Raw genomic sequence first — 72,089 nt, 5'->3', positions numbered from 1 at the left:
CCTTCGGGTACGCGAAGGAAACCTCGCATTCTGCGAGACATGCACCCATCGTCTGTTATTCAATTATAGTGTGGTAACCGAGGAAGCTATAGACCGAGTCATCCACATGTGAGCAGCACACAGCTAGGAGAAAACACTCGCATAGGTAAGGATTGCAATCCATACTATTGAGTAGTGAGGCCCTAAAAAGGCAACCTCGACCTCCCTAACTCTAAGTGACTGGAGGCCAAAGGACGCTACAGCTCCTGTCAAAACACGTGTCGTAATAATGACAAGTCACTCAAGGTTGTACCATCCACCCTCTCCCAAGGTGAACCATTTTGTGAATGGGGCGAAGCAGGTTTATCTTTCTTAGGCTCATGTTCAAACACACCTCTCAACGAGGAATTTGCCACATGGTCCCCGCAGGGTACGCAAAGCGAGGACTTGGTCTGCCCATTCATGTGCTCAGCCTCATGCGGCCAACGGAGCACACTACTCGTGAAAGCAGTAACAACACCATATTATTTATTTCTGTTTAGGGTATATCACACAAGAGTCCTTACACCACACAAGGGCCACAACCCGAGGACTCCAACTGAGCCCACAACAAGTCATTTCAGTATTCATACCCTATGGTGTTCAATTTTTTATCTTTTTATTTTATTGAAGTATGTGCATGTGGTGCGCTTACCAATGCCTCAAGCGATGTACCTACTCAGGGTATGCACTACTCAGTAACAATGTCAAGATGTGTCAAGTGCAAAGTGTAAGTGTATTACATGTTTTTAGTTTGCACAAGTATAAACATTAGAGGCAATTACAATAGTTCTCACAGTCAAAAAGTGTTACTTTGCATTCTTCAGTATTAAGATTTGCATTTAACAACATTTCCATATGTATGGGAATTACATTCGCATTGTCAAGGGTTTGAAAATGAATTTAACCAACATCTCGTCTAATGGGAATAACATTGGCTATTCCAAGGTGGATCGTCGCTCTTGCAGTGAAGATGCAATTGCGACACATAAGATCGTTACACGTGGTTCAACACACTTATGTGTTTATGGCAAAATCCGAGATATTCCGTCTTATGGGAATAACATTAGCTATTTCCACGGTATGGGGTGCCGCGCCTGCGGACCCAAAACAAAGGTATTTAAACAACACTTGTAATTTTAAGTAACAAAGTCTCTAAGCTTGTGAACTTACCAAAACGGCCAAAGCATACCTTTCTGGTCCGTTGAACGTAAACCAAAACATAAGGGTTTCCCCTACTCAATACGACACACATATATGTCGAAGGTGATTCTGAAGTAACCCATCTAATGGGGATTACATTAGCATTACCACGGTTTGGGGTGACGCACCCGCATACCCAAAGCAACCGCTTGCCAAACCGAAAACAAGACAACTCTATGGAGTTCTGCATTTAATTCGGAGCGTAATAACATCTGGACGGGACACAAGAGTGTCACAAGTCCATTCGGTCATACCGAATCGATCAATATGTGTGCTTCGACGTATATATATACATATTCACATGTTTCAATTCTACTTAAAGACATGTCCTCATATGTACATAGATAAATGCACAAGTACGCATATGTATATATATATATATATATATATATTCGTACTAAAATACATATATACATACACCCATACCCATATATACATATATATAAATATATATATATATATATATATATATATATATATATATATATATATATATATATATATATATATATATATATATATATATATCAAACTCTTTGAAACCCAGGGCATATATAATTACGCCAAAACCCTAGCCAAAATGCACGGAAGGTGCGGGGCAAGGCAAAGGCTAACACAAACCCACTATGGTTCGGTTCCAAGTCGGTGCGGACTGGTTTTGATAGGGTAGAGTATTAACATCGACAATAATGACATAACGGGGCTGCAAGCATGCCAATACGAAGACCAGGACACTTGCTGCCAACAGGCTCTAATACAAGTAATGGTCTGGTCCCACGGACCAGACTGTCGCGCGCACTAATGAGATCTGGTCTGACACATGGTTCGGACCAAACTATCTCAAGGGTTTGGTTGGACCGGTTCCAGCCCCTAACAAGGGTAAACTGGTAGTTCTAATGAAAAGAGGTACTAAGGCCGAAACAAGAGGGGGGTCTGGTCCTTTGGACCAAACGACCTCTAACCCTGGTAGAATCTAAACCTTTCAGATTTAGACCCGAGCCACTAAGGCTCAGCTAAAAAGGAAAGAGCTCGGGGCGTCCAACACAAGTTGGCTGGCACCCGGCTCCAACTAGATGGAGTCGCGGCTAGCATTAGGGCTAGCTAGGCTACCAATGGGTTCAGTTCTGAACCTTGGTTCAGACCTGCACCCGCCATGAGTTAACATGTGCCAAGGGTGCGCAACACCCAAGTGGTGCGCACCCAACCCCAATCAAGAGGAAAAACGGCTAGGCCGGCTAAAAGAATTTCGAGGCACCGAGGGTGCTGGACACAGGGGAAAGGGCTGGTCCACAGGACCCTGCTGCCCACAACCACGAACAGGTCTGAACCACTCGGTTCAGACCTGGACCCCAAACAAGGTTGCCAACCATAGCCTGGGTGCCCAGCCCTTGCGGCTAGCACCCGGCTCCTCCTAAGAAAGGCCAAGGCTGGCACCGGGTGCCAGCCTTGCTGCCACAGCCCAAGCGCACAGGTCTGAACCCTGGATTCAGACCTGCCTACAATAGAAACACCATGGTACAAAAAGAATGTATAATATATATATATATATATATATATATATATATATATATATATATATATATATATATATATATATATTATATTTTTTTTAAAGATGCTGCTGCTGAGCGCGCGGGCCACCCGCACAGCACCCAGCTCCATTCTTGGAGCGCAGTGAATGGACAAGGGGTCTGGTTCACTGGACCAGACCGAGCCACCCTTTCCAGCATGAACCAGAGCCCAAGGGCTCGGTTCACAGCTGCTAAGAGGGTGTGCTGGGCACGCCTAAAGCCGGCCCAACCTGCTCTAGTCCTGGTTCCAAAGGAAAAAAAACCGAAACGAAATGAAAACAAAACAAATAAGAAAAAAAAGAGGTTAACACATCAACCATCGACAGCCTGGCCTTCGCTCTTCTCAAAGGGAGTGGTCATGTTGTGACCCACGCCCAAGGTCTAGGCTACAACACCAGTCCCAATGTGCTGGGACTGGGTTGAGCCGAAAACTCAAAAGGAAAGAAAGCACACTGAATGTAAATGAATGGGCTGACAAATTGGGTGTAAGCTGGACGAGCCCAGCTCGGTCCAGCACACCCCTATGATGAAAATGCCATGAAATCACTCAGAAAAAAAAAAGAAAATGAATGAACACGACAACAATATTATGGAAAAATGAACAACTAACATGCATAGGAGAAAAATGAAACACAAGCAAAGATAAAAATGTAGGAATCGAAAGGAAATCCATTGCAAAAGCATGCAGCACAAAAGCTTATGAAAAACTGTGAAGATTCAATATTTTAAACTACTTTTCTAGCTAATCCGCCATTAGGGCTTGCATGCATCGATGCAAAGCACCATTGGCTTCATGTCAATCCGGAATCAAACGAAGAGGGTGAGTCTTCACCTTAGCTATTTTGAAGAAGATGGAAGAGGAATAACGTGCTGCAACTATTCACACCAAAGAGAGAGCCACAGCTGGAGTGAGGGAGCTTGAGAGAAGAGAGGAGGTTTGGAGAGAGAAGAGAGAGAAAGAAAAGTCGTCTAAACAAAGAGGCCCGTTTTTTTGTAAAGCTTTTATAGATGTTAGCTTAGGGTTGGACGGCTGGGATTTAATCCCTCCAAGATGGAGGGTTGGGGAGCTCCACGCCCCCCAACAACCAATGCATGTTGCTCTTTCAAAAGGTTTTATAAAACTTTCAAAAATGCCACTATTAAAAGCCTTTAAAATTCCAACAATTTACTAGGGGGCGCCCTTGGCTGCCACCCAACGTGTCCAATGGGTTTAGAGTATTTGAAAACCTTTGAAAAATATCTCAAAACTGCCATGGGGCGCCAGCCCCATGCCTTTTTTTTGGAAAAGACGCCCCTCATGATGGAGCCTAGGCTTCATCATGAGGGTTTTTAGAAAAGATGCATAGCCAATGAAGGCCTCTTCTTTAAATCCATGCAAGATATTTTCAAAATTGCCATTCAGCTGGTCAACCCTTGACCAGCTGGTCAACCAAGGACATGGACGTCCACTATAGGGTCGTCCATGGGTTTTGGATCCACTAGATGCTCCGGATCCAAAAACCAAAACCGCATATTATGTATATTATAAAGAAATGCTTATTTAATGCATTAAAATAATAATTTAATTCCAAAAATTTATTTAGTTCTCTTTATAACCCTAATTAACGTAGAATGGTCAATGCCTCTTAAGAAAATTACCTCTTGTAAGCTAAAATTAAGCGTTCTAAGTTTCGGGTCCAACCTTAGATCAAAACTCGTAATTCACATGCACTGATGAGGTTTTTTCGTCGTTCGGGTCTCAAATTCGGGGTGAAACATCACAACCCTATTCCAAACTTACCCTAAAGGTTTCAAAAGTTGATTCATTCTAGACTTCCCGAAATCGCTCTATTTACGTAAAATTACTCGATTTTACCCGATTCTCAATATAAGCAAATCTTCAGAAATTGTCGAAACATGAAAATTGATCAATTTCAACATAATTATGCAATATACATCAAAATTAGAATCGTAGATCTTACATCCTCCCCTCCTTAAAAAGGATTTCGTCCGCGAAATCACTCTTAGAAGGTTACAAAAAGTTTTGGATAGGTCTCTCTCATGCTTGCTTCTGGTTCCCACATGCATTCTTCAATGCCATGGTGTTGCCACCGTACCTTAACTAGCGGAATAGTCTTGGTACGCAGAACTTGATCTCGTCGATCAACAATCTCAATAGGCCGTTCTAACAAAGTTAGATCTTTCTGCACGTCCACCTCTTCATAACGAATGACATGCGATGGGTCAGGAATGTACTTCCTGAGCATCGACACATGAAAAACATTGTGAATATGGGCATATTATGGAGGCAACTCGACACGATATGCCACTTCATCAATCCTCGCCACGATCTCGAACGATCCAACGTACCTCGGACTCAACTTCCCTTTCTTCCCAAAACGAAACACGCTCTTCGTCGACGAAACTCTGACAAAAACCATGTCTCCAACATTAAAAGACAATTCGCGACGTCTCTTATCGACGTAACTCTTCTGCCTATCTTGCGTTGCCTTCAAACGACCGTGAATCTTTTGCACTTGCTGCGTGTAGTGCTGAAGAACAATCGACGATTCGCTCGATCTATCGCTGATATCGTCTCAATAAGATGGTGACTGACAAGGTCTCCCATACAACGCTTCGTACGGGGCCATCCCAATACTAGTGTGGTAACTGTTGTTATACACGAACTCTACCAAACATAGGTGTGAATCCCATTCACCCTTCCAATCAAGCATACAGGCTCACACCATATCTTCCAACGTTTGAATCGTTCGCTCGGACTGTCCATTTGTTTGAGGATGAAAGGCTGTACTAAATTTCAACTTCGTCCCTAAAGCAGATTGCAACTGACCCCACAGTCGCGAAGTAAACCAGGGATCACGATAAAAAATGATAGATCTCGGCACACCATGAAGTCAAACGATCTCTCTGACGTACAAGTCAGCTAAACTCTCAAGAGACTGACTGATCCTGATCGGCAAGAAATGGGCAGACTTGGTGAGTCTGTCCACGACTACCCAAATCGCATCGTGTTTATGCCTAGTCAGTGGCAAACCTACCACAAAATCCATCGTAACATTCTCCCACTTCCATTGAGGAATCTCAATCCTTTGCAAGGTACCACCAGGACGCTGGTGTTCTGCTTTGACTTGCTGACAAGTCAAACACCTTGCAACGTAAGCCGCTATTTCGCGCTTCATGCCATGCCACCAATACTTCTGCTCTAAGTCCTTGAACATCTTCATTCCGCCGGGATGAATCGTTTATCTCGACATATGAGCTTCGTCAAGAATCTCTCTCTTCAACTCAGGGTTGCTCAGAACCCAAAGACGATCTCTCATACGAACGCTGTCATCTTCAGATGCTCTGAAAGAAGAATTTGCTTGTTCCGCCAAGGCTAAAACTTGCCATACTCGTCGTCAAGCTTCTGAGCCTCTACAATCTTCGACAAAAACTCGGATCGAATGGTCAGACCAGACAATCTGATCGATCCATCACTAACATAAAAAGGTTTCCAGGCTACGAAATCTTCAATAAGCCATTGTCTCCAAACAAGACTAGCCAGAACACCACTCCCTTTGCGGCTAAGCGCATCCGCCACAACGTTCACCTTACCAGGGTGGTAAGACAACGTGAAATCGTAGTCCTTGATGAACTCAAGCCATTGTCATTGCCTCATATTCAGCTCCTTCTGAGAGAACAGATACTTGAGGCTCTTGTGGTCTGAAAGGACCTCGAACGATTCTCCATATAGGTAATGTCGCCACAATTTCAAAGCAAACACAACTGCTGCCAATTCTAAATCGTGCGTCGGATAATTTCGCTCATGAGTCTTCAACTGTCTGGAGGCATAGGCAATCACTCGGCCATGCTGCATAAGCACGCAACCTGAACCGGTACCAGAGGCGTCTGTGTATACCACAAAACCACCTTTGCCAGAGGGTAAAGCTAACACCGACGAAGTTGTCAACTTTAACTTTAGGATCTGGAAAATGTCCTCACAGGCACTGTTCCACACGAACTTAACACCTTTACGCAGAAGCTTCGTCAAAGGTAGGGAAATCCTCGAGAAGTCTTGGATAAAACGCTGATAGTAACCGGCCAATCCAAGAAAACTACGAATCTCAGACACATTCTGAGGCTGCTTTCAGCCCAGAACTGCTTCGACTTTTGCTAGATCGACAGATACTCCGTCCTTCGATATCACATGCCCAAGAAACATGACGCGCTCGAGCCAAAACTCACACTTAGAGAACTTGGCGAACAACTGATGCTCACGAAGAGTACTCAAAACAATCCGCAAATGCTCGCGATGCTGCTCCGGACTCTCTGAGTAGACCAAGATATCGTCGATGAACACTATCACAAACGAGTCCACAAATGGACGAAAGATCCGGTTCATCAGATCCATGAATGTTGCTAGAGCATTCGTGAGGCCAAAAGGCATCACCACGAACTCGTATAGCCCATATCTAGTCCTGAAAGTTGTCTTCGCAATATCATCCTCTCAGATACGAAGCTGATGGTAACCCGATCTGAGATCAATCTTCGAGAAAACCTTCGCCTTCTGCAACTGATCGAAAAGATCTTCGATCCTCGATAACGGATACTTGTTCTTAATCGTCGCTTGGTTGAGCATCCGGTAGTCGATGCACAACCTCAGGGATCCATCCTTCTTCATCACGAACAATACTGGTGCTCCCCATGGTGAAGCACTAGGTCAAATAAAACCTTGATCGAGAAGTTCTTCTAACTGTCGCTTCAACTCTTCTAGCTTTGCTGGAGCCATACAGTATGGTGCCTTGGAAATCGGTGTGGTTCCAAGCAACAACTTGATACCGAATTCAATCTCTCGCCTCGGAGGTAACCCGGGTAGTTCCTCCGGAAACACATCGGCAAATTCTCGGACCACGTCTAAGTCATCGATCAAAACCATTTCGGGTTCAACTGGGGCAATACTGACTAAGAACGCAGTACCCTCATTCCGCAGATACTTTTGAGCCTTGAAAGAAGAAATCATGCGGCTGTCGCGCAGAGGTCGAGGAAGCTTGATCTTCAAAATAGGACGATCAGGCTGAGAAAGAACGATCTTGCCTTCCCAACAAAAGACTTGAGCATGATACTCAAAAAGCCAATCCATGCCCAAAATGACATCGTACTTTGTCATGTCTAACAGGATAACGTCAGCTGGCAGGTTCTGTCCTGCCACTGACACCTCGATGCTCGGAATATACGAGTCACAAAAGGACAGCTCTCCAGTTGGAGTGCAAACCTCCAACGAGAAATTCAAAGACTCGACTGTCAAAGGTAAGGTACGAGCAAATCTAGCTGCTATGAACGAATGAGTAGCACCACAATCAAACAAAGTAAATGCTTCATGTCCGGCTACTAAGATCGTACCTTGGACCAACTCTGCCTTGGTCACCTGCTCAACCGTTGCCGCATAGACTCACCCGACAATAACTTTCTGGTTTGTTGGCTTCGGTGGATACGATTGCTGCTGCTACTGCTATGTCAAGGGTTGTCGCTGTTGTGCCGACTGGGAAGTACTTGGCGTGTTTTTGCGCTGGTCGTCTGCCTATTTCTTTCTGCAATCCCGGATATAATGACCCATCTTCCCACAATATAAGCATCCGCCTGTATCTCACGGGCAAGGTCGCCCTGGATGATCAGTGGTGCATTTCGAACAACTGGCCGTGATAAGTTGCTTTTGCTGCGGCTGCTGGCGTTGCTGGTACTGGGGTCTACGGTTTTGGTACTGAATCTGGCGGTTGTTGTTGTTGTTGTTGTTGCGCTGCTTCTTTGACTGAGGATGAAACTTCCTTCCACTCTGGTTCTTCTGAAATTGTCTCTTCCTCGGCCAACTCCTTTGGCCAGGATGTTGCTGCTGCTGACGTGGTGCGAGAGTCCTCTGGGATTCGGTCCAATCATACTCAAGTAAGAAGACCATCTCTAAAGCCTCATCGACCGTCGTAGGTGCACGTGTGTACACCTTCGTCCGTAAGACTGGCTTCAGACCTCAAGCAAATTTAAGTGCTCGCTTCTTTTCTGTCGTGTATAAGTTCAGACAAAACCTCTCCAGGCTGCGAAAACGTGTGATGTACTCAGAGAGAGAAAAACTACCCTGTTGGAGGTCGAGAAACTCCTGCATTTTCCGGCTCCTCTCGTGAGCTGGAAAGTAGGCTGCGTAGAACGCTTCTACGAACTGCTCCCAATCCACTGGTTGATTGTCAAATTTTATTTCCCAGGTGGTCGCCCACCACCTTTTCGCATCTTTTCTGAGACGGTATGTCCCAAAATCAACTTTACGATCATCTTCGACTTGGAGTACACGAAATATACGCTCCATTTCTCGGATCCAGTCTTCAACAGCTTCAGGCGATGCTTTCCTGTCAAACGAGAGCAGATTCAAACTCATAAATTGTTTGTATGGTACCGCTGCTACCGGAACCTGGGCAGATACTCCCTGTCCCTGGGTGGCCTGCTGGATATGCTCGCCTATGTTCCTCATGGTTTTCGCTTGTCGTCCCACAACCTATGTAAGGTTGTTCAGAGTCTCCATAAGGTCATCACACCTGGTGCGCCACGCCATCTAAATACGCAAAAATTCACGCATAAGAAACTCGCAAGTACACAAGGATAGAAAATTTTCATTTCATTAATAAGGAAACTGGAAACATTACAGAAATGCCCTTCGTCAAGATAGGGTTAAACAAACACTGAGACAACTCAAGCAAAACAAAACCAAAAGCGAAACACTGACTCAATGTTTCTAACATCAAAACATCACAATGCAATTTCATGACTTGCTGGTGTAGAAGTCCCTGTAGTCCTTTCGACTACCATAGCGCCTCGGCCTAACACGTGGAGGAGAAACAACATTCCTCAGCGGCGTGTCAAAGATCTCCTGAACTTCCATCTGGATCAGCGGCACATACTCCGAAGAAACAACGTATGGATAGGACTCGGGAGAATATTGGGGAGAATCAATCGCTCTGCGCCTTTTTTCGTCCTGGCTATCCACTTCTACGATCAATGGTCCAGATACCGAAGATACATCGTCGATGTCTTCCGCGTTGCTCTTCCAGAGCTCATCCCTCTGCTTCGTTTGGCACTCCTCTTCGACATGCCCACGAAGACTACAGTAGGGGAACTCAGCCAACTCACGGGGACAGATCTGTCCCGCGTGATCTTCCAAACACCTGGCACAGGGAGGTGCCAACATATGCACATTATGTGCCAAATATCGCACAACTCCACTCAAGGCCTCTTCGCTTCGAGTCAGATTTTGGAGAGCCTCCAAAATCTTACCATAGGTTAGGTTTGTCGACATCTATAACATACACAGAACCAAATGCACAACTATCTAAGAAGCAGGAAATAAAGAAGTAAATAAGCTTAATTTATACTTACAGTGCGATGGATGATGCACGATGAAGCTCTAACCACACACTTAAACTCTGCTCTGATACCAATCTCTGTGGTGCCCCAAACCCCAACTTTGGAAAAAACCTAGGATTTTCTGTGATTTTTTTTAAAAGAGTTTAAATAGAAAACAACGAAAAGCAAGGTGCTGAAAAGCAACAAAGTCGCGAGTCTTGGCGGCTACCATAGGTAAGTGCAACAAGTGAAACAGTGTAACCAAAGGTGTGTACAAAGTGTAACTATGGGGTAAAAAGGGGAAACAACCCAACAGTTTAAAGATTTTACAAAATATAAGTACAAAAGGTCCAAAATGGGGAATACATCCCAACAACACCCAAAACCCAAAACCACCAGGTATAGGAACTGCAGGTCAAGTGTGGGTCCTCCAAGCCTCCACCGTGTATCATCGCATCGGCACTATACCTGTTCGTCACCTACATTCCCATAAAACGGGGTCAGTCCTCTTTTCGAGGTGGTGAAGAAACAACCACAAGCAGTTACATATCATACAAAAAGGAAGGTAGTAACAGAACTGACAAGTGTAAGTGCCGTGTCAAAAAGGTGCGAACGTGACAAGTACTAGTCAACTAAAAGTAACAAGCTGAAGTAGCAGTAGAGTAAGTACTCAAAGCAGGAACAACTGTAACAAGTGCTAAACGACAAGGTAACCAAGTAACAACTAAAGTAAGTAAGGTAACTGAAGTAAAGTCCGCCAAACAAGTAAAGTAACAACTACTGTGAGTTAACTGATTGGTTAGCCTTTAAGTTCTTCTGATTACTCCTTTGGGTACGCGAAGGAAACCTCGCATTCTGTGAGACATGCACCCGATGTCTGTTATTCAATTATAGTGTAGTAACTGGGAAAGCTACAGACCGAGTCATCCACATGCGAGCAACACACGGCTAGGAGAAAACACTCGCATAGGTAAGGATTGCAATCCATACTACTGCAGTAGTGAGGCCCTAAAAAGGCAATCTCGACCTCCCTGACTCTGAGTGACTGGAGGCCAAAGGACGCTATAGCTCCTGTCAAAACACGTGTCGTAGTAACGACAAGTCACTCAGGGTTGTACCAGCCACCCTCTCCCAAGGTGAACTATTTTGTGAATGGGGCGAAGCAGGTTTATCTTTCTTAGGCTCATGTTCAAACACCCCTCTCAACAAGGAATTTGCCTCGTGGTCCCCGCAGGATACACAAAATGAGGACTTGGCCTGCCCATTCACGTGCTCAGCCTCACGCAGCCAACAGAGCACACTGCTCGTGAAAGTAGTCACAACACCATATTATTTATTTTTGTTTAGGGTATATCACACAAGGGCCACTGCCCGAGGACTCCAACTGTGCCCACAATAAGTCATTTCAGTATTCATACCCTATGGTGTTCAATTTTCTATCTTTTCATTTTATTGAAGTATGTGCATGTGGTGCACTTACCAATGCCTCAAGCGATGTACCTCCTCAGGGTACGCACTACTCAGTAACAGTGTCAAGATGTGCCAAGTGCAAAGTGTAAGAGTATTACATGTTTCTAGCTTGCACAAGTATAAACATTAGAGGCAATTACAATAGTTCTCACAGTAAAAAAGTGTTACTTTGCATTCTTCAGTATTAAGATTTGCATTTAACAACATTTCCATATGTATGGGAATTACATTCGCATTGTCAAGGGTTTGGAAATGAATTTAATCAACATCTCGTCTAATGGGAATAACATTGGCTATTCCAAGGTGGATCGTCGCTCTTGCAATGAAGATGCAATTGCGACTAATAAGATCGTTACACGTGGTTCAACAGACTTATGTGTTTATGGCGAAATCCGGGATATTCCGTCTTATGGGAATAACATTAGCTATTTCCACGGTATGGGGTGCGGCGCCTGCGGACCCAAAACAAAGGTATTTAAACAACACTTGTAATTTTAAGTAACGACGTCTCTAAGCTTGTGAACTTACCAAAACAGCCAAAGCATACCTTTCTGGTCCGTTGAACGTAAACCAAAACATAAGGGTTTTCCTTACTCAATACGACACACATATGTGTCAAAGGTGATTCTCAAGTAACCCATCTAATGGGGATTACATTAGCATTACCACGGTTTGGGGTGACGCACCCGCGAACCCAAAGCAACCGCTTGCCAAACCGAAAACAAGACAACTCTATGGAGTTCTACATTTAATTCGGAGCGTAATAACATCTGGACGGGACACAAGAGTGTCACAAGTCCATTCGGTCATACCGAATCGATCAATATGTGTGCTTCGACGTATATATATATATATATATATATACATATTCACATGTTTCAATTCTACTTAAAGACATGTCCTCATATGTACGTAGGTAAATGCACAAGTACGCATATGTATATATATATATATATATTCATACTAAAATACATGTATACATACACCCATACCCATATATATATATATATATATATATATATATATATATATATATATATATATATATATATATATATATATATATATATATCGAACTCTTTGAAACCCAGGGCATATATAATTACGCCAAAACCCTAACCGAAATGCACAAAGGGTGTGGGGCAAGGCAAAGGCTAACACGAACCCACTAAGGTCGAAACAAGAGGGGGGTCTGGTCCTTTGGACCAAACGACCTCTAACCCTGGTAGGATCTGAACCTTTCAGATTTAGACCTGAGCCACTAAGGCTCAGCTAAAAAGGAAAGAGCCTGGGGCGTCAAGCACAAGTTGGCTGGCACCCAGCTTCAACTAGATGGAGTCGCGGCTAGCATTAGGGCTAGTTGGGCTGCCAATGGGTTCAGGTCTGAACCTTGGTTCAGACCTGCACCCGCCATGAGTTAACAGGTGCCAAGGGTGTGCAACACCCAAGTGGTGCGCACCCAACCCCAATCAAGAGGAAAAATGGCTAGGCCGGCTAAAAGAATTTCGAGGCACCGAGGGTGCTGGACACGGGGGAAAGGGCTGGTCCACAGGACCCTGCTGCCCACAACCACAAACAGATCTGAACCACTCAGTTCAGACTGGACCCCAAACAAGGTTGCCAACCATAGCCCGGGTGCCCAGCCCTTGCGGCTAGCACCCGACTCCTCCTAAGAAAGGCCAAGGCTGGCACCGGGTGCCAGCCTTGCTGCCACAGCCCAAACGCACAGGTCTGAACCCTGGGTTCAGACCTGCCTATAATAGAAACACCATGGTACAAAAAGAATGTATAAAATATATATTATTATATATTTTTTTTAAAGCTGCTGCTGCTGGGCGCGCGGGCCACCCGCACAGCACCCAGCTCCATTCTTGGAGCGCAGTGAATGGACAAGGGGTCTGGTCCAACCAGATCGAGCCACCCTTTCCAGCATGAACCAGAGCCCAAGGGCTCGGTTCACAGCTGCTAAGAGGGTGTGCTGGGCACGCCTAAAGCCGGCCCAACCTGCTCCAATCCTGGTTCCAAAGGAAAAAAAAACCGAAACGAAATGAAAAAAAAAGAGGTTAACACATCAACCATCGGCAGCTTGACCTTCGCTCTTCTCAAAGGGAGTGGTCACGTTGTGACCTACGCCCAAGGGCTAGGCTACAACACCAGTCCCAATGTGCTGGGACTGGGTTGAGCCGAAAACTCAAAAGGAAAGAAAGCACACTGAATGTAAATGAATGGGCTGACAAATTGGGTGTAAGCTGGACGAGCCCAGCTCGGTCCAGCACACCCTTATGATGAAAATGCCATGAAATCACTCAGAAAAAAGAAAAGAAAATGAATGAACACGACAACAATATTATGGAAAAATGAACAACTAACATGCATAGAAGAAAAATGAAACACAAGCAAAGATAAAAATGTAGGAATCGAAAGGAAATCCATTGCAAAAGCATGCAGCACAAAAGCTTATGAAAAACTGTGAAGATTCAATATTTTAAACTACTTTTCTAGCTAATCCGCCATTAGGGCTTGCATGCATCGATGCAAAGCACCATTGGCTTCATGTCAATCCGGAATCAAACGAAGAGGGTGAGTCTTCACCTTAGCTATTTTGAAGAAGATGGAAGATGAATAACGTGCTGCAACTATTCACGCCCAAGAGAGAGCCACGACTGGAGTGTGGGAGCTTGAGAGAAGAGAGGAGGTTTGGAGAGAGAAGAGAGAGAAAGAAAAGTCGCCCAAACAAGGAGGCCCGTTTTTTTTGTAAAGCTTTTATAGATGTTGGCTTAGGGTTGGACGACTGGGATTTAATCCCTCCAAGATGGAGGGTTGGGGAGCTCCACGCCCCCCAACCACCAATGCATGTTGCTCTTTCAAAAGGTTTTATAAAACTTTCAAAAATGCCACTATGAAAAGCCTTTAAAATTCCAACAATTTACAAGGGGGCGCCCTTGACTGCCACCCAACGTGTCCAATGGGTTTAGAGTATTTGAAAACCTTTGAAAAATATCTCAAAACTGCCATGGGGCACCAGCCCCATGCCTTTCTTTTGGAAAAGACGCCCCTCATGATGGAGCCTAGGCTTCATCATGAGGGTTTTTAGAAAAGATGCATGGCCAATGAAGGCCTCTTCTTTAAATCCATGCAAGATATTTTCAAAATTGCCATCCAGCTGGTCAGCCCTTGGCCAGCTGGTCAACCAAGGACATGGACGTCTACTATAGGGTCGTCCATGGGTTTTGGATCCACTAGATGCTTCAGATCCAAAAACCAAAACCGCATATTATGTATATTATAAAGAAATGCTTATTTAATGCATTAAAATAATAATTTAATTCCAACAATTTATTTAGTTCTCTTTATAACCCTAATTAACGTAGAATGGTCAATGCCTCCTAAGAAAATTACCTCTTGTTCGCTAAAATTAAGCGTTCTAAGTTTCGGGTCCAACCTTAGATCAAAACTTGTAATTCACATGCACTGACGAGGTTTTTTCGTCGTTCGGGTCTCAAATTTGGGGTGAAACATTACAACCCTATTCCAAACTTACCCTAAAAGTTTCGGAAGTTGATTCGTTCTAGACTTCCCGGAATCGCTCTATTTACGTAAAATTACACGATTTTACTCGATTCTCAATATAAGCAAATCTTCAGAAATTGCCAAAACATGAAAATTCATTGTTTTCAACATAATTACACAATATACATCAAACTTAGAATCATGGATCTTACACATCCGCTTCTGCATGTTGAGATCCGTTTGGATCTTAAATCGTGGATCGACTTTATCGCCGACCTCGCCATCACGATGTGCTAGCACAAGCTAGAAGAAATATTAAAAATATGAAACAAAACACGAGAGAGATTGAGATTCATTTGGGACAGGAGCAAATCAGAGTTGAGAGAAGAGCCGGAAGAGCCCAGAAGTCAAAATATAAGAGTGCTCGATTAGATAGAGATGCCAGAAGAATAAACAAACACACTCTAGAGCCACAAGAGGATTACAATCATAGAGAGAGTCCCAAATGTTGACCAGGGACAGAATGTTCGCCAAGTTCAAGCAGTCTCTATCATAGGTCATGGATTTGCTACTATAGGATGGCCCATTCAGACTACCCGAATTGTCTAACCCTCATTAGATGAAAAAGAATGATCCGACTAAGTATTGTAGATATCAGAGAGCTATGTGCATGACACTGAGGAATGCTTCATCCTAAAGCATATTATCTAGGACAACATAGACAATGAAGAACTTCTGAATGAAGAACTTCTGAATGAAGAACAACCAAAGACCAACAACAATGATTTACCATAACGGTTCAGGCGTGTGAAGCAAATGAAAACTGGTTCTCAAAGAACAGTACGAGACAAGGGTCATCTAACGACACAATGATCCGCATTCCATGAGCCCTCATCTGCAGTAACTACTCTTGTTTGATGACACTGGTACCCCAAGTTCGTTATCAAGAGGGGATAAGGGTCCAAAGAAGAGGAATCCCAAGGAAAAATCAGGAAGTCAATGAAATAAATATGATGTATCTCGATCCACCAGTCAACAATCACACCAAGATTCCTCTCCTGAAGTCCATTATAGAAAAAGATGACCTCGCCATACAATTTTCATTCAATAAAAGGTCCAAGATCTTTTCAGCTATACCAAGAAGGAGAACGCAAGGTCTTGGACACAAAGAGCTCAAGCCAAATGCCAAAAGAGAAAAGCTCATGTGGGTTCTGAAGGACCACTTCCAAAAAAGGGCCATATCAGAAAATATGGGACATGCTATCTCTTCATGAGGACTCAGTCTGGGATAGAAAAAGCTTCAAGGCAACGTCGACTCCCTCGTCTCTCTGTCTAAAAAGGATCAGCAAGCTCAAAATAAGACCCCAACAAGACAGAGCAGAACTATAATGGTTTGGAGGAGGAAGGATCTTCAACATGAATCACCATCCCACAACCCAAGTAAGTCTCCATAACCTGGACTTTATAAATAGTTTTGAAAAATTAAAAAAAAAGAAGATTTTCTTCTAAGGTCCAAGCTAACCCCCTCGTTATAGGAGCATGTTATTCTTGTTATGAGGGTAAAAAAACTTCTATTTTCTGAATATTCTCAATAATGCCTTTCTATCAAAATCATGTGGGGGCAAGTTAAAGAAGTTGAAACCTATCCAGAACCCAAAGATAGGGCATCACAAAGTCATTTTAAAGTTCAAACCTCTTAGACAAGAAAGAACCTCTAACAGCCAAGCATCCAAACATCTAATTCTAAATTGCTTTGACCTCATTCGAAGAGACCTAAATTATCTTGAAAGCCTGGTATACCTCTGGATATTGGCCTGACCTTGTTCAGAGAGACTCATAATAGTTTCTATGTCCCAGTTGTTCTGGACACTCATCCGACCTCATTTGGTGAGACCACATATGGTCTTGATGCCCTAGTTGTCCTTGAACTGATCTGACCATGTTCGATAAGTCCCACAATGGTCTTGGCAGCTTAGTTCACCTCGACTCTAACAGTCATAGGAAGAGGATATGACTTCATTATTATGCAAGGCATATCTGTCACCTTATTACGAACAAGGTCACTTAGGCCTCTAGAGTATACAAAATACATAGCATAATAAACCCCCAAATGACTTTGTTTGACGCTGAAGTTAAGTTCTCTCATGTACCATAGGGTGAACGAGTAAAGATCGAAACATTGTATTAGTTATAAGTACAACGATGAATGAATGAATAAATGTGCATTAGTATTACTCATCCATCACCTTGTGAAAAGTATTGATATTGGTACACTGCTGGATCGATCGGGCATATGACCCAAATTTTATCCGCATGACTAAGCTGAGCTCGCGGGGCTCTTGCTTTGATTTGTGGGATACTGATATGCTAAGTTGCAAAGACTTGAGCTACGATATTCCAACTGCAGCCCTAAAAGGGCTTCTCATGTTTATACGCTAAGTTGTGGAGACTTGAGCTATATTATTTTCAACTGCAACCTGAAGAGGCTCCTCATGTTTTCAAGCTTTATACCTGTTTGAATTGAAATGCTTTCCTACCAGACCAGTGATTGTTCTAACCCTGCTTTATGAGGGATATAGGTATTAAACCTACGATGTGATATGCAGAGCAGGGCAACATCGAGTTTCAGAGTTTTTCCAAACTGTGTTAGACATTTCATTTATAAAAAACTAATTTTATAGAATACTATTTTACCAGACAGTGTTGTAATAAATAACTTGTTTTGGTTTGCGTAAATGAAATACTTTGATGGTTAATAAGTGCTTGGTCACATACTTGTGACTTGCCTGACATCTAAAACCGACGACTAACTATAGTTTATTTTCACTGTTAATGACCTTTTCTAAATTCTACTGCAAAAAAAAAGAAAGAAATCCATGAATTTTTTACCAAGTTTTGTTTTGAAAATCTAGGGCGTTATTGATCAACTATAAAATAATGGTTTTTCTTTTAATCAAAATTATCTGGTTTTTTCTATCTAATGTTTGGTATCTAATATTTCCCTCTTTATCTTCACATTTTCTTAACCAATTTTAAGAACGGAAAATGATAATACTGTATGATCAAATTAACACATTTTTTGAAATGTCTTTTAATTTTTGAAATCCATCTGATGTCTAAATTCATAAATTTTGGGCTTTAAAATGACTTTTTTACCTTTCACAAATTTTCTTGAGATATGTGAATTTCATCCCAAATATAAGAATATGTGAATTTTTTCTTAAATATGAGAATATGTAATTTTTTTCTTAAATATGCACATTTTTCATAAATATGTGATTTTCTTTCTAAATATGTGAATCTTCTCTTAAATATATATTTTTCTCTAAATATGCAAATTTCGTCTTGAATATATGATATTCATCCTAAAAACACAACAAAACAGGACATATAAACACATACCTGTTAATGTCCTCTTGCATGTGTCCCTTATTTGATTTTATTAAAAGGAGGCTTGCACATTTTGGAGACATTTACAACCATGAGTTATAAAGGTCTCCAAAATGTACACATTTTTTTAACTAAATTCTCTCACATTTGCGAATATCATGACCTTCGTACACGAATGTCCTTACACATTTGCAAACGTCTTCCTGTCTGTGCACCTTATGCGATTTTAGTAAAAAACAGGTTATCATGTTTTAGGAACCTTTGCAACTCATGGTTGCAAATGTCGTAATGTATTTATGAATGTCAAAACATGTCAGGCAAAGGGCCTCATGTCTGATATTTGCAAAAGTGCTACTAAAGGTAAAAAAACCTTTAGTGGTGCTTTAAAAGCATCGCTAGAGCCTTTAGCGTTGCATTTTAATGCACGCAAGTCCATTGGCATCTCACTTGGTGAGTGGTATATATATATATATATATATATATATATATATATATATATATATATATATATATATATATATATATATACGAAAAAATGAAAGCACTTTCTTGTGGTGAATGTTCCAAAAAATGTGCAAATCTCTTTTTACTAAATACTCTTACATTTGCAAATGTCTTCGCACATGTGGACCTTTGCAATCATGAGTTACATATTCACATATTTAGGAGAAAAATCAAGAAGAAATTCATGTTTATAAGAGAAAATTTACATATTTGAGAGAAAATTTGCATATTTTTTTATTTGAGAGAAAATTCATATATTTAAGAGAAAAATTTGTATATTTAAGAAAAATTCATATAATCTTATATTTGAGAAAAAAAATCACGCATCTGGAGAAAACTTGTATGAAGGGTAAAAAGATCATTTTAAAGAAAAAAATTTATGAATTTAGGCATCGAGCGAGTTTAAAAAATTATAGGGTATTTTTAAAAACACATCATTTTTGTCGGTACGTTTATTTTCCATTTTAAGAAACGGCCTCATTCTTTGTCTTTTTCTCTATCTTTCATATTTTGGTCTTTTATGTGTATTTGTACGCATTCATTTTGCTGGTCAATAAAAAACAAAAAATAAAGGGAAGATAAGAACTTTTCACATTTTGCTAGGTATATAAACAAAAGGGAGAGAATAATTTTTTAGGGATAGAGAGAGAACTTTTATGTTCACTTTGACAGGTGAGGCTTATGCTTGTTCGGTAGGAGCAGCTACTGCTCGTCACCTGGTGTTGGGACGTTGCAGGTTCAAAACCCAATGATATAGTTGTATAACTGGCACGGTCGGATTAACTCCAAAAACTTTTATGTGCACTTTTGCACATGCATTTTGATATAGTATATAAAATAAGAGAGACGAAACTTGTGAAAGAGGTAATTCCATAGAGAGAGAGAGAGAGAGAGAGAGAGAGAGAGAGAGAGGGTAACCTACGGGAAGAAAAGGGACAGAAAGTGGGTCCTCTCCTTACCCCACCCATAATATTCGGTTCTAATACACTGCCAAACCCGACCCAGATCTGGACCGATGACAGACCCAGTCAGGCCTAGCGCTAAGCGGATTTCAATGTAAGGCAAGTCTAGCAACACGCGCTTGCACTAGATTCTGTGTCCGGCTCAACGACAGCCCTCAGTAAACTCACCACAAAACGTTTTCGGGCCATATTAGGATCAGATCCATACCCGATCCACAAAGATACCTTTTCCCGCTTGGTAGGTAAGGGGCAGGGCCCGCGGGCGCCTATAAATACAAGCCTTCCCTTCTATTCCCTTCGTTGCTTCCTGCAGTACTCCTTTCTCTCCCTTCGTTCTGGTTTTCAGGGCTTTGGTGGAAACCCTAGAGATCGTCAGCCATGGCGGAATTGAGCTCCGACTTGGCGGGCCCTTCATCTGAACCGTGAGTAGCTCGACCTCTCCTCTCTCTGCTTTATCGAGCCCTAGATTGCTCTACCGATGCTTTTTGAATCTCCGTGAGTCGTGGAGAGTAGGTACGATTCATGAAGTGTATAATTAAGGGGTTCGATCTCCGTGACGACGTGTTTTTATGTGAATTGGGATCGGCAAGGGCGCTATGTGTTGATTTTTTCTTATGCGTGTGATATTCTGTTTTGCTTTGTTTGAACTTTTCTGGTTATGCCTCTTTTGTTGATGATTTTTCGTGTTTCTTCTGTTTTTTTTTTTTTTTTGCGTTTAAAGTTTGGTGTTTTATTTCTATGTGTTTGTGGATTGGGTTGGGGGAGATAGCGATGAAAGTATGGGGAGAATTGTTAATGTTGCAACGGGAAATTCTGACTTCAATTTAAGGGAATCATGTTGTTTCTAGGAAGATATATGGAAAAGAATAAAAGTGACTCATGCACATGGAAGTTGTCATTGTAATTACAGTAATGCAACTATAGAATTTATGGGAGATGCTTGAGTGATCGTTTGATGTTGGGTAACAAAGCATAAAAACCAGGTTTTTTTTTTCCTGTCTGCTCTGGATGCCCTTCTTTCTAATGCGATTATGACTCTTGGTGTTAATTCATCCAATTGCTTACTCAGGAGGTTTTCTTGGTGTTACTAATTACTTTCTGGGGATGGTTCATTGTAGTGAATGGAGACACGTAAAACGAGTAACTTGTATGTTATGGTATTCTGTTGGAGATAATTTTAGGTTTCGTAAGTGTGGATCTGATTTGTAGCATCTATATGACTAGATGTTTTCTTTTCTATTCTTATGCAATTATCTTCCTGATTCAAAATCCAGTTTGCATTGCTTTATTGTGGCTGATTCTACGAGCTTGTTCCTCTTAGCCCACCTGCTTTGAGGCTTTGAGCCCACAAGGATGTTTTTCTACACGTCTTATTTTCAAATTCATAAGTACCCATTCAGCTATCACGTCTAACCTGATATTGCTTTATTTTACTTTTCATTTTAATTTTTTAGATGTAACAAGAGTCTTTTATATCCGTTGGCCTATGTCATATGGATACTTTGTTTGGCATGCATGTCTTGTGTGAGCATAATAGAACATTAACATAGACACAGGGCGCAACTCAATACTTAGTGGATGCACTTAAATCTGTCTTGATTGCGGTAACTTTATTTTCTTATGTTTTTGATCTGTTAATTTGGAGTTTCTTGCTTTTTGTTTTTTAAAATGCCTTTAGTATGAGCACATTTGTATTTATTAATAGTATTCGATTTTGACGGCAACTTGTAATTTTGCATTAAGAATATATGCATGTGTGTATGTGATGCGTGCATGAATGCATACTTTTGTTGTGTGTGTGTGCACGCCCGTGTGTGTTGTATGCCATCTGCCTATCTGTGCCTACCTGACATTAGGGTAGCTTCTGCCTCTGATGTTGAAAATGGTGGAGTCACCTGCAATTTGCACTATATAGAGTAAGTCTATGCCAGGTCAAGAGAGCCAAAATGTCAATAGATATTTTCAGTAATGTGGAAGGTTAAAATCATTTACCATTTTATAAAGCCACATCTGCGGTAACAATAGAGCAAAAGTTCAAATCCTAATCTTTTAAAAGATCGAGGTTGGAAAGGAGGAGGACAAAATAAGAATATCGAGAAAAATTTCATAGATCTATCCTCACAACACTTGCAGTCTACTGTTAGGGCAAATCCAAATCACACCATATTCTCTACATTGGGTTAGAGAGTTACAAGAGAGACTGCACCATCCGGATCAGGTTTGCTTTCCACCTCTTGCAATCCAAAGCCATGTGTCCATAATTCCCACATCTTTTGAGAATATGAATAAGTTTTTTTATTGTCCTATGTAAATAGTTATTTAAAAAATAAAAAAAAATAAAAAAGAAAATCCAAAAAAATAATTTTTTTTGAAAATCCAAAAAAAAAAACAGAAAATTTTAAAATCCTCAAAAGGATTGCTCTTTTTGCTGTTAAATTTTTGTCATTTGAATGGATTTTACCGAGAAGTTATTGCATTTATGAGAAGTTCACATGCACCTCATCTCACTCATGGCATTATTAAAAGTAGTCAATTTCTTTTTTATTGTTGTGAAGAGAAAACTTAAAAATAGAGCTCTTTATAAGAAGACAACATAAAATGAAGAAATTTACAGTGAAATAGAAGGATAAATCTCTTTACGAAGCCTAAACATAGCAAAACATGAATCGTATAAGGGTATGATGAGTCTCATATTCTATGGTTTAAGACCATGATGATTCACTTAGAGGAAAAACTTTTCAAACTGAAAGATGCTAAGACTACTTGTTGCTTTGTCTTTGCTTCTCATTCGCTTCTTTGGTCGGTCTTGTGGATATATCCATCTTATGGTCTGGTGCATTTTTCCCCTGAGTCTTGTTTTCAACATCCTTCAAAAGGACTGGCTTGGTCATCTCATTATACAAAGTAAAACCTACCCATTAAAGCCTTATCATGGGGCATTTTTTATTTTATAAAGAGGTGAAAAAAAAATTCACAAAAAAATATCAAAATACCAAAAAGGGCATTAAGAAAAAAAAGAGGCATTATTAAAAAAAGAAAAAAGAAAAATATGAGAAAGCTCCAAAAATTTCAGTGCTTCCTCAGCAATCTAAGATCTCAAATAAGAGAGGCCCAAGATTCCTTAACCCATTTTCTTTTCTTTGAGCCTCATGTTCAGGAATGTCATGTTCAACCTTCATTGGTACCCCTTTTTAGCCTCGTGATACCCAAACTTGAAAAAAATAAACTCATTACCATTTTATCCCTTGCCATCGTCATTACCATTCACTTCATTCAATAACACGTGTCCTGTTTGTTTTCTTTATAGCCTTTGGAAAATGATTGGTTAATTGAAAATATTCAATATGGACCAGTTTAATTCTAGCCTTGGAGTGAGGAGATTAAAGTGCATTAGATTGAAAAGTCCTAGGCTTTTATGCAATTGGAGCTCTCATTTTCGGGCCTAAATGGCCAATGAGTTTTTATCATTTAAAAGTTTATAGTCTCAGAATGATTTTCTTTTTTGGTTCATATTGCCGGCCCCAATTGTTTTGGGATGAAGGCGTAGTTGTTGTTGTTGTAAAAGTTTATGGTCTCAATCTTTGTGAGATTAGATTAACAACTATTGAAGAATAAGTCTATACATGTGCTTTTATGAGTAATTGCTTCAAAATTTAAAGGTTAGATAAAAGATTTATTCTAATGAAGAAGAAAGTTGGAAAGTGAAGTCAGAACAACATTAGCAAAAACTCAAATTGTTGATGAGTAATGCAAGTTGAAAGCATTTCAAGATTGTGAATTGGAACAATAGCATAGGTTTGAAAGTTTGGCAACCTGCTCATGGCATGTGGGTGGCTGAGAAACGGAGTCCATCACCAACCCAGGCTGATGAAATAACTTGTTCATGCTTGCTATGCAAGTGTTAAATTTAAAATTATCAATACTCTCTTCCTTAAGGGGTTGTTGTTGGTTCGGAGAGTCAGGTTTTCTAGAGGCTTTAGTTGAAGTTGAAACTCCTCGTTATTGGAAGAATCGACCTCAAGGCGGCCATGCTCTTGTTGCGTATGCCTTGCACCGGCACAAGGATCAAGGGTCAAGATACTCATTTCAGTGATCTGCAGTTCATGTTAAAGCACCTCCTTTCTATAACCATTTTGTTGCTCTTGAACCTGGTGGGAATGATCTAACTACCAGCTAGTGACGACATAAGTTTTAGGTCAGTTGCTTTGGATGCTAAACCCTTCCAGCTCAAGTAGTCCAACACATTTAAGCTTCACAACATGCAAATAAGCTGCCATCTTCAATGTAGGGAGCTCTCATACATGCTGGTTCCTTGGGCAATGAGATCGTGACATACCTGCAAAAACTCCCATTTCTTTTGTCCGACATGAACTGTTGAAGAAAAAGGTCTGCTATTTGCAGATTACGTATTTTCTATTCTATTTAGATGGCAAAGGTGGTCTGCCTCAAACATCAAATATGTTGTTGCCTCTCATGAGGCTCAAACCAAGAGCTTCTTTCTCTTATCTATCTTCCCCCTCTCTTGATGCTCCACCACCAAATGAGCTTAGCACAGAGTTACCAGTCGAGGAAGCGGGAGCGGGAAGCGAGGCACTTTAAAAAATTTAGGAAGCGGGGGAAGCGTGGGACCACTTAGAAGAAAATTATGAACCGTCTCGGAAGCGAACCGGAAGCGAGGGGGAAGCGGAAAAAATGGAAAAAATGGGGAAGCGCAGGGGAAGCGTGCTTCCCATAAATGGGGGACGCTTCCCCACGCATTTCGGAAGCGCGGTGTTTCACGCTTCTGAAGCGCGTATCAGGGAAGCGCGTTTCCCCTTACGCCTAGGTGCTTCCGGTAACTCTGGCTTAGCACCTCTAATCCCCTTCGTCTGCTTTCATTTTCTCCTATTGATATGCTTTTTTGGCACACTTTTGGAGAATGATCCTAGATTCTCACCTGGTTTTGGTTAACCTCATGGAAGTGGTTAATGTGATGCCACTGGAAACAATTAACAATCACTATGTGAATGACTTGTCATCTGTAATCATACAAGCGTCACCATTGTCCCATTAGAAGAACTAGATGCTTTATGGGCCTTCACTAAGGGCACTTCTGTTTGATGTTAGTGACGGATGTCCTGAGCCTGACAATAATCTTCTCTTGCATCTACCTTGCTGCCTCCTATCAAGTTGGTGCTTGGGAGTTCGAAGAAACGGAGTCCCAGTAGGAAGGAATGGAGTTGTTAAATGTTTCTATAGGTGTTTAATTTTTCTCTCTTGTTAGTGAGAGCTATCTGTTTGTCATTGGTTTGATGTCTCTACTTTTTAGACTTTAGTAATATTTTCCTTTCTTTTGCCTCAAAATTGAGAAAAAAAAGAGTTGTCAAGTGGGTCCTTCACGTGTTGGTTGTATGCATGGGTTGAGAGGGTTGCTGGAATCTTCAATGTTTATGGGTTATGTTGGAAGGTTATAAGTGTGCTTCTTTAGAGTATAATACATGTACCTGCTTGGATACATGGTTGAACATGGATGTCATAGATCTGACTCTCTCTCTTTTTTTTTTTTTGAACTATTAATTTTTTTTGAGATGGTGCAGCCAACAGCCTATATCGGATCCATAAGGGTGTCTCCTTCCATTTATTTCTTGTTGTCTTTGCTTTTAACTTGTTTTTGTTTGGATAGTGAATAGTTCTTCTTTTCCTTTTGAACTAAATTCTTTTTGTTCTGGTGAATGAGACTTTCTTTTCTCTCCTTTCTTTGGAAACAAAGGACAGGACACATACAGAGCATGTAATTGAAGTTACACTTTCCTGATGTCTAAAGACCTTGTCAGCATTGTGTGTCCAGATTGTTTTCAAGCAGTCCATTTTCAAAATAATCTTGATATTTTTCTTGTTGTTCAGTATTTGAGAATCAAGAAGCTGTGACTAGCAAGCTCTTGCAGTATTTCAGATGGATTTTTTCTGATTGACATTGCTTTTTGTAACAGTTTCTTCCTGATCATTTGATATCTAGACATAAACTCAAAAGTTATTTCATATGACAAGGCTTTAAGGTTTTTTTGTTTGTTTTAAACTATTAATTGTTCCTCTTCTGGTGAAAGTCTTTTTTTCATTAAAAAAGGTCCATAGAGACAATTTTTGTCTTTGAGTATGGTTCAACGAGCAATGCGACTCTCATTATGAGCTCTTACTGAATCTTCTTCGTTGTTTATAACATTCTATATTTGTACCTTCAAGTTTTCTGTAAGATCTTACTTGCTTGCAACAGGAGAGGGGCGAAGAGGGATTTCAGCACTGCAATTCTGGAGCGTAAAAAGGCTCCCAATCGGCTTGTTGTTGATGAAGCTGTGAATGATGACAATTCTGTTGTTTCAATGAACTCTGTGACAATGGATAAACTTCAATTTTTCAGGGGAGATACCATTTTAATTAAGGTATTAAGTTTGAGCTTTCTATTGCTTTAAAATTGGTCAGTGTGCTCTTTACATGCAATCGCCTTTGCAGGGTAAAAAGAGGATGGACACAGTGTGCATTGTTCTTGTTGATGACACTTGTGAGGAACCCAAGATTAGAATGAACAAAGTCGTTCGTGCCAACCTAAGGGTACGCCTCGGTGATGTTGTTTCTGTGCATCAATGTCCTGATGTGAAGTATGGAAAACGTGTTCACATACTGCCAATAGATGACACAATTGAGGGTGTTACGGGAAATTTGTTTGATGCTTATCTTAAACGTGAGCATAATCTCCAACCATCTTTTTTTCATATTAGTTTTATAGTGTAAGTTAATCTTTTTCCTAATTTTGTTTCTTATTTTTTGCAGCGTATTTCCTAGAGTCCTATCGGCCACTGAGAAAAGGTGACCTTTTCCTTGTGAGAGGAGGGATGCGGAGTGTGGAATTTAAAGTCATTGAAACCGATCCTGGTGAGTATTGCATTGTTGCTCCAGATACAGAGATCTTTTGTGAAGGGGACCCTGTCAGACGGGAGGATGAAGAGCGATTGAATGAAGTTGGTTATGATGATGTTGGTGGTGTTAGGAAGCAAATGGCTCAGATTCGGGAGCTGGTTGAACTTCCACTGAGGCATCCACAACTATTTAAATCCATTGGTGTGAAGCCTCCAAAGGGTATTTTGCTTTATGGTCCTCCTGGTTCAGGGAAAACCTTGATTGCCAGGGCTGTTGCAAATGAAACTGGTGCATTTTTCTTCTTAATCAATGGACCTGAGATTATGTCCAAGTTAGCTGGAGAAAGTGAAAGCAACTTGAGAAAAGCGTTTGAGGAGGCTGAAAAGAATTCTCCTTCCATCATCTTTATTGATGAGTTAGATTCAATAGCCCCCAAAAGAGAGAAAACACATGGTGAGGTGGAGAGGCGTATCGTTTCCCAACTTTTGACTCTAATGGATGGTCTTAAGACTCGAGCCCATGTTATTGTTATTGGTGCTACTAATAGGCCAAACAGCATTGATCCAGCTCTCAGAAGATTTGGAAGATTTGATAGAGAGATCGACATTGGTGTTCCTGATGAGGTTGGGCGGTTAGAAGTTTTTCGGATACATACAAAGAACATGAAGCTTGCAGATGATGTAAAGACTCCTTTTGTTCTTTTCCTCCTCCATCTTTATGCTCCATTGATTCACTTTGAAATACTTGGTATTTACTCTCTTTATAATATCACATTAGGTCGACCTGGAAAGAGTGGCAAAAGGCACACATGGTTATGTTGGAGCAGACCTTGCTGCTCTTTGCACAGAGGCGGCCCTTCAGTGCATTAGGGAAAAAATGGATGTCATTGACTTAGAGGATGATGCAATTGATGCTGAGGTCCTCAATTCGATGGCTGTCACAAATGAGCACTTTCAAACAGCTTTGGGCTCTTCCAACCCCTCAGCTTTACGCGAAACTGTGAGTCTTGTCTTTTCATTTCTTCTTCCTTCATGTTTTGCCATAAAACTTTTATGAATATTATTTTAACATGATGGTGCATGATTTATTATGATTACATTTGTTGTTGGTAGGTTGTGGAGGTTCCGAATGTCTCATGGGAGGATATTGGTGGCTTGGACAATGTCAAAAGAGAACTTCAGGAGGTAACTGTCTATTTCCCTTGACATTTTGTTGTTTGTATTCTATTTGCAAAGGACAAGATGAGTGTTGAATGGCCAAATTGTTGTGATCTTTTGTTAACACCTTTTTGAAGATGCAGATATGTCTTGTTTAAAAATTGATGATTGCAATTGGCATCTCTGTATCAGTAAGCTGTTGAATATCCATCAAGTGCTTCAATGCTGATTGGTTGACAAAATTTTATTTGCTTTTCATACATCAACTTCCATTGCCAGTCATCCTGATGGAATGTTCTCTAAAAGTTTCTTGTCCTGGTAGTTGATATTCAATGTGTTGAACGATTGTTTGCATTATGATTGTTGTGCTTACAGACGGTGCAATATCCGGTTGAGCATCCCGAGAAATTTGAGAAATTTGGCATGTCACCATCAAAAGGAGTTCTGTTTTATGGCCCTCCTGGCTGTGGTAAAACTCTTCTTGCCAAGGCTATTGCAAATGAATGCCAGGCCAATTTTATCAGTGTGAAGGGGCCGGAATTGCTGACCATGTGGTTTGGTGAGAGTGAAGCTAATGTTAGGGAGATCTTTGACAAAGCCAGGCAGTCAGCTCCATGCGTCCTTTTCTTCGACGAGCTTGATTCCATTGCAACACAGGTAAACTCTTCTGATAAATCTTATCTTTATTGTTCAACATTCTTTGTTTTACTTTGCCTGGTATTTGAGAATTGAGAAGATTCTCTCCAAGATGATCATTGTTTAGTTAGTATTTGGATAAAATTAGCCTCTTCCAGTGGTTTTGAGTATTTTGACTAACCAAATTGTTTTCACCATTCTTATAATCTTTTAATGTAGAAGTTTTGTAAGATTCTCTCTATTTAATATACTAAAATAGGTATTTTCCAGTGTTTGTGATTAACTAATTTTGCTTTCTTATCATCTTACAGCGTGGAAGTTCTGTTGGTGATGCTGGTGGTGCTGCCGACCGTGTTTTGAATCAGTTGTTGACTGAAATGGATGGCATGTCTGCAAAGAAAACTGTCTTCATAATTGGTGCCACAAATAGGCCAGATATTATTGATCCTGCATTGCTTAGGCCAGGACGTCTAGATCAGTTGATTTACATTCCCTTGCCAGATGAGGCTTCTCGCCTGCAGATCTTCAAAGCTTGTTTGCGCAAATCACCTGTTTCAAAGGATGTTGACGTTGCTACTTTGGCACAATATACTCATGGTTTCAGTGGTGCTGATATTACTGAAATCTGCCAGAGAGCTTGCAAATATGCTATTAGAGAAAACATTGAGAAGGCAAGTTTTTTTTTTTTTTTGGTTGAGGTTTCTTCTTCTCCATGAGCTACATGTCAATTCTTTTTTCCGATATGAACTACATGTCTAATTACGTCCTTGAAAATTCTAGTTAAATTTTTATAATAACAACCAGTCTGTATGTTCAAACGGGCAGCTGGAGGTTAGTTCCTTTAAGTCTAGGTCCTCATAGAAAGCATGTTATCATGGTGTTGGTTATGTATGGGTGTGCTTTTGGTGGTTTAATTGCTTGTGTTAATTGCTGCCAATCTTTGAGAGGTTTGCCTCTCAGAGCATCCTGTTTGTTCTCTGCACTGTTTATCCTTTTTTAATGAGTCACTAAGTGATATTCTCTGATAATCTTTTGCATGAAATATATATCATGAACTTTCTGGCTGTATTGCTTTCATAAGAAGCTCGTGCAACTTTTCTCAGAACCTCTCTTGAAACTGAGAAACCATCTTGTTGGAGAGAGAAATTTGATTAATACAAATTCTAAAACAAAGCACGTGAAAGTCTGATGGATGCATAAAAAACCACTGGTTTTCTTCTTATCCGTTAATGTTATCCTATTAAAAAGTTAAGAAGAAAATTGCTTAGTGGAGCATTTAACTACGTCTTGGTGAATGGATTGTTGTTGACCAGAATACTTTGCTCATGGTATGGAAGGTGTTAGGGGCTACAACCAACGGCGTGAAAATGGTCATAATTGCCTGCAGTATTTATTCTTTTAGAAAAAACAAACAAACAATTGACTGCTGGTGCCTTTGGATAAGGGACAACTTTTTTGGGAAGGATCCAGTGAGTCTGTTTTTTCTGGGAGAAATGGTTTTTTATGTTATTTCATTATTCAAATTGATGTGAAAAAGCTGTTTTTTTGTAGAAAATGTATCACTTATTTGGGCACATCTGTTTGTAGCCCATTTGCAATTTGTCGAATTGCTCTCCTGTTTGTTGTACAAATTTTTTATGTTCTTTGCTTGCATTGATATTGGTTGTTCATGTTAGCCATTTATTTTGTTAATGTTTTTTTGGTAGGCCATTTATTTTGTTATTTGTGTGGAATTACTTTCCTATATTTTGTGCAAATTGTTAGTATGTGCTGTGTGCTTGTGTTTATACTGGTTTGCTCTTGTTAACCGATTATTTTGACAAGTGTCTGATAAGTTAATCATTTTCTTGTGGAAACAGGATATTGAGCGGGAACGTAAGAGGAGTGAGAACCCTGAGGCGATGGAAGAGGATGACACAGACGATGTTTCAGAAATAAAAGCAGCACATTTTGAAGAATCCATGAAGTATGCTAGAAGAAGTGTAAGCGATGCTGACATAAGGAAATACCAACTCTTTGCTCAAACATTGCAGCAATCGCGAGGGTTTGGATCAGAGTTCCGTTTCCCTGATAGACCCGAGTCTGCTGCTGCTACTGGTGCTTCTGATCCATTTGCTGCTGGTGGTGGCGGTGGAGATGACGATGATCTGTATAACTAAGATTTAAACTGGTAAACTAGAGGTGTTTTCTCTGACCTAGGAACTGCTTTACCTTCTGCATCATCTTCTTTTTTGTTCTGAATCTTAATTTATACTTTGGCCATGCACAGTTTGTTTCATGTTTAATACTTCATTAACTCTTGTAGAAGAATCATCTTCTTGTGATATGATAAATTAAATTCAAAATCTGAACAATCGAAAATGTTGAAATTTAGCATGTGTTTGCAAGCTTGCACACACATGCACGTACATGATCTCTCTCCTGTTTGAACCCCACAGGAAAATGATTAACTGTCTCCCCTATGCGAAATTTCTTGAACTGAGGACTGTCGATTTTCTGGTTCTGTTGGGATGAATTTGAAGCCATGAAGTTCTCCAACGGGCTTTCTTCTCAGATGTGATCTGCTTGAAAAAAAAACACAGCAAAATAAACGTAACATTTTCATTTTTTATTTTGCATTAGTAAATTCCTATTTGGACAGAAATCACTGAAGTTCCAACAGTGTGTTGCCCAGATATGGCCTATGGTGTTGGGTATGGTCTGTGTTATTTGAATCTGGGTCAGATCTGCTGCATGTAATGATAATTGGTTTCAAACCTAGATTGTGCCAAAAATGGTCTATCTGGATCCGAGTTGGAGCCTGGACGAGGATGATCCAAGCTGGAGTCAGGTTTTAAGTGTTTTACAGGATCTGGCTAAACATAATCGAGAGCTGGATCTGGGCCTATGTTATGAGACCAAAAACAGATGCTGATCTGTATGTATTTGGATAAATACAGGGCGTTCTTGGTCATGAGTCGTGCATGACATTGCCCTCAAAGCTGCAAACAACTGAGATTCATACTGTGTTGTCTCAACTTGCCGATGCTCAATGAGTACGGATCCTATCAACTGACATATGATGGGATCCAATACCCATCCATCTTACATTCAATCATAACCGTCCAAACAATGGCTAGAATTAGTCCACATTTTAACCTGAATGGATATTGATCTTAACCGTGCAGATGCGTCAGTTGGACAGCTAGGATATCTTGTGCTGAGTCCAACCTGAGCTTGAGTTCAAAAACATTACCGGTCAGCTGAACCGATCCCCCTCTGTCTGGGCTTATTGGCTTTGTTGACAGTACTGACCGGAGATCACAGTTTGAAGATTAACAAGTTAGTGCAACAGTCCGAGGGGGTTGATTGTATTTGTGACCATCATTCATGACCTTCAAGTTGAAAGAATTTGGACACTCATTTAGATGGGCAATTGAACGCGGTTACTGGTTCAAGTTCAGTCTGGACTCTCGATGTTATTCGATGTTTACGTTATGGTGGACGTATCTGAAAGTTTGCTCTCAAGCCAACTATTAAAACGTTAGTTTTGGTTTCAAATTTCATCAAATCTTTTTTGCTCCTAGCCCACGGTGACCAGTTTATTAAAAATACAAAAAATTCTGATAATAACATGAATATTTTCATCATAATTGGGATCCAGATCAGGTCATTTGTCAAATGAGTCACTCATTCGACGATCTTGACCGTTGAGAGATGGGCTAAGATTTCTCCACGTGGCGTTGCTAACTTCATTAAAAAAAATAAAAAAAAAGGAAAGCAAAAACGAAACACGAAAGCCTTTTTTGGGTTTTGTGTCCTCCCCTCTGCTCTTGCTGCGGCGTCCATTAACATCTTTGGACTCCTCCTGCTTTTGTTGCAGCAGCCATTAGCATCCTTTGAATCCCTCTGCTCTTGATGCAGCCATTAACATTCTTCTTTCGTTTGCTGCTGACATTAACATCCTCCCTGCTGCTGTGCCATAACCCTCCCAGAGACCGACTGCAAACACGGTAAGTCCCCTCTTTCTCTATAAACAGAGATAGCTAAAAATAAACAAGCCAAGATGATGCAGAATAAGCCTTATGATGATTAGGATTAGGCAAAACCAATTTCATTTTTGTGGGTTGTCATAAAAACCACAGCACAATATGAGGTACCTGACTAGGTTGGGTTTGGAGGAGGTCATGGTGGTGAATTTTGCAGGCGACCACGGTGGTGGGCTAGGTGATGGGTTTTGGAGGCAGCCACGGTGGTGGGTTTGGAGGAGGTCATGGTGGTGGGCTAGGTTGTGTTGGCGGCTATGATAGTGGCCTAGGTGGTGGGTTTGGAGGCGGTCATGGTGGCGGGTTAGGTGGTGGGTCAGGTGAAAGCTTAGGTGGTGGATTTGGAGGTGGCCGTGGCCGTGGCGGTGGGCTAGGTGGTGAATTCGGAGTGGGAGTGGGAGGTGGCGCTGGTGCTGGATGTTAAATTTTTTTTAGTCATTCAACCAGGTGCTTTCGTACTGATTATCAATTAAATCCTTTAAAATTTTATTGTTCGCATTACTTTATTTTGAACATTTAAAATTTTATTGTTTGCACTACTTTATTTTGAACGCTATTAGAACATTAGTTATGAGATGTTATTATAACAAAAAATAGAAACTCGATGCGTCAATATATTGAAAAAATAATTTCATCATTTGATCCAATACATAATTTTGAAGGATCACCTGGCATTAGTCTATCTACGAGATTGTGGTTGTATACTTTGCAATATGTACTTGGACCTGCTCACAACATTTCCTTCTTTTTGAGATCAAGTTTTCAACCATCTGCATTTTTTCAAGCACTCCCTATGCATAGCCGAGATTGCCGACTCATGATGCCATTCCTGTATACACTCCTAGATACCATACTGTGCATGCATTCTTGGTTCACATGTATTGTTGTATATTTGACCGTTCACATAAAGTAGTCATCATGAACGATTTTCATACAACATGAGATCACGTATCTGTTCAATCTTAGAGACTACGTGCTTACTTGCTGAATCTGAAATAGGAACCTCAGCAATCACTGAGAAGTGTTAGCATATGAATCTCCAAAGTTATCTGCAGATGGATAAAACTCAATTCCCTCTGGGCTTGACTAGGATCAATCCTCTTGGTATCCACCTTCTCAGTTGCATAAGCTCTTTGCTTAGCAACTTCCATGATAACCTTTGTGAAAGAGCCATTTACAATACTAGATTGACGACTTCCATGAGCCAACCCTGGCTTTTTTGTCACCAAAGGTTGTGCACCCTGTGGGTGAACATTTCTTGTTTTAGGTTTATTTCTAACCTGCTTGTCACTAGATTAAGCAATTGGGATCCACTTTCCTGCATCATCCCACTTAGAGGGTGCAAGATTGGAAAACTATGCTAAAACCCATTATCATGATTTAAACCATTCAAAATTCTAGCATTGTCTTGATCCTTTGGGGGTGAAGGACTATGAACCATAAGATTTGAATTATCACATATTACTTCATCTGATGTTAAAGTAGATGTTTCTGGATGTACAATACGTGCATCTTTGCAATTTGAAGAACCATTAGCCTTTGTTTATTCAACAAATGAAATCAGCATAAAGTTTCAATTTGTAAAACCAAAGTATTTTGTACAAAATATTGACGTGTGTGGGTACACATTTCATGGCGAGTATTCTTTTTTTGTTTTGATGTGTGTGGGAATGGCATTCGTTGTTTTTCTCGACTCACTACAGAACTTGAAATCAATGTTGGAACATGAAGGTGATATCGTAGAGGTGTTTCCCACATATGTAAACTGCTCGATTTGTGTTGAAGTTAGAAACTTGAAATTAGAATTTTGTTGTCAAGGCTATCTGATTTTTAAGTTTTTTTTTTTTGCAGTTGAGTTGAACCATCCATGATGCGATTGATAAAGGAGCAGCAGCAACAATGCAGCCCATTCTACTAGAATGAATAGAGTAGGACAATAGTTTGTCTTTCAGTTATGGAATAGTAGTGAACTTGGAGTAACTAGGGATTCTAAGACTAGTGTGTTTTTGGACATGTATCTCTATGTGTATTTCTCTTTATGTAAATCTTGATTTAATATTTAGTATCAATATTGTAGTTGGGACTATGTTATTTTTATCTTCATGTGTTTATTCATTTTGATTTATAACCTGAAGAAACCACACTCAACACAAAGACCTGGTTGCACTGGCTTATCCTGCCATACCTATGCTCGTCTTGCTGGTGGCGTAAAACTCTGAGTCTAGGACCCCACCTGGGGCCTCTGTGTTTATTTGCCTTAAGAATGATGAGCAGATAATTGTACTCTTTTCCAGACTCACCATCAGTATTAACAAGAACGTGTATTTGTCCCATGAACTTGTTTAATATGCGGACCAAAACATCAAGATTTTGTTAAAAAAAAAACCAACTACATGGAAAAAGATTAAATGATCTCGATGTAATTGCCCACTTTCAAAAAAGACAATAGAATTTCGACTAAGGTATCCATAAGTTGAGAATGCTCAGAGAGAACTATTACAATATTTAGATCTGCTTCACTTCATTCAGTCAACTCCACCTCCTACTCTTCCTCCAAACCCAGCACCTGCACCACCTCCTACTCCACCAAGCTCACTGTCATGGTCACCTCCAAATCCACCACCTAAACTTCCACCTAACCTGCCACCATGACTGCATCCAAACCCACCACCTAGGCTGCTGCCATGGTCACCTCCAAATCCACCACCTAAGCTTCGACCTTACCCACCACATAACTAAACGAATATGGTAGTGACACAGAAGAGAGAGGGGAGAGAAAATGTGTGTGAGAGAGATGACACACTGGATTTATGTGTGGTTCGGCTAGTATGTAACGCCCCAAAATTTTGAACTTGTAAACCTTTTGAAAACGGTTTAAAGACTAGAAAATCCTTTTTCTTTTCAGAGTTTATTTATAAAATCAGCGGAAGCATTTTTTTAAAAGAAAAGAGGGAAAGTCAACAATCTTGGGCACGTTAGCTAAAAGAGCATAAAAGACAAAGGCATAACTTGCAAATATCCAGATGAAATCATTTATATCATAAACAATTTCAAGTTTGTATAAAATTTGGATTTCTCTAAGAAACCCGTAACAAAACCCAAAATGATCAAGACAAAAGGTGCGAGTGGAAACAGTGGATCCTGAGAACATCTCGCAATCGCGACATTGTCTGCTGAGTACCTAATCATCACCTGTACTCATAAAATAGGTTAGTTTCGTGAAAAACTAGTAGGTGCATAAGTAGACAGAAATGTCTGAAAGAAGCATAAATAATTAACTATGTATGATGAGTAACTAAACAGTTACTGAACTAACATGAGCAATTTATTAGCATAAGTGAAAGTCTAATTAGCACATGCTGCACGATATATCAAAACATTTAATAATGAATTGAAATCACTGAGCATAAAACACAATTCTATGATTCATCAAGTGGAGTGCACAAGTTACTTTATGTTCCATCATTAACTGGCTTGCGGGTATGCACAGACGCGACTCATAGAAATAACTGAGACTAGTTCGGGTGTCTGTTATTCTGTGTATTTTGAATAACCCGAATAGCTAGTTGAGTCTGCTCTTAAGGGGACGACCGTTAGTCGAGAGAGGATTTCCCAAAGGCATTCGTGGTTACGGATGCATCCTACTTCTGCAGAAGTCCAATAGATCTACCACCTAGGATAATATCAGGTAGTCCTATCCCCTAACTCTGATGACTGGGGACACCGAGTCTTTGCTCGTACAATGGTTATTAACAACTTGTCCATCGAAGTGTGTGTACCAATCCGTCATCTTCCTTGACAGACAACAAGAGACGAATGAGTGTGTGAGGGGTTACTTAACCAACAACCCATTCTACATGCTCTGGTCTTTTGACCCTAATCGAGCATCTTACCTGTGAAGGTGAAAATAATCAATCTGTAATGTGATTTAGCATTATGCTCATAACACTGATCGAGGTCGTATGACCATCTCATCCATCCATCGTATTACTCGTATGCCATGCATGTCTATGAGCATGTTACGAGGAAGGGTTCTAGGTCCTTAATAGGAGCCTCAACAACATAATTTGCAAAGATATAATGTCATCATTCTAAACCTTTGAAATGACTAATATCATGTGCCAACTTATGGCATGTGATTTTCTCGAATCTTACATTCGTTATCGTAGTGTCAACATGCAACACAAATTTTGACACTGATAACGATAAACGGTAAATGTGGATTTCGCATGAGAAAATTACGCTCACAAGCTTGCTCGAGTCCCAGATTTTGGGAAATCTCGAGCTGCACCAAAAATACTAAACAGAGTAGAAAAACTACTCCTTCCGAACGTTTGATTCAGGATGACCCACTGTGATGCTTTAAAACCAACATTGTTTGCAAAACCGTATGTTCGATATAAAAGTTCTCCTTTCATCCATTGAGGTTGAAAATTTTAAACCTTTCTATTTCTCAATCGCTGGAGCGAGAGAAGTGCAAGCCTACACACGCTTCATAAGTTTGAATTTATGAAACTCTATATGAAGAAATGCTACAGGATAATGTGTGCAATAGCAAGGTGAAAACAATACAGTAATGAAAAAAAATGCAAGAGCCTGGGCGTGAAGCGCGACGGCAAATTTAAAGACAAAAAGCAGGAAATGCGAAAGCAAAAGCCTGGGCGCAAAGCGCGATGACAAACATAGAATAAGTAATACGAAAGCAAAGAATAAGGATCGCGAAACCGCGTCCTTGAGCTAAAGACAAAAAAGCAGGAAATGCAAAAGCAAAAGCCTGGGCACAAAGCGCGGCGGCAAATTAAAGACAGAAAGCATGAAAATGCGTAAGTAAATGACAAAGATCGTGAAACCGCGTCCTTGAGCTAAAAGCACACTTATAAACTTATACGTATATAAATATATATTTTTGTTCTTTCGGTCTTTAATTATTTAAGGTAGCTTCGGTTATTTAAGTCATTGTGCAATTTCCCCTACCTCGGGGTATTGCGAGAAAGAGGTTGCCTACGAGCGTAGGTAATCGCTGGTTCGGTTCGCGGGGCGCGAACGAGCTTCATTGTGTAACACTGCAAGAGTAGGATATTAGCATGAATCTTAATTGAAAACGGAACAAAGGTCAGACAGGGGCTTATTTCCACTGCCCGTCGGACATATTCGGGCGGCAGGGGCCAAAAGCTTCTGCTAGCCTCCCAAAAGATGAGACAGGGGCCTTTGGCCCCTATCGGCTTTCTAAAAGAATGAGACAGGGGCCAAGGGCCCCTGCCGAGTCCTAAAGAATCATGAGGCAAGGGCCAGAGGCCCTTGCCGGCAGTTCTACCTCGAATGGAAGGGGGCTTCCTACCCCCTTCCGTTGGCCTGTCGGAAGGCAAAACGAGAGAGAGAGGGGGTCGCAGGGGCCAAATGCCCATCTGTGGCCTTCGAAAGAGGAGGCAGGGGCCAAATGGCCCCTGTCGAGCTTTGCTCGACAGAAAACGGGATAGGGGCCAGAGGCCCCTGCCAGTTTAGAGAGGGGTAGGGGCCATCGGCCCCTGCTGGGTTTCCAAAAAAAGGAGGCAGGAGCCAAAGGCTCCTGCTTCTTCTTCTTTTAGTTGAAGGGCAAGGGCCATCGACCCCTACCTGAAAGAGAAGGGCAGGGGCCGATGCCCTCTGCCAGAATAGTAAAAAGGGCAGGGGGCTCTGCCCCCTGCCTGCTAAAAGAGACCAAGGCAAAGAGGCAAAGCCCCTTGCCTGACAGAAATGGGAAGAGGAAGGCACGGTAGGGGCAGCTGGCCACCTGATGGCCTTCTGGTGAACCCAGAGGAAGAAAGGGGGGAACGAGAGGAGAAGGGGGTTACCTGGGCTGTCGGAGAGAGCTTGCCGGAGGGGAGGGAGGCCGTCGAACTGCGTCGATGGAGAGGGGCTCACCGGCGTCGGTTCAGCAACGAGAGAGAGAGAGAGAGATGAAGTCGGGGAGGGAGAGCAGAGATAGTGGGGGAGAGACGAGAGAGAGTCGGGGGAGAGGCTCGAATGACTCTCCTCCCCCTCTCTCGCTCCTTTTGTAGAGGCCGCAGGGGGTGGGTGCCCTCCTGTCTGTCGCCTTTTGCCAGCCCCTGAAAGCCCGTTCGACGGGCTGGGGTTGGCTCGGGTCGGGTTTAAACCCGACCCAGGTCCGATTTTTTTTTTTAACACTGGGTTTTATATCCTACCCTTCTTAAAATAATTTTATCCTCAAAATTCGATTGAAATTATCGATCCAAGTACAAGTCAGGGTATTTCTCCCTAATGTCAAAATCTGGCTCTCAAGTACATTCTTCTATCCCATGGTGCCGCCAACGCACCTTGACAAGGGATATTGTCTTTGACCTAAGCACTTGATCTCGACGATCCACGATCTCGATTGGTCTTTCTTCGAAAGTCAAGTCCTTCTGAATGTCCACATCATCGTAATAGATGATGTGCAATGGGTCATGCACGTATTTCCTCAACATGGATACGTGAAATACATTATGGATCTGAGTGTATTGAGGAGGTAAAGCCACACGGTAAGCTGCTTCACCAATTCGGTCTAGGATCTCGAATGGTCCGACGAATCTGGGACTTAGCTTTCCCTTTTTCCCGAACCGAAAAACTCTTTTTGTGGGAGATACCTTAACAAAACCATATCTCCCATCAAGAAGGTGAGCTCTCAACAACGATGATCCACATAACTTTTCTGGCCGCTCTGGGCAGTACGGAGTCTCTCCCGAATCAACTGCACTTGCTGAGTGTAGTGTTGTAGCACTACCGGAGAATCCAATATTCGCTCGTCGACCTCGTCCCAGTAGAGAGGTGATCGACAGGGCTTCCCGTATAAGGCCTTGTAAGAGGCCATCCCGATGCTAGCGTGATAACTGTTGTTGTACGCGAATTCTGCCAGACAGGTATGGGAATCACATTCTCCTTTCCACTCTAACATGCATGCATGTAGCATGTCTTCCAAAGTCTGAATCGTGCGTTCAGACTGCCCATCCGTCTGAGGGTGGAAAGCGGTGCTAAACTTCATTTTTATACCCAAGGCTGACTACAATTGTCTCCAAAACCTTGAGGTAAACCTTGGGTCGCGATCGGAGATGATGGACACTGGAACACTGTGCAATCTTACAATCTCCCGAACATAGAGGTCCGCCAGACTGTCAAGTGACTGACTGAGGCGAATAGGGAGGAAATGTACCGATTTGGTGAGTCGGTCGACGATCACCCAAATCACATCATGCTTTCTCCGAGTCTTCGGCAAACCAACGATAAAGTCCATAGTGATGTCTTCCCCTTTCCATTGTGAGATTTCAATCTACTGCATTACTTCGCCAGGTCGTTGATGCTCGATCTTAATCTGTTGACAAGTCAAACACTTGACGATATACTCAACCACGTCTTGCTTCATTCTGCTCCACCAATAACCTCACTGCAGGTCCTTGAACATTTTCGTGCCTCCCAGGTGGATCGTGTATCTGGACTTGTGAGCTTCCACAAGAACCTCGTCTCTCAAAACATGATCATTTGGGACCCAAAGGCGATTCTTATGCCATATACTTCCTTTCTCCTTCAGACAAAAGGGGGTATCAGCCTGCTATGCTTGAGCCTTCAGCTTTACGTATTGCACATCAATCCTTTGCGCAACAATAATCTTTGCTAATAGCTCAGGTTGGGCCACTAGACTGGAAAGTCTGATAGAATGCTGCGTGACCGCAAATGGTTTCCAAGAAACCAGATCCTCAAAAAGCTTCCAATCAGCGTATAGTAGATTGAAAGAAACACCGGAAGCCTTGCGGTTGAGAGCGTCAGCCACGACGTTTGCCTTCCCTGAATGGTAGGAAATGGTGAAATCGTAATCCTTTAAGAATTCTAATCAACGTCGTTGCCTCATGTTCAGCTCTTTCTGCGAGAATAAGTACTTAAGGCTCTTGTGATCCGTAAAAGCCTCAAACTGTTCCCCGTATAAATAGTGTCGCCATATCTTCAAAGCGAAGACCACAACTGCTAACTCCAAATCATGGGTCAGGTAATTCTTCTCATGGATTTTGAGTTGGCGCGAGACGTAGACGACTACTTTCCCATTTTACATCAGAACACATCTCAAACTTGTTTCTGAAGCGTCCGTATAGATCACGAAACCGCCTTGTCCCGAAGGCAAGGACAAGATAGGAGCAGTAGTAAGTCGCTCCTTCAACAACTGAAAACTGTTTTCGCACGAATTGTCCCACACAAATTTAGCCTCCTTCTTTAGCAGTTTTGTCATAGGTAGAGAGATTTTGGAAAAGTCCTGGATAAATCTTCGATTATATCCAGCTAATCCAAGAAAACTCCCAATGTCACGAACATTCCTCGGTTGTTGCCAATTTAGTACGGCCTCCATCTTGGCAGGATCTACAGATACTCCTTTCTCGGATATAACATGCCCCAGAAACATAACTTTCTTGAGCCAAAACTCGCTCTTGGAGAACTTAGCGAACAAACACTCTTTCTGCAGGATCTCTAAGATTATGATCAGGTGTTCGCGATGTTGATCCCAGATCTCCGATTACACCAGAATGTCATCGATGAACACGATCACGAAGGTGTCCAAAAAGGGTTTGAACACACGGTTCATGAGGTCCATGAAGGTTGCAGGAGCGTTGGTGAGTCCGAAAGGCATGACAGTAAACTCGTAATGCCCATACCTGGTGCGAAAAGCTATTTTGGAGATATCATCTCCCTTAATTCTGAGTTGATGGTACTCAGATCTAAGGTCGATTTTTGAGAATATCCTAGCCTTCCTGAGCTGATCAAAAAGATCCTCAATGTGAGACAACATATACTTATTCTTTATTGTGGCCTGATTGAGCATTCGATAATCAATGCACAATCACAACGATCCATCGTTCTTTTTAACGAATAGGACAGGAGCTCCGCAAGGTGAGACACTGAGGTGAATGAAACCCAAATCCATCAACTCCTGCAATTGCTTCTTGAGCTCCTCAAGCTCGGCTGGGGTCATTCGGTATGGTGCTTTAAAAATCGGCATGGTACCCGGTAGCAACTCGATGTTGAATTCCACTTCACGAGGCGGGAGAAGTCCTGGCAGCTCTTCTGAGAAGACGTCTGAAAAATCACAAACAACCTCCAAATCTCTGATCGAAACTTGCGATGACTCAAACTGGATGACACTGACTAAAAAGGCAGTGCGTCCCCTTCTCAGGTAATTTTGCGCTTTTAGCGAAGAAATTATCTTACTAGCTTGAACCAGTCTCACGATCTTGAATTCCACCTTAGGCATCCCTGGTGGAGACAAGACAATTCTACTATCCCGACAAAAGATTTTGACATAGTACTTGTGCAACCAATCTGTGCCTAGGATGACATCGAATTATGTCATCTCAAGCAGGATAGCACGAGCGGGCAAGTGTCGATCGGCTAAGACTATGTCCAGAGGTGGTACATAGGTTGCACAAACTGTGTTCTTCCCGATTGGATTATACACGTCAAGAACATTGTTCAAAGGACTAACAGATAAGTGCAAGTGTTCAACAAACTTTACAGAAATAAAGGAATGAGTGACACCACAGTCAAAGATTACGAAAGCTGCTTGGTTAGCAACCAGAATGGTACCTTGCATGAGCTCGCCCTTGGTCAACTGCTCGACCGTGGCGGTGTAGACGCCTCCTGGCATCTTTTTCTGACTGCTAGATTGCGGTTGTTGTTGTTGCTGTGGCTGCTGTGGTGGTCGTGGAAGTAGAGGTGCTCCATTGTTTTGCCTGAGATCATCGATCGCCTTTTTGCGGCATTCACGGATGTAGTGGACCATCTTGCCAATACAAGCATCCATCGGTCTCACGAGGGCATGCCTGTCCAGGATGGGGTCGTGAGCACTGGGGGCAAGCATCACTAGCTTGCTGTCTAACTTGAGGGTTGCCCTGAGGGCGCTGACGCTTGTGAGGAGGAGTCTGCCTCCTTCGTCCTTCCCTTCTTACAAAAAAGGGCGACCACTTGTCTTGGCCGTCGGAAGGGGTATTCTTCTGCTCTCCACCTGCAACAGGTGGCTTCTTGGCCTGGGTGCTCTTAGAGCACTCCCAGTCTTCGTTCAGGAGGGTGGCAATCACAACTGCTGCGGAGAAGGTTGGGGACATGCTGGTGAGGACCCTAGGTCAGAGTCCTTCCCTCAATTCTTGAATGAACTTGCCGGCCCGTTCACATTCACCGTCGAACAGGCCGGGGCAGTAATGCTCCTACCTTTGAAAATTGGCGATATAGTCTGCCAATTTGGAGGTTCCATGGCAGAGTTCCAAAAATTTGACCTTCTTCTTTTCTCGTGCATGCAGAGGAAAATAATTCTCCAAAAATGCCTTTTTGAAGGCTTCCCAAGGAATCACAGATGAATTTGGGAACTGAACATCTTGGGTCGTATCCCACCAATTGCGAGTGTCATCCTTCAATCGAAAGGTTCCAAACAAGGTCTTCTTGTCGTCTGGGACATCCAGCACTCAAAAAACTCGTTCCACCTCTTTAATCCAGCTTTCTGCCAACTCTAGATCGGTTTTGCCGACGAAAATGGGTGGATCAAGTTTCAGAAATTTCTCATATGAGACCGTCGTATGATGGCTTGGCTCGGAGGAGGGTGCCTGAGCGCGCATTTGGCCTCGAATTGCATCAGCCAAAGCACCGAGGTAATCCATGACAAATCCCCGTTGATCTGACCAATCATCAAATGAAACTTCGTTCGCACCTTGTACCATCCTTAATATAAAAAGATACGTAAGTCAAGATTCAAAGAGACATAGTGAAGAACCCAAAATATCGTAGTATTTTTAAGTGTCCAAGTTACACAAACCCAACAGTGCTGGTACAAAAAGACACTTTACAAAAAGCAACAAAGTACACGAACTCTGGTACAAAAAGTTACTTGTTAAACAAAAGGACAAGCCGATAATAAAACAACGAGTCCTATATCCTTTAGGGTCGACGAGAGTACTTATTCAAGTACTCTCTTGCGATACCCGTATGCCTTATCCCTCGCGGAGTGGAAAAATGATACAACTCTTCATTCGAGACTCCTTGACCATAAGGAGGGGTCGTGGGGGTGTAATGCGGTGAAGCATTTAACGCATAAGGTGGCAAGGTCAGAGTGTATTTCGGAGAATCTGTTGAGTATTGGGATGAGTAGGAGGCTGGTGTGTATATTGGCGAGTTGGGCGAGGGTCTATAAGCGGACGATCGATTGCCCTGATCACCCTCTTGGGGAGCAAAATGCTCATCAAACAATGGTGCCTCGAAGGCACCCTGGAATGAGGAAGTTGTGTCTTCCAAATCTTGGGCTGCAGACACCTTCTTGTCGTATGCTTCTCTAAGTTGGCAATGTCATTGTGTGCCTGTCTTTGCCACAGAAAATACATTTCATCAGGGCTCGCCAGGGAGATTTCGCTTTTGATGATTCAAAAGTGGTATGATGGTTAAGCAAAATGTGCTTTGGTACTTGACCATTAAAGGGAACCCGCATTTCGAGAGGCACTGGCTCACCGGGATGGTTAACACAAACGTGCCTGGGATGTGGCCCCTATTCTGATAGTGTACTGCTTCCCAAGTAGCGGCAAGTGGTGCTTGGTAAGCATTTGGTAGCGTAAAGCCCCAAGAATCTGCAAAGGTAGGAGGGTTTGACCTACTTGCCCAAAACTCAGCTCGGGACCTTTCATAGTCGTGACAAGAAGTCGTAGGGTTTCTTTCCCTTCTTGAACGACAACGCATCCATCTTGCTTCTCTGCCTGGTACGTACTCCACACCGTCCGAAGGGTTCATATTCTTTAAGAGATCCCAATTAGCTATGTAAGGTATGCTAAAATTTAATAGTAAAAACATAAATAGGAAAAAAGATTACTTACAGCGCGATGCAGATGACAGATGTCCAAGAATCACTATATAACCTCCGCTTTGATACCAAAAGTTGTAACGCCCCAAAATTTTGAACTTGTAAACCTTTTGAAAATATTTTAAAGACTAGAAAATCAATTTTCTTTTCAGAGTTTATTTATAAAATCAGCAAAAGCATTTCTTTAAAAGAAAAGAGGGCAAGTCGACAATCTTGGGCACGTTAGCTAAAAGAACATAAAAGACAAAGGCATAACTTGCAAATATCTAGATGAAATCATTTATATCATAAACAATTTCAAGTTTGTACAAAATTTGGATTTCTCTAAGAAACCCATAACAAAACCCAAAACGACCAGAACAAAAGGTGCGAGTGGAAACAGTGGATTCTGAGGACATCTCGCAATCGCGGCATCGTCTGCTGAGTACCTAATCATCACCTGTACCCATAAAATAGGTTAGTTTCGTGAAAAACTAGTAGGTGCACAAGTAGACAGAAATGTCTGAAAGAAGCATAAATAATTAACTATGTATGATGAGTAACTAAACAGTTACTGAACTAACATGAGCAATTTATTAGCATAAGTAAAAGTCTAACTAGCACATGCTGCACGATATATCAAAACATTTAATAATGAATTAAAATCACTAAGCATAAAACACAATTCTACAATTCATCAAGTGGAGTGGACAAGTTACTTTATGTTCCATCATTAACTAGCCTGCAGGTACGCGCAGACGCGACTCGTAGAAACAACTGCGACTAGTTTGGGCATCTGTTATTCTGTGTATTTTGAATAACCCGAATAGCAAGTTGAGTCTACTCCTAAGGGGACGGCCGTTAGCCGAGAGAGGATTCCCCAAAGGCATTCATGGCTACAGATGCATCTTACTTTTGAAGAAGTCCAATGGATCTACCACCTAGGATAATGTCAGGTAGTCTCATCCCCTAACTTCGATGACTGGGGACACCGAGTCTTTGCTCGTAGAATAGTTGTTAACAACCTATCCATCGAAGTGTGTGTACCAATACGTCCTCTCCCTTGACAGACAATAAGAGACGAATGGGTGTGTCAGGGGTTACTTAACCAATGACCAATTCTACATGCTCTGGTCTTTTGACCCTAATCGAGCATCTTACCTGTGAAGACGAAAATAATCAATCTGTAATGTGATTTAGCATTGTGCTCATAGCACTGATCGAGGTCGTATGACCGTCTCATCCATCCATTGTATTACTCGCATGCCATGCATGTCTATGAGCATGTTACGAGGAAGGGTTCTAGGTCCTCAATAGGAGCCTCAACCACATAATTTGCAAAGATATAATGTCATCATTCTAAACCTTTGAAATGACCAATATCATGTGCCAACTTATGGCATGTGATTTTCTCGAATCTTACATTCGTTATCGTAGTGTCAACATGCAATATAAATTTTGACACTAATAACGATTGTGATCATCGCAAAATTTTTTCTCTCGTAATATTCTCTCTCTTCCTTCTCTTTTCCTTTCTAATCCCTATTTCCTCCTTTTTTTGAAGGGAGAAAATAAAAGGGCAGAAAGAAAGAGAGAAAAGAAAAGAAAAGAAAAGAAAAGAAAAGAAAAGAAGATGAACTCTTTTGCGGGGTCTCATTTGACCTTAATTTGAAAATATTTGAGAAAATAACTCACCTCCATTTTGAAATATTTGCGAGAAAACTGGGATACGGGATACGCTCGTCGGTACGAGGTTCGACCGTTCCTGGCGCCTTTACCAGGGGTAATCAAACCAAGGATCGAATTTATGCCTTTTGCTTTGCTAAGAAATTATCTAAGAATTTATCCTAAGTCTAAATGCACAAAGAATCATGCTTGTGCAATGCAGAGATATATGCTCCTTTTGAAAAGTGATTTTGGAAATCTCCAAGTGTTTCTGAGATGAATAATAGAATAAAAAAAATGGCTTCTAACTTAGAACTTAAGATTTTAAAGTTCAAAGTTTTGGAATAATCAGAGCTTTGGAAAAATAAATCTGGATTTTGAGAGAAATGGTTTTGAGATAAAAGGAGAAGAAAGGAAAATTCAAAGTCATAAATGGACTTTAAATTAGGATTTTTGAATCGGGATAGAGATGAAATTTGGAATGCAATTTGAATTTCAATTGTAAAGCTTGAAATTAAAATAAGATTTGAGAAATCAAAATAGAATTGAGGAATATAATTGGTTTTTGGATTCAAGGTAAACTTGGAATGGAATTCAGATTTGGAGATAGAATTTTGATTTGAATTTTGGAGTTCAGAATGGAATTTGAATCAAAAGTTTGGATTCTAAATAGAATTGAAAATCCAAGATGAGATTTGAATTCTGGATTTGGGATCCTAATTGGATCTGAAATCTGAGATCCAATGACGGAATTGGATCCGAAATTTGGGGTGGAATTTGGATCTGAAGTCTAAGATCCAAGATGGAGTTGGATTCTTGATCCTAAAATGGAGTTGGATCTGAAGTCTGATATCCAATATGGAATTGGATGCTAGATCTTAAAATGGAATTGGAACTGAAGTCTGAGATCCAATATGGAATTGGATGCTGGATCCTAAAATGGGTTTTGGATCTGAAGTCTGAGATCCAATATGAAGTTGAACTTTGGATCTAGGATCCTAAATGGGGATTGGATCTGAAGTCTGAGATCCAAAAGTGGAAATTGTACTTGAAAATCTGGATCCAAGTTAGGTTTTAGGATCTAACTCTGGATTTGGATTCTGAAAAGTCCAAATAGGACTTTTAAGGATGAATCTGGGTTTTGAAAACCCAGATTTGAATTTTTAAGAAGAGTCAAGTTTTTGGGATTCAGAATCAATCTCAAATTTTGAACCTAATTTGAAATCAGAAAATAACTCAGAATTTTCAAAGTTAAATTGAACTTTGAATGATGGAATTTTTGAGATATCTGAATTGAATTTGAATTTGAATTTGAATCTTGAAAATGAATCTTGGAATTTCAAAGTTGATTTGAGAATTGAATTACACATGAATCTCAAAATTGGAATTTTGAATTTGAAGCTTGAATTTGGAATTTAGAGAATGAATCAAGAATTTCAAAGTTAAATTGAACTTTTGAATTTGATTTCAAAGTCTTAATTTGGACTTTGAAGATAAGATAGAATTGCAATAGAAATTGAAGAAAAGATATTCACAATCACTTGGGTTTTTGAAAGGGGAACTTTGAAAACATGAGGCAATTCTATCCGAAATGATGAATGAATTTAAATAACTTTGAAATTGGATTTTGAAAATCATATTTCATTCTTTAAATGAATGCAAATAAGATTAATGATATAATACACTCCTGACTATGGTCATTGAATGTATTATATAATGATCATATCTAAATTCAAATGAAGAATAAAACACATTTTTGGTGCTTTTATAGAGCGTTAGAAAGAAATTAACTCTCAGTATACCCTGACTATGGCCATTGGTATACGTATTGAATCAATTTTAGACCAAACTCTGATAAAGGAGGAAAATATTTTAAAGAAAATATGATGAATTTTGAAAAGGATTCAGTGGGGATCCAGTGTTATTTTGTAAAAGATAAAAATCTTTAAGTTTTGTTTACATCCTGACTATGGCCATTGATGTAAATCATCAACTTAGGATTAATTACCTCTTACGAAATGGTGCACGTGTCATTCGTGTTTCACCATTGTGAGATTTTTTGAAAAAAATAAAGGTAAAAAGCATGAAAACAAGCAACTTATTATTATGCTCATTCATTCTACCTAAGATCTAGAAATGTAAATTCTCATTAAGATCTAACTTAGTACAAGGTTTAAATTTGAAAATACAAATCTCAAGTGATGATATTCTCCTTATGTTCCCTGCAAAACAACTGGATTAACATGAAAATAGAAGAAAGATGGCATATATCATATGGATATAAAAAAAAAATGTTCATATACCAAGATATGAATGATGGAAAGATAGGGTGAATGATATATATTTATATATATATATATATACATGCATATATATATATATATATATATATATATATATAAATCTATATACGTATATATATATATATAAATCTATATACGTATATAGATATATATATATATATATATATATAAATCTATATACGTATATATATATATATATATATATATATATATATATATATATATATATATATATATATATATATATATATATATATATATATATATATATATATATATATATATATATATATATATATATATATATATATATATGTATATGAATATACATATACACATGTATACAAGTGAAATGGTGAATGTGAAGAGACTATGTAGGTGAATAGTAGCATAGTAAAGGGATGTGCTGAATGCAAAACAAAGAATGAAGAGCAGAAAGTATGAATGCAAGACAGGAAAATATGAATGCAGAACAAAGGAAACAATAGTTAGAATTCTAATTGGATCTAAATCACTTAGGTGATCTGCCCTAAGAAGAGTTACACTATCTGATGATGTGCAGTGTTAAGATGGGGCTGTATGTTGTAATTAATATTAAGATCTATATGAAAATGAACATGCTAATGCAATATTGTGCCTGCTAAAGATCAACTAATATGAATAGTTTTAACATGAACTTTCAACAGTAGATAAAATGAGAAAGAAATGGCTGACACTTAATCATAATATGTAACAACCTGGTCCCTTTTGAGGTGCTGCTGTAGGTCATGGTATTGCCATGAAGGCAGCACATATGAGGTGCTTCTGTAGGTGAAGGAGGGTATGCGATGGTAGTAGAAAATGGTGGGGTGTGCATAGGGATGCTATGTACATGCTACAGTGAAGTGGCAAGATGGAAGATGCATGGATGGATGCTCTGACGCTAGCAAATGGGCTGCATCTGTAGCAGCAAACGTAAAGGTGAGAATGGGCAATGAGACAGTGAATATGGCTAAGGATAGTGATGGTATACTGCACATTTACAGGTGACTGCTGTGTGGTGAGAAGCGGTGTTGTATGCATATAATGCAAATGTGGGGAATGAAAATGAGTGTAGGAGCCATTGTATGAACAGCCAGCACATGTGATAAGATGTTGTGGGCTGTGGCATAATACTGTGTGCAGTATAACATGGGAGTGAGGGAGACATAGGTAGATGGGGTAAGTGTGGACGGCGAAATGGAAGTGGTATTTGTAGTGAACCACTGTGATAGGTTGTATGAACAGGGAGGTATCTTGTTACAGAGGAAAATGAAAAATGGCAAATGATGGGTTAAGGATGTATGAGAATGAAATGTAGTGGATAGCGAATTTATCCTGACCTGTAGAGGCTGATGTTAATGACTATCACGGGTATGGCTGCTGAGAAGAACCACATGGACAAGTTGGAGGGGAAGGTTAAATTTGGAATTAGCCTAAACAAGTTGTAGCATAGCCACCAAGTATCCACTTACTCATTTTTACTTCTCTTAACAGGATTTAGGATTCCACACAAACTGAAATAGTGTTTCGTAATACTAACAACAATATCAATCAAACTTTGAACTATCATATATTTGACTCAAATTTTCACAAAGACAGTATTAAAAAAAAGGACATAGCATAGAATATCTGATGGTAAGGAAAAGGAAGAAGTTACAGGAAACATGGCCACTAGGGAAACTTTTATAGCCCTCTTTTATAACATTTAACAAATCCATGACAAATGACATCACCTGTAATAGGATCATACATAACCTTTCCATCTGGGAAACACTGTCAACAACATTTTTAATAGCATAAGTTATAACTGCCTATTAACAGTACAACACAAAAATTCTTATTTAACCATGCAAAACAATATCAGAGGATAGCAGGAAATTTTGATCTTGTAAATTACTGGTATGCACAATTCAAAAGAGAGAAAGAAAAAAAAAAAAAAAAGAAGCAAAAGGAAAGTGTAAGAAGGCAATTACCTAGTATGGCCTGGTGAAAGTCACATACGTCTCTGTTGACTATATAGAATACAGGGATGATGATGAATGGCATCAAAATAACAGCTACAGGGACAACCTAAAATGATACTATGTTGTCCTTCAGTGGATACTTCAAGCCTGATAAAAAAAATTACACTAGGAGCTTCTTACAGGTACACAGATTATTCCTGCTGGAATGGTTTAGACTGCGATAACCCCACTTTTTCTTTTAGCTTATGTTGTCCAGAGTCAGAGTCCAGATGGACGAATGTAAATTTCTCCAGTTTTCATGGACATGCATTTAAATGATTAACTTGAAAAATTTAAAGGAAGGCCTTGAGACAGGACAATTATCAGACCATCAGCTTGATGCCATAACCTCCTCGATGGGCAACAAAGATGTCGCAGTAAAGTCCCAAGAACAGAAAATGAAATGAAATCAAACATGTAGGAAACGAAATGAAGATAATGCAGTATGAAAACGTAGATTGCAACAGAGGATTCATGGAGAAGCTTAGCTCAAGTAGAAATTAAATTGTATGAGCAGGAAAGAGATATGTTAATGGATGATGCATACAATGTTAACAATGATATATTAATGAATAAATGGGTAAATACACATAACACAGAGATACTTTTCATGCTTGAGAGAGGATGCTGTAAAAATACCAAGAAATAAAGGAAATGCCATTAACAGGGAAAATATATCGAATGAAATGAATGATATATAACCCGATATCGTCAAGACTGAGGATCAAACTACGAACAAATTATCAAATATAAACACCAAGAATCAGAATAAGGAAATGAACATGATATAAATATACTCCAATCTCAAAATGCAAAAAAAAAATAAAAAAAATGCAATCCTCAATGGGTGGGTGGCTCAATATATATCTAAATTAATAAATGGAATCATGTAGATTGGACTGATCATAATGACCTTTACCGATGACCCTATCTGAAGTTAACAAGAGAGTTTTAAAACAGAAAGAGGTGGTCATATTCGTGAAGCAACATGATGCTGAGAGAAAGGCCCCAAACGCTACAATATCTAAAACGTGATTGGTTCAGGGGACATCCTCACGATAAAACAAACATGAACCCAGTTGTTATTCAGGACAAATGTTGAAGTATGCGAGGTGCTGATGTTCAGTCATTTGGTTTTAATTCAAACACAAATGCCATGGCATGTGGGATTGGGACAAAAAAGAATGGAAATATCATGATACCAACATGAAAATGATGATGAATCCGAAAAAAAAAATTTGCTAGGGATTCGACTGTGTTAATCTGAAATAACAATAGCGACTGCAAATAGCGAAAACTATAACGACGAATCTGTAGCAAAAAGAAGAAAAAAAAGGGTCTATCATCAAACATTATCAAAACAGGAAACCAAATAGAACCGGTTTTCAGAATAAGCAAGAGACCTCAAATCGAAAAGAAAAGAAAAGAAAAAGTTCTGAATACATTAGATCAACTTGATCGTTTAAAATTTAAAGAGAGAAAGAAAACAGAATGGATGTCAGAATTATAATTTCCATTGTTATAGCAGATGGTAGGTCGGTCCTGCTAAGAGCAGGTCAATCCTACCACGGATGCCTCAGAATATAGAAGAGGAACAAGAGATCTATGCAAAATCACTAAAATAGAAACCTATACCGAAAATCAAAGGGAAATAGGGAGATAGGCACTTACCTTCGGCTGCTTTTGCTGGGAGCTGAAGGTCTTTCGATCTTTAAAGGAGAGGACCCGGGGGGAAGGAAGGAAGGGAAAAAGGGAAGTTGAGAGAGGGAGGAAAAGATGGATCGTTGAAGAGAAGAGGAATGCAGGGGTGAAGAGCGGTCCCTCAATGCTTCCCTATTGCGTCCCTCTTAAAGAGGGGAAGATGGTTTTAGAAGGAGGCCAAGCCGTTGGGGATCAACGATGGAGGAAAGGGGTTTCGGTCGATGGGTGGCCAAATGAGGAGGATGAAGAGAGAATGGAGGGAGGCGCCAGCCAACCGACCCCTTGCGAAATTTCTCAAAACCCTAAAAAAAAATTCATAACGGGGTTCCTCGGGTTTTTTATGATTTTTTCAAAAAGGTGCTCTTTTAAGAAAATTTTTGCTAAAAGGAGTTTTTATAAGAAACGATTTTTTATAAAAGGCTTACTCTATCAATTTTTCGTATTTTTCTCTTCTTTTTTTATTTTTTTCTTCATTTTAGTATATAAAGTTATGAAACTAAGAAAAAAATGAGGGATTTAAAAGTCATTTTATAATTTTTTTTCAGAAATATTTACAAAGAGAAGGGTTTTCTGAGAAATTTGGGTTTGATTTCTTCAGAAAATGGGTTTGGACCCAAGTTTTGAGAAAATATTCCAGTTTTAAACCTCGAATCGAGAATATAACAAGATGGATCCAAACAGATACCGGATGGAATGTCTGAGCCTTTCAAAAGTTATTTGTGGTATTTTGAAATTTTATTTTGAAAATTTGGATAACGAAGGTCAGATTTGAATTTTGAACACTGGGTGGATCCAGAATCGAGTTTGAATATATCAGCATGGAATTCAATCCAGAAGATCTGAAGAATAATTGAATTTTAACTTTGATATTGCTTTGACTTTCTCAGAAAACAGGGTCAGGGGCAAAACATACATTTTTACAAAACTTTGAAAAATTTGGGGTGTTCACAGATGCCCCTCTTTGCTACTAAGCCGGTTGAAAGCCAAGCTTAGTGGCAAAGACAACACTCTAAATTTTGAAAATGCCCCAGTCAGTAGATCTGAATTGGGTGTGGAGGAATTATTTTGAAAATATGACTTTTGAGGCTTAAAACCTTATCCTGAATGGTTTTGGGGAGATGAAATCCTCAAAAATGATTTGATTGAGTAGAAAATGAGGAAATCGTGATGGGACTTTGGGTGAAAAACCCGAAATGGTGGAAAATCAGAATTTTGATCAGGTCTCATGGGTGAGACAAGATACTCTTTTTGGAATGATTCAGGTTTATCCCTTAACCTGGATGGGACGAAGATATATCAAAATGAATTGAATGAGGAAAGGAATACATGAGAACCTTGATAGGACATTTTTGGAAAATGCCTCGTGAAATGAAGCTCAAGTAGGATCCTATCCTGAATGGATATACAAAGCATGAATTCCTCGATGGGAAGAGCCATGATAGGACTAGAAGAAAAGCACCTCGTTACAACAAGGGACCTTTTTGGAACAAGACTCAGGTTTAACCCAAACCTGAAAGGAGGATACCTCGCGAAGCGAGGTTCCAGGTTAACTCTTAACCTGAATAGGAAATCTACCATACGACATTCTCAAATGGAGAAATCATAATGGGACCTTCGAAGTTTGGACGAACAAATCCGAAAGGGGTTTTTGTGAAAGGAGGAAAATAGGGTTCCCTAAAGCTTTGAAAAGGGGAAGAAACGGGGGCGTCTCATTGCTGAGACTGAAATAACTTTTGAAATCAATGACCTCTCGCAGAAGGTTCAGGTTTGACCTTGAACCTGAGTGGGGAAATCTACCATACAGATTTCTCAAATGGAGAAGCCATAATGGGACCTTCAGAATTTGGACAAACAAATCCGAAAGGGGTTTTGCGAAAGGAGGAAAATAGGGTTCCCTAAAGCTTTGAAAAGGGAAAGAAATGGGGCGTCTCATTGTTGAGACTAAAATAGCTTTTAAAATCAATGATCTCTCGCAGAAAATTCAGGTTTGACCCTTAACCTGAGTGAGAACTACCACGCGGAATCTTCAGATGAAGAAACCGTGATGGGAGAGGAAGAGATAGTTCTTCTGAAGGAGGCAACTCTTCTGGAAATATAAACAACGCTAGGTTGCATCAAAATGAGTATTGAATGTTTATTTCATTCTTGGAATAGCTATAAAATTTTGCCAATAAGATAAAATTATAGCTGATTGAAACACTTGGAAATGTGCATGTATGTGCAAAGATATTCCCTCTTTTACCTAGAGTATTTCGTCCAATGAGGTTAACTCCTCAGTTCTAAGAGTCAAATTCAAAATTTTAGCACTAATGATTTTCTTCGAGGAAGCTATCAATTTCCCTGATATGAGAAGAGAAGAAATATTCTTAATTTCATAATAACAAGTAGTGAGAAGATATTGATAAAAGAATTTTGCATGAGAAAAGATGACTTCTGGCAACTTTGGTAGTTTGATATCTGGGTGTTTTCCCACGATGATCTTTTTGCACTCTTTTTGAGTCATTGAACTTTCCGAGCTTTTACATCATCCTTCGTTTTGGAGATGTCCTGGCTTTTCTCTCTTTTTCAGGGAAGAGTACATCACAAACTTTTACATCTTGGAGATGTTCCGATCCTTCCTTTATCTCAAAGATTCTATTGATGATATTGGCTCAAAAGGTCTTTAGATGATAGCAAAAATCAAATATCTTTTAGGGTTTGTCGGTAGGTTCATCTCACTCGCCTTCATCTCGACGGTGATCTGAACTTTCCCTGGAAGGATCCTTCACAAACTTCTTTATCTCGGAGATGATTCAAATCTTCTTTGGGCCCGGGGGTCTAGCTCGCATATTCGTCTTCATCTTGACGACAGTTGAGAGATTCCTTTTGCAGATATTTGATTGCAACTTTAAATGAATGTGAAGACATGGGTTGAGTGGATTCTTTTTATAGCTCAAGATATGTCTACTGCCTGATTGCCAGAAAGTTGTCTTAAAACATGTGCCATAGCCATGATCAATATCAAATCACTTCTGGCTTTTCAACATCATTGAATATTTCTTTCACAAATCATATCGAGGACATTTCTTACATCCTTTTGGTTGATCAACAGGAAAAGATTTGAATTTTACCTCTTTTTTCGCAAAAAGTTTCACATTTTTTGGAAAAAATACTAGAGGTAATCTGAGGTAATTCTTTTATGTAGTCAGACCTTTTAAAATCAGCAAATGCTTTTAGCAAATTGACAAAGTTTTCACGAATTCCTTGTAAAATAATCACTCAATATAGATTTTGATGCATTTTTTAGCTGAAACTTTGGAAGAAATAAAATGACCATATTGTTTTAATCACACAACATTGGCTCAATAGGGACTTAATCTAAGAGCCGTAAAGAATATTGGATCCGTAGGGATTCATCCTGCAGATTAAAATTTTTGAAAAATGAAGTTAATTTTAATAGGAATTCAACCTAAGAATTTGTAAAAGAATTTTTGACTAGTAAGAATTTTTATATATAGACTGAATTTTAGAAGACTGAATTTGGTTCAATAGGAATTCAACCTAAGAACCGCAAAAGAAATATGGATCAGTAGGAATTCAACCTACAAATTTACATTTTTGAAAAATGAATGTGGTTCGATAGGAATTCAACCTAAGAACCGTAAAAAGAAATATGGATTAGTAGGAATTCAACCTACAAATTTACTATTTTGAAAAATGAATGTGGTTCAATAGGAATTCAACCTAAGAACCGTAATGATTAGTAGGAATTAAACCTACAGATTTACTTTTTTGAAAAATGAATGCGGTTTGATAGGAATTCAACCTAAGAACCATAAAAAGAATATGGATTAGTAGGAATTCAACCTACAGATTTACTTTTTGAAAAATGATTGTGGTTCAATAAGAATTCAACCTAAGAACCGTAAAAAGAATATGGATTGGTAGGAATTCAACCTACAGATTAAAATTTGGAAAAACGAATTTTGGTTTAATAGGAGTTCAACTTAAGAACCGCAAAAGAAATATAGATCCGTAGGAATTCAACCCACAGACTGAAATTTTGGAAAGAAATGAATTTTGGGTTCAGTGGGAATTCGACCTAAGAACCGCCAAAGAATATAGATCGGTAAGATATCAACCTACGGATCGACTTATGAATGGTCTGAAGGGGATTTAAAACGAGAACCGCGAATTAGTAGGAGTTCAACTTAAAGATCGCGGATCAGTAAGGGTTCAACCTAAAGATCAACTGAAGGAAAGGGTCCTAAAGAATTTCAACCTAAGGACTGCGAATCAGTAGGGTTTCAACGTAAAGTTCGTTGATCAGTAGGAGTTCAGCCTAAAGATTGATGGAAGAAAAAGATCCTAAAGGATTTCAATCTAAGGACTGCGAATCAGTAGGATTTTAACCTAAAGCTCGCCGATCAGTAGGGGTTCAGCCTAAAGATCGATGGAAGAAAGGGGCCTAAAGGATTTCAACCTAAGGACTGCGAATCAGTAGGATTTCAACCTAAAGCTCGCTGATCAGTAGGGGTTCAGCCTAAAGATCGATGAAAGAAAGGGTCCTAAAGGATTTCAACCTAAGGACTGTGAATCAGTAGGATTTCAACCTAAAGCTCGCTGATCAGTAGGGGTTCAGCCTAAAGATCGATGGTTTGAGGAAGAATTTTGGTACAAGAGGGATTTAACTTGTGAGCCATATTGGTTTGACAGGGGTTCAACCTACGGGCTTTTGATTCTATAGGAATTCAACCTAAAGATCTCAATTTAAGAAGAAAGGATTCAACTTGTGGATTGAAATAGACCATCATAGTTAGTTGTATATGGTCTGGTTTTCAGTATTGCCCCCTTATCTTGACTAGGGAAGAAATAAGATTTGCGAAGAACTGACAAGAAAAGATAGAAATTTACGGAATAATTGACAAAAGAGAAGAATCAAGGAAACTTTATGGGAATTATCTTTATAAAAGAATTTTCAAAGGTAGCATTGTTGCTCCTATGAGAGGTTTCAGGATTATCCCTTATACTGAATGGGAAGGGAAATTAATAAAAGGCTTGATAAAGAACTGAAAGAATCGACAAAATTTGAGAAAGAAAATAAAACTGATAAAATTGGATAAAGAAAAAGACTTGTCAGAGATTAATGAAGCTTTAAAAAGAGGAAGAAAGACACTCAGGACTATCCCTTATCTTGAAGCAAGAAAGACCTCGTAGGATGAGGTTTCAGGTTTATCCCTTAACCTGAAGGGGGATAAAAAGAAAGAAAAGGAAATACCTCATGGAAAAGAGGCATCAGGTTTATTCCTTAACCTGAAAGGGTATTTTTGAAATAAGAATTGACAAGAAGAATTAATAAAATGGATGAACAATAAAAAAAAATGAATAAAAGCTGATAAAACTGATAAAGATTGATAAACAAAAAGTTGATAAAAGTTGAGAAAAAGAGTTTGATCCTGCCTGCATGTGAGATCTTTAAAATGAGAGAAGAATATGAGAAAATCATTTTTGGAAAAATAGATTAACCGCGAGAGCTGATTTTTGATAGGGGATCATTCACGAGAGATCATCATGAGGGTTAATTTTTTTAAAGCAATGATTTAAAAACCAATCTTTAGAAAACATGATCAACACGAGGGTTGATCTTTGAATGCAATGATTCGAAATCAATTTTTAGAACATATGATCAACACGAGGGTTGATCTTTGAATGCAATGATTCAAAATCAATTTTTAGAAAATATGATCAACACAAGGGTTGATCTTTGAATGCAATGATTTGAAATCAAATTTTTAGAAAATATGATCAACACAAGGGTTGATCTTTGAATGCAATGATTCAAAATCGATTTTTAGAAAATATGATCAACACAAGGGTTGATCTTTGAAATGCAATGATTCGAAATCAAATTTTTAGAAAATATGATCAACACAAGGGTTGGTCTTTGAAATGCAATGATTCAAAATCAATTTTTTTAGAAAATATGATCAACACGAGGGTTGTTCTTTGAATGCAATGATTCGAAATCAATATGATCAACACAAGGGTTGATCTTTGAAATGCAATGGTTCGAAAACCAATAGGATCAACACAAGGGTTGATCTTTGAATGTAATGATTCGAAATCAATTTTTAAAAAATATGATCAACACAAGGGTTGATCTTTGAAATGCAATGGTTTGAAAACCAAATTTTTAGAAAATATGATCAACACGAGGGTTGATCTTTGAAATGTGATGGCTTGAAAAACCAATTTTGGAAAATATGATCAACACAAGGGTTGATCTTTGAACATAATGGTTGAAAAACCTATTTTTTGGAAAAGATGATCAACACGAGGGTTGATCTTTGAAAAAGGTTGGACTAAAATATGAAAAAATTTCATGATTTTTAAAAGACCTTCATAGGCAATATCATTTCTCTCGTGAATGATGTCAGGATTGTCCCGCAAAAGAATAGAAATCTGATGGCAAAAGAATATTTTGAAGTGTAAATAAAAATTTAAACAATAAAAGATGCCCCAATATTGTGAAAAGAAATAAGAATTGAACCTCAAAGATAGGGGTGGAAATTAACATTTCATTTATAAGCAAAATCAATAGCAAAGACTGAAATATTTACAGGTATTTTTGACCAAAAGGTCGCAAAAGACTTGGGCTGACTTGCTCTTACAGGATGGTTTGGTAAAGAAAGGGGAGGATAACAGAAAAGATTCTAGTATCATTGGCTTTTTGAATGATCTGAAAAAGGCTATGTCAGAACGGCGGGCTGCTCTTCAATTTTCTCTTCTATCAGATGGTGTTTATCGATGCAGTCCTGAATGATATTTTTCAGAACAAAGCAATATTTTGTGTCGTGCCCCACTGCTCGGTGATACTTGCAGAACTGTTCCTTAAAGCTGCCCAAGACTACTGGAGGATCAACAACTTTTGGCAGACGAATCATATTCTTTGTGAGCATATATTCCAGAACCTCCTCGAGTGTTTGCTCCAAAGGGGTGAATTCGCGGTCAGGACTCCAATCCTTGCATTTTGGTTTTTCCTGATTCTTTTCCCGCTGTTGGGAATTGGTTTGGGCAGGCTTATTGTCGTTGGAAGACCTTCCTTTTTGACCTCTGAATCCTTCTGAATTGCTGACATGATCATCCTTGTTACCCTTGTTGTCAGATGAGGGACCAACAGAAAGAGTGAAATGGACTTTCTTTTTTGCATCTTGATTGCCCCTTGCCAGAGTGGTACCGTCATAGACTCCATTATCTATTCCCATCTCGAGCCATTCAGCTCGTTCAGTCAACTCAATAAATGACTTGGAAGGGTATGAGAAAATGAGGCTTTTCAGGGGTTGAGAGAAGTTATTGAGGATGAGTTGAAGGGCATGCTCCTCTGAAATGAGGGTTCTCATCTTGTTGCAGGTATCTTTCCATCTACGAATGAAATCTATGGCCTTTTCCTTGTCATTCTGCCTCAAATTGCATAAGTGATTGAGGGTTGGCGGTGCCTCAGTATTGAACATGAATCTCTCTACAAACAGGTTGACAACTTTATCGAAATCTCGCAGCTCGACAGGGTTGATGTGCTCCGCATACCACTTAGCTGCTACGCCCTCCAAACTGCGAGGAAAGCACAAGAAGAGGGCTCGATTGTCTTCACTGAACCTGGCACATTCGGCGAAGAACATTGCGAGATGGGCCTTTGGGTTGCCGGACCCATCGAACTTAATAAACTTTCGGGGGAGATCTTCCAGGCTGCTGTCCTTATCTAAACCAAGGTAGAAGTCCTGTCTGGTATATACCCTCTTTCCCTTATCTCGAATCTGCAGATCTTTGATCATCTTAGTCAATACTTGAACTGAATCTTCTGTCGGGACCCCATTTTTAGGCTTGTTGACTGATTCGGGCTCTTCCGTCATCTTCTTGGGCTATCACAAATGTTTTGGGATGAATACAAACTGCTCTTCTTCGGAGTCCTCATTTGCCGATTCTGTACCCTCAGATGTGCTGTCCTGCTGGACCCTCTTCTTGTTGATCCTGACATGCTTCTTTACTGGCTTTCTCTTGGTCTTGCTTTTAGAGGATGTCTTCTTTGAACTTGCCCCAGCTTGCTCGGACATCATTTTTGCCATCATCTTTTGAAAGATCTTATACATTGTCGGGTCAACATCATCTTTCTCTGAATTATGTTTTCGGGACAATCTGGAAGAGTTTATTTTTTCCACTTCGCTGTCATTGTGCCGCTAAGCTGCCCTTCTTCCCGCTCTTGTTTGAACCATGATGAAATGTTGACGTTTTCTGAAGAAATAAATGAAGGGTTCAGGACAAAGAATTTTTGAAAGGAAGAGGGATAATGAAAGAGAATTTTTAAAAGATCTCTTGATAAAAAAGATCTTATATGGAGAAGATAGAATGTATGAAGAAGAGTATCTTAAAGATGAATGACAAGACCTTGAATACTTTGAAAAATTGCAGACAAGATCAAAAGATTTAAAATAAATTAGAAGAAAAGAAAGAAATATGCCTGGACTTTTTGAAAGATAGGAAGACTTAAAAGACATGTCCAAGTTTTTAAGAAATGAAGGAATAAAGAAATGAGAAATATACAATCCTGGATTTGAGAAAATAAAAGAATTTTTTATGAAATAAATATCCAGAGTTTTGAAAAATAAGAATTTTCAAGATAATATCTATAAAAGAATTAATTTATACAAGCATTAATGCACATAATAGCACTCCCTAGAAGCTGACTCTAAAATGCAATAATTTGAAATGGCTCGTAGGACCTTAATCCTAACTCTAATGTTCAAATCATCTGATTCCAATCAAGATACGCTGATATACTCAAGGCGAAGCTCGAAGTACGTGGCATAGAAATATTCCTTCGGTTCTAAAGTAATGGTTTCCCAACATCCTTGAGCACCTACCGATATACCTCAGACTATGGCCCTTAGGTATGTGGTAGGGGGGCGCGAACCCAAATAAGTGGTCCAGTTGTGAGGCTCTCTTCTGAACTATGGTTCAGTGAGACAACCCAGCAACGTGAAGACCAGGACAATATAGGTAGGGAGGTTTTCAAAAACATGCTCAACATGCAATAAAATCAGATGTCTCTAATGCAAGTTCTAAAAAGAGATAAATTTAAATGAAAAGAAGCATACACTTGCATACATTGTTTGCATTTAATCCCTAGAATTGAGGAAAGTTGTATTTCAGACCTAAGTCTAATGTGAGCATGGAATAATCTCCTCAATACGGTCCTACCAAACCATACTTAGATCCTATATGCAATGATGTCAGCTTAGGACAGAGTCTAGGCTCCTAAGGTTTGCATGAAAATATAGCAGACATTTGTAGAAAAAAGACTTAGATAATATCAAAGCAAAAGAAAAAGGCATTAAATTCGACCGGACGAAGACGAGTCCCATCTCGGTCGCCAAAACTGTGATCATCGCAAAAAATTTTCTCTCGTAATATTCTCTCTCTTTCTTCTCTTTTCCTTTCTAATCCCTATTTCCTCCTTTTTTTGAAGGGAGAAAATAGAAGGACAGAAAGAAAGAGAGAAAAGAAAAGAAAAGAAAAGAAGAAAAGATGAACTCTTTTGCGGGGTCTCACTTGACCTTAATTTGAAAATATTTGAGAAAATAACTTGCCTCCGTTTTGAAATATTTGCGGGAAAACTGGGAGACGGGATCCACTCGTTGGTACGAGGTTTGACCGTTCCTGGCGCCTTTACCAGGGGTAATCAAACCAAGGATCAAATTTATGCCTTTTGCTTTGCTAAGAAATTATCTAAGAATTTATCCTAAGTCTAAATGCACAAAGAATCATGCTTGTGCAAAGCAGAGATGTATGCTCCTTTTGAAAAGTGATTTTGAAAATCTCCAAGTGTTTCTGAGATGAATAATAGAATAAAAAAAATGGCTTCTAACTTAGAACTTAAGATTTTAAAGTTCAAAGTTTTGGAATAATCAGAGCTTTGGAAAAATAAATCTGGATTTTGAGAGAAATGGTTTTGAGATAAAAGGAGAAGAAAGGAAAATTCAAAGTCATAAATGGACTTTAAATTAGGATTTTTGAATCGGGATAGAGATGAAATTTGGAATGTAATTTAAATTTCAATTGTAAAGCTTGAAATTAAAATAAGATTTGAGAAATCAAAATAGAATTGAGGAATATAATTGGTTTTTGGATTCAAGGTAAACTTGGAATGAAATTCAGATTTGGAGATAGAATTTTGATTTGAAATTTGGAGTTCAGAATGAAATTTGAATCAAAAGTTTGGATTCTAAATAGAGTTGAAAATCCAAGATGAGATTTGAATTCTGGATTTGGGATCCTAATTGGATATGAAATCTGAGATCCAATGATGGAATTGGATCCAAAATTTGGGGTGGAAATTGGATCTGAAGTCTAAGATCCAAGATGGAGTTGGATTCTTGATCCTAAAATGGAGTTGGATCTAAAGTCTGATATCCAATATGGAATTGGATGCTAGATCTTAAAATGGAGTTGGAACTGAAGTCTGAGATCCAATATGGAATTGGATGCTGGATCCTAAAATGGGTTTTGGATCTGAAGTCTGAGATCCAATATGAAGTTGAACTTTGGATCTAGGATCCTAAATGGGGATTGGATCTGAAGTCTGAGATCCAAAAGTGGAAATTGTACTTGAAAATCTGGATCCAAGTTGGGTTTTAGGATCTAACTCTAGATTTGGATTCTGAAAAGTCCAAATAGAACTTTTAAGGATGAATCTGGGTTTTGAAAACCCAGATTTGAATTTTTAAGAAGAGTCAAGTTTTTGGGATTCAGAATCAATCTCAAATTTTGAACCTAATTTGAAATCAGAAAATAACTCAGAATTTTCAAAGTTAAATTGAACTTTGAATGATGGAATTTTTGAGATATCTGAATTGAATTTGAATTTGAATTTGAATCTTGAAAATGAATCTTGGAATTTCAAAGTTGATTTGAGAATTGAATTACACATGAATCTCAAAATTGGATTTTTGAATTTGAAGCTTGAATTTGGAATTTAGAGAATGAATCAAGAATTTCAAAGTTAAATTGAACTTTTGAATTTGATTTCAAAGTCAAAATTTGGACTCTGAAGATAAGATAGAATTGCAATAGAAATTGAAGAAAATATATTCACAATCACTTGGGTTTTTGAAAGGGGAACTTTGAAAACATGAGGCAATTCTATCCTAAGTGATGAATGAATTTAAATAACTTTGAAATTGGATTTTGAAAATCATATTTCATTCTTTAAATGAATGTAAATAAGATTAATGATATAATACACTCTTGAATATGGTCATTGAATGTATTATATAATGATCATATCTAAATTCAAATGAAGAATAAAACACATTTTTGGTGCTTTTATAGAGCTTTAGAAAGAAATTAACTCTCAGTATACCCTGACTATGGCCATTGGTATACGTATTGAATCAATTTTAGACCAAACTCTGATAAAAGAGGAAAATATTTTAAAGAAAATATGATGAATTTTGAAAAGGATTCAGTGGGGATCCAGTGTTATTTTGTAAAAGATAAAAATCTTTAAGTTTTGTTTACATCCTGACTATGGCCATTGATGTAAATCATCAACTTAGGATTAATTACCTCTTACGAAATGGTGCACGTGTCATTCGTGTTTCACCATTGTGAGATTTTTTGAAAAAAATAAAGGTAAAAAGCATGAAAACAAGCAACTTATTATTATGCTCATTCATTCTACCTAAGATCTGGAAATGTAAATTCTCATTAAGATCTAACTTAGTACAAGGTTTAAATTTGAAAATACAAATCTCAAGTGATGATATTCTCCTTATGTTCCCTGCAAAACAACTGGATTAACATGAAAATAGAAGAAAGATGGCATATATCATATGGATATAAAAAAAAAAAATGTTCATATACCAAGATATGAATGATGGAAAGATAGGGTGAATGATATATATTTATATATATATATATACATGCATATATATATATATATATAAATCTATATATGTATATATATATATATATATATATATATATATAAATCTATATACGTATATAGATATACATATATATGAATATACATATACACATGTATACAGGTGAAATGATGAATGTAAAGAGACTATGTAGGTGAATAGTAGCATAGTAAAGGGATGTGCTGAATGCAAAATAGAGAATGAAGAGCAGAAAGTATGAATGCAAGACAGAAAAATATGAATGCAGAACAAAGGAAACAATAGTTAGAATTCTAATTGGATCTAAATCACTTAGGTGATCTGCCCTAAGAAGAGTTACTCTATCTGATGATGTGCAGTGTTAAGATAGGGCTGTATGTTGTAATTAATATTAAGATCTATATGAAAATGAACATGCTAATGCAATATTGTGCCTGCTAAAGATCAACTAATATGAATAGTTTTAACATGAACTTTCAACAGTAGATAAAATGAGAAAGAAATGGCTGACACTTAATCATAATATGTAACAACCGAGTCCCTTTTGAGGTGCTGCTGTAGGTCATGGTATTGCCATGAAGGCAACACATATGAGGTGCTGCTGTAGGTGAAGGAGGGTATGCGATGGTAGTAGAAAATGGTGGGGTGTGCATAGGGATGCTATGTACATGCTACAGTGGAGTGGCAAGATGGAAGATGCATGGATGGATGCTCTGACACTAGCAAATGGGCTGCATCTGTAGCAGCAAACGTAAAGGTGAGAATGGGCAATGAGACAGTGAATATGGCTAAGGATAGTGATGGTATACTGCACATTTACAGGTGACTACTGTGTGGTGAGAAGCAGTGTTGTATGCATATAATGCAAATGTGGGGAATGAAAATGAGTGTAGGTGCCATTGTAGGAACAACCAACACATGTGATAAGATGTTGTGGGCTGTGGCATAATACTGTGTGCAGTATAACGTGGGAGTGAGGGAGACATAGGTAGATGGGGTAAGTGTGGACGGCGAAATGGAAGTGGTATTTGTAGTGAACCACTATGATAGGTTGTATGAACAGGGAGGTATCTTGTTACAGAGGAAAATGAAAAATGGCAAATGATGGGTTAAGGATGTGTGAGAATGAAATGTAGTGGATAGCGAATTTATCCTGAGCTGTAGAGGCTGATGTTAATGACTATCATGGGTATGGCTGCTGAGAAGAACCACATGGACAAGTTGGAGGGGAAGGTTAAATTTGGAATTAGCCTAAACAAGATGTAGCATAGCCACCAAGTATCCACTTACTCATTTTTACTTCTCTTAACAGGATTTAAGATTCCACACAAACTGAAATAGTGTTTCGTAATACTAACAACAATATCAATCAAACTTTGAACTATCATATATTTGACTCAAATTTTCACAAAGACAGTATTAAAAAAAAGGACATAGCATAGAATATTTGATGGTAAGGAGAAGGAAGAAGTTACATGAAACATGGCCACTAGGGAAACTTTTATAGCCCTCTTTTATAGCATTTAACAACTCCATGACAAATGACATCACCTGTAATAGGATCATACATAACCTTTCCATTTGGGAAACACTGTCAACAACATTTTTAATAGCATAAGTTATAACTGCCTATTAACAGTACAACACAAAAATTCTTATTTAACCGTGCAAAACAATATCAGAGGATAGCAGGAAATTTTATTCTTGTAAATTACTGGTATGCACAATTCAAAAGAGAGAAAGAAAAAGAAAAAAAAAAGAAGCAAAAGGCAAGTGCAAGAAGGCAATTACCTAGTATGGCCTGGTGAAAGTCACATACGTCTCTGTTGACTATATAGAATACAAGGATGATGATGAATGGCATCAAAATAACAGCTACAGGGACAGCCTAAAATGATACTATGTTGTCCTTCAGTGGATACTTCAAGCCTGATAAAAAAAATTACACTGGGAGCTTCTTACAGGTACACAAATTATTCCTGCTGGAATGGTTTAGACTGCGATAACCCCACTTTTTCTTTTAGCTTATGTTGTCCAGCGTCACAGTCCAGATGGACGAATGTAAATTTCTCCAGTTTTCATGGACATGCATTTAAATGATTAACTTGAAAAATTTAAAGGAAGGCCTTGAGACAGGACAATTATCAGACCATCAGCTTGATGCCATAACCTCCTCGATGGGCAACAAAGATGTCGCAGTAACGTCCTAGGAACAGAAAATGAAATGAAATCAAACATGTAGGAAACGAAATGAAGATAATGCAGTATGAAAACGTAGATTGCAACAGAGGATTCATGGAGAAGCTTAGCTCAAGTAGAAATTAAACTGTATGAGCAGGAAAGAGATATGTTAATGGATGATGCATACAATGTTAACAATGATATATTAATGAATAAAGGGGTAAATACACATAACACAGAGATACTTTTCATGCTTGAGAGAGGATGCTGTAAAAATACCAAGAAATAAAGGAAATGCCATTAACAGGGAAAATATATCGAATGAAATGAATGATATATAACCCGATATCGTCAAGACTGAGGATCAAACTACGAACAAATTATCAAATATAAACACCAAGAATCAGAATAAGGAAATGAACAGGATATAAATATACTCCAATCTCAAAATGCAAATAAAAAATAAAAAAATGCAAACCTCAATGGGTGGGTGGCTCAATATATATCTAAATTAATAAATGGAATCATGTAGATTGGACTGATCATAATGACCTTTACAGATGACCCTATCTGAAGTTAACAAGAGAGATTTAAAACAGGAAGAGGTGTTCATATTCGTGAAGCAACATGATGCTGGGAGAAAGGCCCCAAACGCTACAATATCTAAAACGTGATTGGTTCAGGGGACATCCTCACGATAAAACAAACATGAACCCAGTTGTTATTCACGACAGATGTTGAAGTATGCGAGGTGCTGATGTTCAGTCATTTGGTTTTAATTCAAACACAAATGCCATGGCATGTGGGATTGGGACAAAAAAAAATGAAAATATCATGATACCAACATGAAAATGATGATGAATCCGAAAAAAAAATTTGCTAGGGATTCGACTGTGTTAATCTGAAATAACAATAGCGACTGCAAATAGCGAAAAATATAACGGTGAATCTGTAGCAAAAAGAAGAAAAAAAAAGGGTCTATCATCAAACATTATCAAAACAGGAAACCAAATAGAACAGGTTTTCAGAATAAGCAAGAGACCTCAAATCGAAAAGAAAAGAAAAGAAAAGAAAAAGTTCTGAATACATTAGATCAACTTGATCGTTTAAAATTTAAAGAGAGAAAGAAAACAGAATGGATGTCGGAATTATAATTTCCATTGTTATAGCAGATGGTAGGTCGGTCCTGCTAAGAGCAGGTCAATCCTACCACGGATGCCTCAGAATATAGAAGAGGAACAAGAGATCTACGCAGGATCACTAAAAGAAAAACCTATACCGAAAATCAAAGGGAAATAGGGAGATAGGCACTTACCTTCGGCTGCTTTTGCTGGGAGCTGAAGGTCTTTCGATCTTTAAAGGAGAGGACCCGGGGGGAAGGAAGGAAGGGAAAAAGGGAAGTTGAGAGAGGGAGGAAAAGATGGATCGTTGCAGAGAAGAGGAATGCGGGGGTGAAGAGCGGTCCCTCAATGCTTCCCTATTGCGTCCCTCTTAAAGAGGGGAAGATGGTTTCAGAAGGTGGCCAAGTCGTTGGGGATCAACGATGGAGGAAAGGGGTTTCGGTTGATGGGTGGCAAAATGAGGAGGATGAAGAGAGAATGGAGGGAGGCGCCAGCCAGCCGACCCCTTGCGAGATTTCTCAAAACCCTAAAAAAAAAATCGTAACGGGGTCCCTCGGTTTTTTTATGAAATTTTCAAAAAGGTGCTCTTTTAAGAAAATTTTTGCTAAAAGGGGTTTTTATAAGAAACGATTTTTTATAAAAGGCTTACTCTATCAATTTTTCGTATTTTTCTCTTCTTCTTTTTTGATTTTTTTTATTTTTCCCTTCATTTTAGTATATAAAGTTATGAAACTAAGAAAAAAACGAGGGATTTAAAAGTCATTTTATATTTTTTTTTCAGAAATATTTACAAAGAGAAGGGTTTTCTGAGAAATTTGGGTTTGATTTCTTCAGAAAATGGGTTTGGACCCAAGTTTTGAGAAAATATTCCCTTTTTAAACCTCTAATCGAGAATATAACAGGATGGATCCAAATGGATACCAGATGGAATGTGTGAGCCTTTCAAAAGGTTATTTGTGGTATTTTGAAATTTTATTTTAAAAATTTGGATAACGAAGCCCAGATTTGAATTTTGAACACTAGGTCCGGATCCAGAATCGAGTTTGAATATATCGGCATGAAATTCAATCCAGAAGATCTGAAGAATAATTGAATTTTAACTTTGAAATTGCTTTGACTTTCTCAGAAAACGGGGTCAGGGGCAAAAAGGACATTTTTACAAAACTTTGAAAAATTTGGGTTGTTCACAACGATAAACGGTGAATGTGGATTTCACATGAGAAAATTACGCTCACAAGCTTGCTCGAGACCCGGATTTTGGGAAATCTCGAGTTGCGCCAAAAATACTAAACAGAGTAGAAAAACTACTCCTTCTGAACGTTTAAATCAGGATGATCCGCTGTGATGCTTCAAAACCAACATTGTTTGCAAAACCGTTTGTTCGATATAAAAGGACTCCTTTCATCCATTGAGGTTGCAAATTTTAAACTTTTCTATTTCTCGATCGCAGGAGCGAGAGAGGTGAAAGCCTACGCACACTTCATAAGTTTGAATTTATGAAACTCCATATGAAGAAATGCTACAGGATAGTGTGTGCGATAGCAAAGTGAAAACAATACAGTAATGGAAAAAATTACAAGGGCCTGGGCGCGAAGCGCGGCGGCAAATTTAAAGACAGAAAGCAGGAAATGCGAAAGCAAAAGCCTGGGCGCAAAGCGCGACGACAAACATAGAACAAGTAATATGAAAGCAAAGGACAAAGATCGCGAAACCCTGTCCTTAAACTAAAGACAGAAAGCAGAAAATACGAAAGCAAAAGCCTGGGTGCAAAGCGAACGACAAATTAAAGACAGAAAACAGGAAAATGTGTAAGTAAATGACAAGGATTGTGAAACCACATCCTTGAACTAAAAGCACACTTATATACTTATACGTATATAAATATATATTTTTGTTCTTTCGGTCTTTAATTATTTAAGCTAGCTTCAGTTATTTAAGTCCTTGTGTAATTTCTCCTACCTCAGGGTATTGCAAGAAAGAGGTTGCCTACAAGCGTAGGTAATCGCTGGTTCGGTTCGCAGGGCGCGAACGGGCTCCGTTGCTTAACACTGCAAGAGTACGATATTAGCATTAATCTTAATTAAAAACAGAACAAAGGCCAGGCAGAGGCTTAATTCCACTGTTCGTCGGACATATTCGGGCGGCAGGGGCCAAAAGCCCCTGCTAGCCTCCCAAAAGATGCGACAGGGGCCTTTGGCCCCTGTCGGCTTTCCAAAAGAACAAGGCAGAGGCCAAGGGCCCCTGCCGAGTCCTGAAGAATCATGAGGCAAGGGCCAAAGGCCCCTGCTGGTAGTTCTACCTCGAATGGAAGGGGGCTTCCTACTCCTCTTCCGTTGGCCTGTTGGAAGGCAAAACGAGAGAGAGAGAGGGGGTCGCAGGGGCCAAATGCCCATCTGTGGCCCTCGAAAGAGGAGGCAGGGGCCAAATGGCCCTTGCCGAGCTTTGCTCGACAGAAAATGGGACAAGGGTCAGAGGCCTCTCTCGGTTTAGACAGGAGCAAGGGCCATCAACCCCTGCTGGGTTTCCAAAAAAAGGAGGCAGGAGCCAAAGGCTCCTGCTTCTTCTTCTTTTAGGGGAAGGGCAGGGTCCATCGGCCCCTACCTGAAAGAGAAGGGTAGGGACCGATGGCCCCTGCCGGAATAGTAAAAAGGGCAGAGGGCTTCCCCCCTGCCTGCTAAAAGAGACCAAGACAAAGGGGCGGAGCCCCTTGTCTGACGGAAATGGGAAGAGGAAGGCATGGCAGGGGCCGCCAGCCACCTGTCGGCCTTCCGATGAACCCAAAGGAAGAAAGGGGGGAACGAGAGGAGAAGGGGGTTACCTGGGCTGCCAGAGGGAGCTCGCCGGAGGGGAGGGAGGCCGTCGGACAGCCTTGACGGAGAGGGGCTCGCCGACGTCGGTTCAACAACGAGAGAGAGAGAGAGAGAGAGAGAGAGAGAGAGAGAGAGAGAGAGAGAGAGAGAGAGAGAGATGGAGTCAGGGAGGGAGAGAAGAGACAGAGGGGGAGAGAGAGAGAGTCGGGGGAGAGGCTCGAATGCCTCTCCTCCCCCTCTCTCGCTCCTTTTGTAGAGTCTGCATGGGGTGGGCGGTCCCTTGTCTATCGCCTCTTGTCCGCCCCTGAAAGCCCGTTCGATGGGCTGGGACTGGCTCGGGTGCAGAGCCGACTCGGGTCTGATTTTTTTTTTAACACTAAGTTTTACAATTATGTGCCTACGTTCATGAATAGTGGCTGGATTCTTATAATTTATCTACACTTTATAGAATTTCTGAGAAGTTTAAAATCAGGTAGGAAACCAATATTAGAGACTCTTGTTTATAGTTTCCTTTCTTTTCAATGTTTTCTTTATTCAGAACTCTCTTTTAAAGTTTTAGCAACTTTTCCTTTTTGAGTCCCAAAAGGGGAGCTTTCCTTTTTACCATGGATGTTTCTAGTGCACTCTTGCTTGGATTAGGAAACATGTTGATAGACGTGTTGGTATACAAGAACTCTTCTTTGACCAGATCCATGGATCCAGACTTGGTACTGCATGATGTTGATGTTGTGGTTTTAGGGCCCAAACACAAAATCAAAAAGAGGTTCGGATTTGATAGGACCTATCGTATGATCTACCAAAAAGAATGATACATACAGCCAAAACTCTCTCTTTCAATCACCAATATGTGCAATCAAGGAAATACCTCTATATTGGTCTGTAATGGAGGAACAACCCTTGCATCCAATGGTTTCCCCCTCTCTTGTCTTTTCTTTTTTTTGCTCACTCCAAAAAAACACCCTTACACTACCACCACTATATAAAACGTGAGGGCCTTCCTCTCTCTCATGTACTTTCCTTAACGTAGGAGAAAAGTCAACAAAAAGACAAAATAGAGGCTCATGTAGACTTTACAAATGATGTGGCTTGTGAGTTTCACCTGAACCTCAAGCCACAAAACAACAATCTCCACCTTAGCTTCAATGTCCACCAATCATCTCTTTCATATCTACGCCCCACTCTCCCTACGACCATCAATGTTTAACTCTAGACATTTATCAAGGTCACACAATGCCTTCAGCAGTCATGAAAGACCTCATAATTTTCCAATTTTTAAAAAAAAAGTTTTATGACATTTTTGGCAATTTCTGTGAAAAATAATAATAATAAGTAAATAAAATTTTTATGTATATAGGAGGTAGTGTAGGCTTTGGACCCTAATTGAATCATGGACATTATGGATAAGATCCATGGTCCAAAGGTTATAATAAATTTTATTTTCACTTAAAAAAAAAAGCTAATTAGATTAGGTATTAAATTAGTTAAAAAAATAAAAATATTAGCATGATATTTAAAGATAAAGAAAACTTAGTTTTTTTTTTTAGGCTTACTAAAGAGGGATGTCACCTAGGTCGGACGTCTCCTCTGTAAGAGGAAAGGGGTTTCTCTCTCCCTCTCAAAGAGCAATCATGAGTTTGAGAGAGAGAGAGAGGCTGCCAGTTTTGAAAATCGTAGAGGAGGCCATTGAGTTTTTTGAGGAGTTTTGTTAAGGTTCTTCCATCTGCATCATCTGTCAAGGTATGGGTTCCCTCTCTTGATTCGATATGCTAAGAAGGTAGAATGCATATAACCAAGCATAAGGGATAAGAAATATATATATATA

The 72,089-nt window shown here is 39.5% G+C and overlaps 1 protein-coding gene and 1 long non-coding RNA gene across 2 annotated transcripts; both read left to right on the top strand.

The window, feature by feature from the left end:
• Nucleotides 1-20,283: 20,283 nt before the first annotated feature.
• LOC149826651 (cell division cycle protein 48 homolog) lies at nucleotides 20,284-31,025 on the top strand. The gene is made up of 9 exons (XM_090018921.1): nucleotides 20,284-20,409; nucleotides 26,238-26,403; nucleotides 26,474-26,702; nucleotides 26,792-27,558; nucleotides 27,656-27,877; nucleotides 27,991-28,062; nucleotides 28,411-28,692; nucleotides 28,983-29,342; nucleotides 30,531-31,025. The coding sequence occupies exons 1-9, from the start codon at nucleotides 20,366-20,368 to the stop codon at nucleotides 30,828-30,830; spliced, it is 2,442 nt and encodes an 813-aa protein (XP_089875047.1). The 5' UTR covers nucleotides 20,284-20,365; the 3' UTR covers nucleotides 30,831-31,025.
• Nucleotides 31,026-32,473: 1,448 nt separating this feature from the next.
• LOC149826650 (uncharacterized) lies at nucleotides 32,474-34,834 on the top strand. Its single transcript, XR_016434781.1, has 2 exons — nucleotides 32,474-32,663; nucleotides 34,548-34,834. It is a non-coding gene; the product is annotated as an uncharacterized LOC149826650 (long non-coding RNA).
• Nucleotides 34,835-72,089: the final 37,255 nt, after the last annotated feature.

The sequence above is a fragment of the Nuphar pumila genome, chromosome 10 (assembly GCF_984573655.1).
Source record: "Nuphar pumila chromosome 10, dmNupPumi1.hap1.1, whole genome shotgun sequence".
In the NCBI taxonomy this organism is placed as follows: domain Eukaryota; kingdom Viridiplantae; phylum Streptophyta; class Magnoliopsida; order Nymphaeales; family Nymphaeaceae; genus Nuphar; species Nuphar pumila.
This window is presented reverse-complemented; position numbering and strand designations above follow the sequence as displayed.

Excerpts from the sequence above, each read along its gene's own strand:
- LOC149826651 (XM_090018921.1), top strand. The coding sequence starts at position 20,366 with ATGGCGGAATTGAGCTCCGACTTGGCGGGCCCTTCATCTGAACC. Across the intron at positions 27,559-27,655 it reads ACATGAAGCTTGCAGATGAT|GTCGACCTGGAAAGAGTGGC; the intron begins GTAAAGACTCCT and ends ATATCACATTAG. Across the intron at positions 29,343-30,530 it reads TTAGAGAAAACATTGAGAAG|GATATTGAGCGGGAACGTAA; the intron begins GCAAGTTTTTTT and ends TTGTGGAAACAG.